The sequence below is a fragment of the Drosophila miranda genome (genome assembly GCF_003369915.1).
Source record: "Drosophila miranda strain MSH22 chromosome Y unlocalized genomic scaffold, D.miranda_PacBio2.1 Contig_Y1_pilon, whole genome shotgun sequence".
NCBI classification, from domain to species: domain Eukaryota; kingdom Metazoa; phylum Arthropoda; class Insecta; order Diptera; family Drosophilidae; genus Drosophila; species Drosophila miranda.
The window spans coordinates 51,160,295-51,232,383 of record NW_022881603.1 but is presented as its reverse complement, the minus strand read 5'-3'; positions in this window follow the sequence as shown (position 1 = coordinate 51,232,383).

Sequence of the window (72,089 nt, the reverse complement as noted above, 5' to 3'; positions counted from 1 at the left end):
TCGGCTCCGTGTCCTAGATAGCGGTATAGCTGCCCATTTTCGTACGTATAGTCTGGGTACTTCTGGGGTTCGTCTTGGACTTGTTGGATCCTTTGTTTAAGCCAGGTGCATGGTGTGTCGTCTTCCTCAATGCGGGAGAGGGTCTCCAGTGGTTGTCTTGACAGTGCGTCTGCGACTACGTTCTGGTTGCCGGCCCGATAGTGCACGTCGTATTGGTATTGCTGTAGTTCGAGCGCCCATCTTGCTACTCTACCGTAAGGGCTCTCGAGGGTATTCAGCCACTTTAGTGCGGGATCATCGGTTATGACGTCGAATCGGTAGCCTTCGAGATAGCATCGCAGTTTTCGGATCGCCCAGATGACGGCTAGGCATTCCTTGTCGGTGGCCGAGTAGTTTTCTTCTGCCTTGTTGAGGCGTCGACTGACGTATGCGATGACCCGCCTTTCCCTTCGATCTCTTGGGTGAGGACCGCGCCTACTCCAAGGTTGCTTGCGTCCGTCTGCAGGGAAAATTTGACGTTACAGTCTGGTGCGAGTACCGGTGCGGTGGTGAGCAGTGTTTTCAGCTCGTCGAAGGCGTCTTGTTGTTCTTGACCCCATGTCCATGCTTTCCCTTTCTTCAGCAGCACTGACATTGGTTGACCTACAGTGGCAAAGTTTGGGACAAATCTGCGGTACCACCCGGCCATGCCTACGCATTGTCGTAGCTTCTTCAGGTTGGTCGGCGGCCTCAGATCCTTTACGGCTGCGATTTTGTCGGGGTCCGTGTGGATACCTTCTTCGCTGATCATGTGGCCCAGGTATTTTATCCGGCGTTGGAAGAAGGCACACTTGTCCGTGTTGACCCGTAGGTTTTCCTTCCGCAGTCGTGCGAAAACTTCTTTCACGTTGTTCAGGTGTTCCTCCAAGCTTTTCCCGACGATGACGATGTCGTCGAGATATGCGAACGCGAACGGTTCCATGTCTGCGCCGATAACGGCGTCGAGGGTCCGTTGAAACGTGGCTCCCGCGGAGTGTAAGCCGAAAGGCATTACTTTCCATTGGTATAATCCTCGGCCGGGTATCGTGAATGCCGTGGCTTCCCGGCTGTCGCGGGCCATTGGTATCTGCCAATACCCGTTTTTCAGGTCTAGGGTCGTGATGAAGTGGGCATTTCGGAGTCGCTCTAGTATGTAGTTGATCCTGGGTAGCGGGTACGCGTCCGGGATAGAACGCTCGTTTAGCTGCCGATAATCTACACACATGCGCCATCTCCCGTCCTTTTTGCGGACCAGGACGATTGGAGCGCTGTGGGGGCTCCGGGATGGTTCGATTAGGTCCTCAGCTATCAGTTGGTCGACCTGTTCATCGATGATCCGCCGCATGGCTGGATTTTTCGGGTAGTACCGCTGTTTTATGGGTCGGTTGTCCCTTATGACGATGGTGTGTTCCGTTAGGCCCGTCGTCCCTCGGATGCCTGCGAGTGTTGGCAGTTCCTCGTCTAGGAATTTCCGTATTTTCGGCGCGATGTCGGGAGGCCATGGTTCGGAGATTCGTTCCGAATCGTCCTCGGGTGGGTCGTCGATTCCTGGTTCGCAAGTGTGGTCGGGGTTCTCGGGGAGGATTGTTGTTTCGAACGCGCTTTGTGGCTCGACTTCGCGAGTGTATTCGCTTATGCTGGCGACGATGGCGGGTGCCTCGATCATGAGTAGGGGGCTCGTGTGTGTCCTGGGGGTGCTTGCGCGACGTTGTACTCAGCGTGATGTACGAACGTGCGGGTGCCGATGGCGGTCGTAGCGTTCGACCGACGGCTAGTTTGGGCGGTGAGGTTCACCGACATGGCTCCAGGCGTGGTGCTGGGCCGCATGCCGGCGCCGTACGAGGTGTTGCCCGGGAGGCGTTCCATGATGTCGGGGAGGATCGATGGTGCGTCGGCTCCAGGTGCGTCGGGGTTCCGATGGGTGCCTCGTGTGGCAGTGATCGCCTTTCCCGGTTCCTGCCTGAGAGGACGCGGGAGTAGCGGGTCTGTCGGTGTCGTAGGGGTCGTTTTCGCGTCGAGGGCGGTGTCGACGCGCTCGTGGGCCAGAGTGGCGGTCGGAGGTGGTACCTCGAGCGCCTGGCTGCTGCGTGGCGGCTGTCGTTGCTGGGGCCGGGTTGTCTTCTGGAGGGGTGTCCTGGGTTCCTTTCCCTTCGTTGGCGGAACCGCGTCGGTGCCCTCGGGAGACCGGCTCGCTTTCTTCGTGGCTTTGCTTAGTTTTGGTTTTCTCGGCGTGGGCCTGGGGCTAGTGTGCTTCGTCGTGGCCGTGGGTTCTGTGTTCCTTGTTCCTTGTGCTCTTGTCTCGTGTCGTGGCGGGGAATTCATCGGCGGCGGAGGTCTCGAGTTCGTGGGTCCGGGGGCGTGTACTTGGCTGGCGGTGATAATCGGCGTGTTTGGGATGGGAGGTTGGGAGCCTTGGAGATGGAGGCGTGTGGAGCCACATTGTATTGTGGTTTCGATGGCGCACAGGAAATCCATCCCTATGATGGCTTGCTCTACCATATTGGGTAGTACCAAGAGTGGCATCTCGCCATTATTCGGCCGTCGTGTACTTGTAGCGGGTTTCTTAGTTGGTTGTCTGAGGAAGCGTCGTGCCCGGCTGTTCCCGTGTCAGCTGGGGCCGCGAGTCGTTTCCCGACGGGTCCCGGCGGCAACAGCCCACGGTGCGCGTTCCGCGCCTGCCGCATTCCCAACAGAAGAGGATCGATGAGTTGGTGCAGTCGCGAGAAACATGTCCAGCTTCTCCGCAGCGTCGACAGGCTGCGCGTGGGTTGGCGATGGGCGTGGTGATCATTCGATGTGCCGTTTCCTGTGCTGGAGCGCCGGCTTGGTGCGGCTTCCTCGCGGGTTCCGAGGTGTTCCAGTGAGGCTTTCGGAATTGGGCCCGATTCGTCCCGCTTTCGTTTTGTTGTGCCGTTGGTCGCTTGTACCTGGGTGGTTGTCGAGGGGGGATGAGGGTCGCTGGTACGTTTCGTTCCTGGATACTCTCGAACTCTGTGGCCAACACTGTTAATTGCGTCAGACTTCTCAGTTCGTGCCTTCGCACGTACAGCTGGTACGCCGGGAGGGTGTTGTCATAGATCCGGCTAAGTTCCTTGGCTTCGTCGTACCCGGCGTGGTGCATGAGCAACCGGAGCTCGATGACGAAGTCCTTGAACGGTTCGCCCACCGCTTGTTTGCGGTCCCTGATCTTCCAATTGCTCGAAGTACCAGGGAGGCAGGAAAAAGGCTAGGAATTCCTGGCGGAAATCGGCCCAAGAGGCGCTCTGGAGTCGGCTGGTGCGGAACCAACGGTTGGCTCGGTCGGTGAGGAGCTCTGCCATGGCTCGCGGCACGTAGTTCATGTCTCCCCGGTACGAGAGGGCACGCTCTTCCAGTAGTTCGACGAACGACAGTGGGTCGTCCTGCCCGTCGAACTGGATTCCCCACTTTCGGATCCGTTCCGCCATCTGTGCGGCGTGACTGTAGCAATGACCGTCCGTGGGGCCATTTCCTCCTGCTGTCGGCAAGATCCTTCTCATGGGCGAAGGCCTACTGCCGCTCGAGCTCTGCCAACCTGACCCAGGCATCGTGTTCGAGGGGCCCGGCGACTAGTTCGGCGAAATTTCTCCGCAAATCTTCCACGTTGCCCTCGCGGCTGAATCCGAATTCCCCCGAGAAGGACTCCAGCTCCTCTCGGCGGCGTTTGTGTATCCAGCCGGTACTCACCCCTGGGTTGGCGACAAATTCTCCAGGGTAATGCCCACTGGGCTGTTCCTCTGTATGGGATTCCATCGCTTCGATTGTTACTCGAGTTGGCTGTTTCGCTGGGCTTGCGCTTTTCCTTCACTAGGGCACTGTGTCGAGCTTCGCGGCTGACGCTTCGAATTTCTTCTCGGGGTGACGGCACTGTTCCCGTTTCTCCGTCGCTGTGTCGCGCTTTCGTCTGCTCGTTGCGCAGATCTTGCCGTTGGTATTGTGCGAGGTCGGTGTTTTCTTCGGGTCGTTTTCTTTTGTTCTTCTCTAGTGGCCGTGGGGTTTTATTCCACAAACCCTCGCTGACGTTCCCTTGGGTCCCTGCTCGGGCGCCACTTGTGATGGACCTATTTCAGGCTGAGGTAAGCTCAGTCCCGTCCAGGGGTCAAACCACAAGAAATTTGTAGAAATCGGATGGAACCTTAAAGGCGGCGTCAGGGGGCTAGAATGGGCGTCGCTCGTCGTGTATACGAAACGGCTGCGTAGACTCAGGGTGGGGTGGCGTCGGTGCCTCGACTAATTGGGGTGAACTTACGCAATCGGGAGCTTTTACTTTGATAATTCGACACTTTATTGTAATTCTTAGCGGTTTAAATGAACTTATTTTAATTGGTCGCCGATGTCGTCTTGTGAGTTCCGGGTACCGCGTCTGTACTCCGGACCGGGTCTCTGCGTAAGTTGCTCTTTGGTTCTCGTCGCCGTCTTTTTATAGGCCCGTATTGCTGGGTCTGCGGGTTTGACAAATGCACTTCCGCGTCGGGGTGCACTTTGCCGTTCTTGGTGATCGTCGCAGCTTTTGGCGGCGTCGACTTTTCTCCGTCGATGAACCCGGAAGACCGCACTCGGCCGATGGCTTGGCCTGGAGTGGGGAAAGTTCGCGTGACCTGATGTCTTTGGTCATCGTTATGGAGTTGGCGCGTGTTGATCGGCGGTTGCTTGCGGAGGGGGGCGATGGTTGCGGGGTGTGGTGCGACGCTCTCATTATAAGTCGCGGGACGGATTGTATCGAAACCTTTAAGGTTCGTTACAACTTTGTAGGGCCCCTCATATTTGGGAGCCAGTTTTGCGGCAAAGTTGTCGCTTTGGACAGGTGATGTTGGCGTAGCATCACGAGGGTCCCGATCGTGGGTCTCCATTCGCGTCGACGTAGGATGTAGGTCCTGCTCTGCGCCTGTGATGCCTGCTGGGTATTTTCCTGTACGATGGCGAAGATTTCCTTGAGTCGCTTGGCCTTGTCGGTTGGGGTCTCTGTCACTTTGCCTAGTCCTGGGGTCGTCTGTTCGTACAAGGCTCCAGGCAACCGAGGTTCCCGGCCGAGTACGATGAATGCTGGGCTGAAGCCTGTGGTGTCCGATGTGCTGCCGTTGATGGCTAGGCTGAGTTCGGGCAGTAGCTCGTCCCATGTCCGCTGGTCTCCATCGATGTACTGGGCGATTATGGTTTTGATCGTCCTGTTGGCTCGTTCCGTGGGGTTTTGTTGTGGGTATAGGGCGCCGTATACTCCAATGCCATGTGTTCAGGCCAGCAGGAGATAATTGCCGCGCACTGTGCCAACGCCGGGCGCTCCGGTCCCAACTCGCTCTGACGCGCGCGCGGAGGGGCGCTCGGGAGATTTTACGATCCACGATCCACCCGGCGCCACCAAGCCATCATTGAGCATAGATCATAACGCTTAGCTTAGTTACGTTTCCACCCTCGATTCAAACGGTCGAACTACCGCGCCCCAGAACCAAATACACCCCCACTTATCACGAAACACAGCTGCTTTTTATTTCTCGCGACGGCTTCTAAGAGGTTCACTGGAAAAACGATTTTGACGTTTGGAGAATTGATCTTCGACCCGCCCCACTACAAACATTGGTCCTTCGAGCCGGATCTTCGCCTTCCCCATAAGGAGAAGCTCACCCCAGCCAGCATCGGCGGATCGCTCCAAGTGCAAGATAAGTACAACCCTTCGATTGTGCCCAACACCAGTGCAGTGATTTTGTGCGAGTTTTCCATCCCAGTCCGAGTTCCCGCGGCATATGTATGTACGTATGTACATACATACATATGTATGCATTTTCGGTCTAGCTCCAAATTAAACCATACTTCGTTCTGCCAACGGTTGTGGCCTCCTATTTCTCCAAAGGTTTAATTTGATCCGAGCTAGCTCCTGCGTTCCTCCTCAGATCCAGTGCCCACATTAATATATAGCTGTCCGTAAGTAATATTCCTACCGCTCCCAGCTACCAGCTGAGCGTTCGTTGCTGACAAATGCACATGCACACAAATATACATATGTATAAGCAAAGCAATCCAAGCGGCTGGCAACAAACAAAAAGACATATTCTTGCAATTAATTTGTTGTTCATTCCGTGAATGCTCAAAGTTCTATAGTTCTTTCGGTTGTTTTTAAAGATATCGAATAACAAATCACAAATCACAATCAATCTTTATTGAGCTAATTTTATTGCCAATAAAAATAAAAAACGATTCCATACATAAGGCACTTACAGCCACACATACACACATACAAGCAGCAGCAGCGGTGCATTCTTTTCTTTTTTTCTTTTCGCTTTCGCTTCTCGACCGCTTCTTTGCCTGCGTTGTAGTTGTTGGGAGAATATTTTTCGGTGCCGCGCTTGACCGTAACGGAACGCCAAGTGACGCGCTTCCCTGCATTTCGAGAGTATATTATTTTCAATGGACGTTTGCAACCGACTCTATATATTGGTACCTCGTGCATCAATATAATCGTCCATCCTCAGTTTTCGTTCTTGGTTGGACATTTGTTTGTTGATCGTAGTATTTATATCTATATATTCCGGCCACGGTGTACTATTTCCATAATATAAATACTCGCAATAAATTCAACCAAAACCACATATCCACGGTTCGTAGTTCTGAACTTCCACGTCGCCATTTCCGCTTACCTACCTTTGCGACTCTTATACACGTTATCGCAAATCCATCAGCAAAACACGCCCACTGCTGAGAAGAAATCTCGCAAGAAGTTTAAACGGGTGAGTTCGCTGAGTTTGACCCATCCACCCAGCTCCAACGGCTCAGTCACTACGCCCACATCTTCCCGTCCGGCCCTAGCTGAGCGAGGTCCGACTCACGCACCACATGGCTTCGAGACCTTGTTGCTCCCCTCGGGAGGCCCTCGCACGGCTCCTAGCACTATGGCCGCCAGTTCCGCACGGTCTAAGTTTGCTTTGGCTGCAAGCAGACTGACCCGCTTCGACCAGAAGCTCAGCGCTCCAGATGCTAGCACACCAACCCGCTCGCTCTCCCAAGTCCATCGAGAACAACTCCGAAGCCTGTGGGCAAAGGTGGACGCGGAGTTCGAGGCTTGTTCGGTGACGATGGCGGAAGAGGATCCAGAGGGTGTAGCTGATGTCCAAGAGATGTACGATAACTGCTACGAGGACTACGCGCAATGCCTGGCCGAGCTGAACGATCAGCTCGAGCCCCCGACTGTCCCTCACACACCGCAACTGGCCGTTCAAGTGTCGACTTCCGGCGGTTGCCGCCTCCCTCCATGTGACACTGAAGTTTTCAGTGGGGACTACCAGCAGTGGCCCACGTTCCGAGACCAGTTCACCGCCATCTACATAGAAAACCCAAGGTGGTCTCCAGTGGAAAAACTGTTCCACCTCAACAAAAAGACCAGCGGTGAAGCCCACGACATAGTGGCACAGGCTCCACTTACGAACGAGGGTTTCGCGTCCGCATGGAACGCCCTCCGTGAGCGTTTCGAAAACAAGAGGCTGATACTCAAGGCCCAGCTGAAGATCCTTTTCAGTCTGCCCCAAATCCGTACCGAGTCAGCAGCACGGCTAAAAGAGCTCCAGAGGGCCGTCCACAAGTGCCTCACGACACTCACCCATTCCGAGGTCTCTACAGACAGCGTTTTTGCTGACGGAGTTTTAGTGTACCTCATTTCCGCTAAGCTGCCAAAGACGACCTTAGAGCTTTGGGAGAAATCCGTGACGCACAAGTCCGAAATTCCCACCTGGCACGCCATGGACAAGTTCCTGGCGGAGCGGTACCTGTCTCTCGAAGTGACCGAGGGCGACCATCCAGGCATGGAGACTCAGGCCCACTCCAGGGCGAGCATACGCACTTCAGACAATTCGAGAAGCAATCCGTTTCGGTCTCAAGGAAGTCCTTATCCTAGGACTGCCCACTCGTTCGAGACCACAGTGAAGGAGGAGGAGCACGTGTGATCTCTGCTCCAAAGAGTATCATCCAATCCGTTTATGCCCTTACTTCCTTCAAATGCCCGCTGACGCTCGCTCCGACTACATTAGGCAAAAGCAGCTTTGTTTGAACTGCTTTGCAAGGGGCCACCAGATACGAGCATGCCCAAGTGCCCACAATTGCATAACTTGTGGAGACTCAGGCCCACTCCAGGGCGAGCATACGCACTTCAGGCAATTCCAGAAGCAATCCGTTTCGGACTCAAGCAAGTCCCTATCCTAGGACTGCCCACTCGTTCGAGACCACAGTGAAGGAGGAGGAGCACGTGTGATCTCTGCTCCAAAGAGTATCATCCAATCCGTTTATGCCCTTTCTTCCTTCAAATGCCCGCTCCGACTACATTAAGCAAAAGCAGCTTTGTTTGAACTGCTTTGCAAGGGGCCACCAGATACGAGCATGCCCAAGTGCCCACAATTGCATAACTTGTGGAGACCGGCACCATAACCTTCTACACCGTAGCAATCCAGCAAACTCCAGCGAGGCGATTTCCACAACGGCACAAAATTCCTCAGCGTGGCCAGAGCTACATCTACGAGTACCAAGCGTACAAAATCCAAGTTCGTCCGAAGCCCAGCCAAACGTTCAGTCGTATTTCGCCTCCGGCACGAGTGCTGTCCTTCTAGGCACGGCCATCGTTAATATTTGACACCTGGGAAAAACTTTCCACGCTCGCGCTCTGATCGACTCTGGCTTAGAGGCGACGTTCATTACAGAACGTATTGTGGACATGATCAAATTGCCATTCCTACGTATTCAGGCACAGGTCTCCGGCCTAAATAATGCCGTATCCGCTCAGTCAAAGAAGCTCTGCAGTTTTTCCATCCGTTCTCCGACTAAGCCGAGCTTACAACTAAATGCCACAGCCTACGTTATTCGAGAATTGGCCGCGAATATTCCATCGCATCCGATCTCGCAAGGGTTCTTGAGAGACCTTCCGAACCTCTCATGGGCGGATCCGACCTTCTATGAGAGTTCACAAATAGATGTCCTGATTGGAGCGGATATCCTTCCGTCAGTTAAGTGGCTCACTGACCAACATCTGTGGCTCTCTCCTTGGGCAGGAGACCATTTTCGGCTGGGTACTCACAGGTCCAGTGCCTCAAGTGATGAATCAAATCTCATCGTTCTCGAGTCAAATTTCCAGACGACCTATCACACTGGTAGAAGACTCGGGGTCTTTTTACGACAGCAATTTCCTTCCAGCTCCCTCCGCAGAAGTTCTCGAACGGTCTCCTGACCGACGGAAATATTTCCAAAATATGCACTGTATGAAAGCTCTACGCTCTGGTCCGAATTCAAGCCTGAACTCGAAGGTGAATCCGTCCTTAGATCAACATAGCCTCACCAGACTATGTAACCGGGCGGCAATTTCCAATGTCTTAAATGTGCCTCTCACCCGTTCCAAGATCGTTACTAATGTGTCTTCGACGCCTTTATTTCAACTTAGTTCTCCGCACCCAGATATGGCCCCACATCCCCGCGCCAACCGCACCAGGGAGAACTGACGTGCTCGGGAAATTGGCTCCTACCGTTGCCGAATCTGCCAAGGAGTCCATCCGCTACGGACCTTCCACCAATTTCTTCTCCTGAGCCCCGAAGAGAGACTCCGAGCTGTCCTTCTCAACCAGTATTGCGGGAGCTGCCTGGCTCACCAACACTCCGGCAAGGATTGTCGCAGTGGCGGGCTGTGCAGGGTGTGTGGCAATAACCACCACACCATACCCCACCCCATTATACTTTGCAATCCTGCAAGGGGCGGGGGAGGATGTTCAGGCCAGCAGGAGATGATTGCCGCGCACTGTGCCAACGCCGGTCGCTCCGGTCCCAACTCGCTCTCGCGCGCTCGGAGGGGCGCTCGGGAGATTTTACGATCCACGATCCACCCGGCGCTCAAGCCATCATAGAGCATAGATCATAGGGCTTAGCTTAGTTACGTTTCCACCCCCGAACCAAATACACCCCCACTTATCATGAAACACAGCTGCTTTTTATTTCTCGCGACGGTTTCTAAGAGGTTCACTGGATCAACGATTTTGACGTTTGGAGAATTCATCTTCTATCCGCCCCACTACAAACACCATGCCTGATAGTTTGCAGAACTTTCGGAAAGAGCGACTTGTGAATTGGGTCCCGTTGTCGCATACGAATTTCCGTGGGGTTCCGAAGCGGCTCAGGATCCGTTCCCGGTAAGCGGTCTCCAGTAGTGCGGTGGTGGTTGTAGCGGGCCTGAAGCGACGTAGAAGAAGTCGATAGGTTTGGCGGGAAGGATTAATCGGCTAAGATTTGAAAGAAAAATTGAAAGTCAAGACCATGATATCGATCTCGGGGCCAGGGATACATGCTGCCACCCTTTGACAGGCACAGGGTTACTTTGACCTGTTAACAGGCGCAGGGTTACTTTGACCTGTTAACGCGCAGAGATGCTTTGGACATCTGACAGGCCATGTCAAATTCCTTTTCCGGTTAAAGATCTCGTCGAGAACGGGTGTGCGCGCAAACGAATCTTTTGTAAGAAGTGCCATCATAGGAAAATTCCATTGTGAAACAACTCGGCACGGTACGGAAAAGACATACCTTTCGGTTGATCGCGATATTTTGGGTGAGTGCGATTGGAAAAATCCACAGAACAGGTTTTCATCTGATTTTCTGCAGCTCACGCACCCGCTGATTCCCTTGCTCGTACAAGTGGAGTGACGGGGCACGGGAGTCTCGCGACAGATCCTGCTCGGAGGAAAGACGCCAAAGCTTCAAAGACCGGACGGTCTTTCGCTTATTGCGTGGGGCAGCGACCCACGCTATTTAAACGCACCCCATCGTCCAGTCACCGGCTAAGTAAGCCGCAGAGCGCAGTCAGCCGGGGGCTGGAATAAGCAAACGCCTTCCCGCTTGGGACCCTTCGCCTGCGAGGAGCACCCTAGACAGGGTTAAACAGCAGCGCGCGCCAAGGCGCGTGAAGAAGAAGCAGGAGCAAATCAGGGATGCTGCAGTGCTAAAGCCACCTGCGGCCATCGTTCTCTTGGTTGCCCGAGCGCAGACCATGCTGCAGTGATAAAGCCAACTGCGGCCATCGTCTTCCTGGTTGCCCAATCGTCGGCCAAACCGAGGCAGAATTCTCCGCCTTCGGCTGTCCTCTTCGCCCGACTCTGTCCAGGATTCCTCTTCCAGCAGCTTCAGGGAGCACAGCTCACCAAATCATAGGGTTCAGCGGATGCTAGCCTCGTCTAGGCCGTCAGCCATCGGGTGCTACAGGGGGACAAACGGATGACGGGTCGGCTCGCACAACTGTGAACTCGGAACTGAGGCGCAGCCGCTCCGGTTAGTAATACCCGGTGCGGTCTGCGTCTCACAGCCCCCCCCTAGGACACAGAGGGTTGCGAGCGAACCGTCACACGCCGTAACTGTGCACACCGGTGGAAGTGCGACTATACTCTCCCCGTGAGGGCGGCTGGAAACAGGTCCTAGCACAGTCATGTCTCTGCTAGGATGCTGGCGAATGGTAGTCGGGCGGAGAGAAGAAGGAGAAGGAGACTGAGTCGGTCCACCGTCTTCAGGCAGCAGCCGCAGCGAGGGGGGGCCCGAAAAGCCAATCGGGTCCTTCCAAGTCGGGTGGCTCCAAGGGCGAAGCGGATACCGGGGTGGCTGCCAAGCAGAGCGTAATCGCGGCTGGTAAGCGCACCGGGACCGAAGAACCCATGGGAGCCCCGGCGGGCAGCGTCTCTGCACCACGGGGTGGAAAGCCGTCGTACCAGGACAGGAGACGAGCGGCTTTCATCCTGTCCAACGAAGACCCGAACTTCAAGGCGTCAGCCGAAGGAAAGGAGCAGAGGCTGTGGTCCTGCTCAATCCTTCCACTGTTCCAGCCAGCCAAAGCCGGAAAGGGCGCAGCCAAGGCCGCCAACAAGCGGCGACGCTCAGCGGAGGACCCCGCAAATCAGCCAGGCCAAGCCCAGCAAGCCAAGCGGGTGAAGACCCACCTCACGAACCGGTCGTTCGCTGAGGTGGCGAGGGGCAGGACCCTGATCGGTGTCCTGGACAGGGGCGCCGAGGACGGCCATGTCCCTCGCGATAAGTGGCACCTGGTGGAGAACGAGCTCCAGGACCGGTTCCTACTGGAACTGGAGGAGAACGGCGGACCACCGCCAAAGTGTGAGGACGCAGGGTGGCATCAAGGCAAGGTGAAAGCCATCGCCTGCCAAGACGCTCGCTCTGCGGCCCTCTACATGAAGGCGGTGGCGGCCCTAAAAGAGGTCTATCCAGGGGCGAAACTGGAGGCCGTGAAGTGGGAAGATGTCCCTAGTCGCCCGAGAGCCAGAGCGTGGGTCTCGGCTAAGCCTGCAGAGCCTGAGAAGATCCTCAGGTTACTGCAGGTCTGCAACCCCCACCTTCCTACAGCCGATTGGAAGGTGGCAAAGGTGGAGGATATCCAAGGGCAGAGGCGCCAGATTATCCTCGTCCTAAATGAGGAATCCATTGATCTCCTCGCAAAGTCGGACGGTGTAGTGGATTATGGCTACAAGAAGGTCACCATATCCACTTACAAGTCCGATCGCAAGGGCAGGCAAGTGGAGGTCGAGCCAGACCCGGAGCTGCCGGAGATCCCGAAAGAGAGGGCCTCGTGCGAGGAAGACAACCCGGCGTCGGATGCGGCGTCCATGATGTCGGACGATATCTTGGACGACTACGCGTTCGACGAGAGCGACCTAGCCAGAGGTCTCAGCCACATCGTTGTCGGGGAGGAGCCGGAGTCCCCTGACAGCGATCTAGAAGTAACAATGGTGGAGGCGAGCCTCAGGAATGTCGTTGACGCTCCTGCAGATAAACCTCCACCATTGTAAGGCAGCATGCGCTGCTCTACTGCTCCACCTGGCCAAGGATGGAGCCGACATAGTCCTCATTCAGGAGCCCTGGATCCTCGGAAACAGGGTCTCCGGTCTGAGGACTTCTGACTACAAGCTATATGTAGCTGAAACCGCAGGTAAAATTCGTACCTGCATTCTTGCAAAAAGAGAGTTGCACCTATTTTTGCTCCCAAATTTCAGCAATGAAGACCACACCGCAGTGAGCCTCGAAGGCCAGGAGCGCTCACTGAGGATCTGCTCCGCATACATGGGGCATGAACAACCAGACCCCCCTCCACACGCGCATCTCCGGGCTCTAATCGCAGACTGCTCGGCCAAGGACATCGGCCTAATTGTGGGGTGCGATGCCAATGCACATCACTGTCAGTGGGGAAGCACTGACACAAACGAAAGGGGTGAGTACCTTTTCAGTTACTTACTGACCACTCAGATGGTCTTACTAAACCGGGGTAGTGATCCCACCTTTATCATTAAAAACCGCAAGGAGGTCCTGGACCTCACGCTTGCCTCTCATGAGATACAGCGTAACATTGTATCCTGGAGGGTCCTGGAAGAGCACTCCTTCTCGGACCACAGGTACGTGGAAACTGTCTTCTCCTTCTCAGTACCGAAGCCAGTCCGATTCCGAAACATCAGGCGGACAAACTGGACTCGGTACTCTGATTACCTCTGTCGTGTTCTCCCTGAGCCCCCATCTGAGGAGGAGTTCTCCACGGAGGCCACGACTCGTCTTCTTAAGATCTTTACCGACGCCTGCAATAAGGCGCTCGACAAAGCATGCCCCTCTGGCAAGAACAGAGGCCGGAAGAAACCTGAATGGTGGAATCCGAAACTGGGTGAACTCCGGAAAGCCTCCCGGAGACTCTTCAATAAAGCTAAGGCTGAAAACGTTGAGCAAAACTGGGCCGAATACAAGGCCAGTCTGTCAACCTACAACAAAGAACTTAGAAAAGCCAAACGCGCCTCCTGGCGTAAGTTCTGCAGCGAAATCGAGAGTAACTCAGAAGCCTCACGCTTGCGCAGAGTTCTCTCGAAGACAACACCCACCCTGGGCTACTTGAAGAACACCGACCAGTCGTGGACTACGTCCAGCGAGGAGTCGCTAAATCTTCTCCTAAATACCCACTTCCCTGGCTGCGATGAAAACAGACCCAACTACCTCGCGCCTCCTTCTGTCGCCTCAAATGCCATCTTGGGACTGCTAAGCCAGGAAAACATTTCCTGGGCGATCAGAAGCTTTAAACCCTACAAGTCCGCGGGCCAGACGGCATTTTCCCTGCCCAACTGATTCACGCGGGACATAAAGCCATTAACTGGCTCAAAATAATTTACGAGGGAATCTTCTCCCACGGGTGCATTCCTGACACCTGGCTTCAGACCAAAGTCGTATTCATACCCAAGGCAGGCAAGCCATCGCACACTGCCCCAAAAGATTTCAGACCCATAAGTCTATCGTCTTTTCTTCTAAAGGCGATGGAGCGGCTCCTGGGGCTGCATCTAACGGCGTGCATTCCGTCCAGTCTGATCTCAGACTCCCAGCATGCCTATCGGAAGGGAAGATCCACCGAAACGGCCCTACACTCGATCACATCGATCATCGAAGCATCCCTTAATTTTAAGGAGTACACCCTAGTAGCCTTCCTCGACATAGAAGGCGCCTTTAACAACATCCTTCCGACCGCCATCACGGGCGCACTGACGGATCTGGGCGTTGACTCCAGGACGGTGAGCCTGATCGATCAGATGCTACAATGCAGGACGGTTGAGGCATCACTGGGGACGTCAACGTGTACCAGATTTGTCAGCAGAGGCACACCGCAGGGCGGAGTCCTCTCGCCCCTCCTATGGAACGTGGCAGTGATTAGATTAGTGATAGATTATTTGTTGCACAATCACGTCGGGGTCACCAAATGTTAAGCTATTAAGCGTTTTTAATAACTGTTGTAATTTTGAATTTAATGAAAGTCGAGAGGTTGTATATAATTCACAATTTAGTTGCATATGTAAACCAATTTATCGCGTATGTACACATGGGTGTAATTGGGCGAACGATTGATGCGAGGATGTTAATCTAATAGCTGCGACGAGTAGGTCAAGATTACAAATGCAAGGGTTGACGGGACAAATTGCTGGGCCCTATGCAGCAAGCTTAGACACTAGCGAGAGAGTAGGATATCCCGAGAGCATTGGAGCTACTTGGGGCAGCTGCTAAGCCGAGTACGAGAGATTGAAATATGAAGAGACGAATGCATATGCGGTAACAAATGATCTTTACAGTGGGCATTGGAAATGACAACAACAGCAAAATGCAATTCCTTTGGGCCGCACCACTGGCAATAATTTACAATATTTAAGCTGCTCGACCTGACAGAGGCTACGCAGTTGGAAACGCCTAGAGATTGCATCGACGTGACACATATTGAGGCGTTGATGCGTCCATTTTCTGGAGAAGACGACTAGGCTGTAACCAGTTGGATTAATAACTTTGAGGACATTATGAATTTCCATGGTGTATCGATATTGACGGCGCGCTTGGTGATACCAGATGACGTCTTCAGCACAGCAACTCGGGAAACGCCATCTCGTCCAGGCAAAAGCTCGACCACTCTCGCCAGTGGCCACTTCATGGGAGGAAGATTCTCAGCCTTGACAAGAACCAAATCAGCGACTGCTAAACTAGGCTTGGCAGTGAGCCACTTTGAGCGCTGCTGCAGTGACGTGATGTACTCCTCCTTCCACCGCGACCAAAAGAGCTGCTGCAGGTAAGAAACGCGCTGCCAGCCGTCCAGGCGATCGAAGTTTAGCTACGTGACGTCAGGCTTAGCGAACGAAGCAGGAGAGCCACCATTCAAGAAATGCGCTGGAGTTAGAACATCTAGATCGGCAGGGCGCTCTGAAATTGAAACTAAAGGTCTTGAATTAATCACTGCCGTGATGTGGCATAACAGCGTCCGCAGCTCGTCAAATCCAAGAACCGAGTTGCCAATGGATATATCAAGCTATAGTTAGACCAATACTACTCTACGGAGTTACGGAGTTACGCCCTATGCATCAGCGGAGCTCTTCGCACCACCACAAATGATGCGCTAAATGCCATCCTATGCCTACAGAGCCTTGACCTCGCAGGAAAGGAACGGGCAGAAGCAGTGACACAGTGCATAGGTCACTCAGCCATATTAAATAATAGCAGTACCGTCCCCTCAAAAACAGACTACCAAGTTCCAAGAGAGTACACAGACACTCCCTTCGATACAATCATCCCTCACAGAGACGAATGGCTCGAGGGACTCCCAGGCCCAGATGGGGCCATAAACATCTTCACAGATGGATCAAAGATGGACGACAGAGTCGGAGGGGGAATCTACTCTGAACAGCTAAACATAAGGCATTCCTTCAGACTCCCAGATCATTGCAGTGTCTTTCAAGCGGAAGTCATAGCAATCAGGGAGGCTCTAGACTGCCTACAAGCGGCTGCCGTCACGGCAACCAAGCTAAACATTTATAGCGACAGCCAGGCTGCGATCAAATCCCTAAGCGCGATTTCCTCGAACTCGGCCACCGTGGCAGACTGCCGCAAATCTCTGCACGAGATGGCTCAGCAATTTGCTATTAGCCTGATTTGGGTCCCGGGCCACCGGGACATCGAGGGCAACTGTATAGCGGACGAGCTGGCCAGATCTGGCACTACAATCCCCCTTCTCCAAGACAAGGAGGATATCTGTATGCCAATGGCCACCTGTAAGCTCATTATAAGGGAGCAATACAAGCGACTAAAAAACGATATGTGGCAAACAGTGCCACGATGTCGCACAACTCGGCAAACATGGCCGACCATGGACATGAAGCGCACCTCCGAGCTCCTCAAGTTAAGCAGGAAAAGGTGCAGCGTAGTCACACGTTCCCTCACGGGACACTGGCTAATAGGCACCCACGCTAACAGGCTGGGGGCCCCACATAACGATTTTTGTCGCAGCTGTAGAGACGAGGAAGAGGAGGGGACAGTGGAACATCTGTTCTGCTCCTGCCCAATACTCAGCAGAAGAAGGCTACAGCACCTGGGCTCAGCCTTTCTACACGACATCTCAGAGATGTCCAAACTATGTCCCAGGAGGATAGCGAACTTTGTGAGAGCATCTGGATGGGATAATTGCTGACAGGAAGTCTCACAACGCGGGAAGGAAATGATCCTATGCGGTATCACAGCGAGCCCGGCAGCCGCCTCAACCTAACCTAACCTAACCTAGTCCAAGCAAAGCTCGAGGACCAGCGTGCAGATTCCGCTCATGAAAATGGGAGATTATTGCAAGAGTCAGTGGATGGCTGCTGGGCAAGATGATTGGATGACGGTCATCAAAATCCAACAAAGAGTTTTTCAGTCGACCATCTACCCTGAGAAGTCCAAACTGATCCATGAATGGCGATAACGATGCGATTGAGCTCGATGAGGAGACTGCTCCCCTTGCCCGCAGTGACTTCATGTCCTTCCATAGCTGAGTACGCTGGACTAGTCGTAGCAATACCATGTTCCATGTTCAATGTCTGAGACAGTGAGTCCGGGGCAGTGCCAGTTGTCGCATGTGTCGAAAAGTGTGATATTCTCGCATGAAATGTATGTATTGTATTCTTAGCTGCTCAATCTGTTGCAAGCGACGTTCAACCGTTTTGAAACGCTGTAGAGCTCCTTGTAGAGTATCTCCAAATTCAGGGTGTGTGGTGTGGAATGGAAGCTCCACGATATACTTCCCATTTTCATCGCGAGTGTGTGTGGTGAGAAAGTGTTTCTCAACCTGTTCATCTTCGGGTTCAAGTTTGGTCTTGCAGTCGACGTTCTCCAGCTCCCAAAACTTCTGGAGCGAAGCATATATATCCAATGTTGTTGTTAGTCAAGTTTGGTCTTGCAGTCGACGTTCTCCAGCTCCCAAAACTTCTGGAGCGAAGCATCTATATCCAATGTTGTTGTTAGTAAAATTGCGTTGATTGCTTAGGGTGTCATGAGTGCCGTAATAACCCATCCAAAAACTGATGAAATGGCGATAAGATTGCCCTTGCTGTCATACATCTTCATTCCTGTAAATGTAGACCATACGTGTTCGCTACCCAATAGTATGTCAATTGGTGCGTTTGTGCAGAAGTGTGTGTCAGCCAATTGAAGATCACTAAACACATCGAGTGCCGATGCATCAATGTTTTGCCTTCCCATGATGAAGTGATTCTGCCAAGTACATGGGCGTTTACAGTCAAATAATCATCCGAAATTCGGGACTTGATGTGAAGTGTGCTGAATCCCCTTGTGGTGTCGGCTTTTACTGAAGATATTCCCGAAACAAGGATGCGTGATTGTGAACGTGCCAACCCAAGAGCGTGAATGCAACGTTCCGATATATACGAGAGTTCTGAGCCAGTATCCAATAAGAGGCGACATGTTATGTAGTCCCCATTTGCGTTTTTAACATAAACCATGGCCGTGGGTAATGTGATTCTGTTCAATCCTTTTGCTTGAGTAGATTGTGCAGTGCCTTGCGCACATACAATCGATGGTGTGCCCTATGCTTGGGCAATGTGACTTGAAGTAACCGAAGTGTTATAATGCGCGTTTGAATTGCTCTGATTCTCCCCTTTTATTTGCGCAAAGGTCCCGATAATACCCGATGTAGTATCTGGTAAATGGAGTAGTGATTGGTGACGACCTTTGCATTGTTTACATGTGTATTTTGATTTACACTTGTTGCTCAAATGACCAGGCCTCAAACAGTTATAGCATAGCAAACAGTTATAGCATAGATCTTTTACAAAAGACCGCCTGTGCAAATCTGTCATTTCCAAAAATTGTGGACAGCCATACAGAATGTGTTCTGTCGAATGGCATTTGGTGCAGTTACTGCCTTCCACTGCCACCATCGAGTGTGTGAACCTTTTTGATTCGTGAGTTACTGTTTTCCCTTCAGACGCAGGCTCCCCTTTGCTTAGTTCCAATTCCTCGCAACGAGCATCCAAGAACTTGAAGAAGTCGTCGAGAGTGGGTGAGTCTTTATCCAAACTGCGTTTAATCCACCTGCGCCTCGTGTCGGCATCAAGTTTTTCCAGTGCTATATATATAATCCAACAGTCGCGTCCCGTTTGATTTACGGCGTCCAGACCACGTACAATTTCGTTTGCACCGTCGGACTCTTTACGCAAAATCGCCGCATCAATTTTAGTAGTTGTGGGCAACCTCATAAATTGTTCTAAAAACGAGCTTACGATATGCCTCGGCCGATTGTACCTTTCCTTGAGACGTTCCCATCCTGTGTTGTAAGCAGTGTCCGTGATCGCCAAATGTCGTACCAAGTTAGCAGCCTCATCGATAAGTAGTGTTTTTAAATGATGAAACTTCTGTGTGTTCGTCAAATGCTGCTTGCTATGAATTGTACTTTCATAGATATCCTGAAATGCTGGCCACTCTGTGTAGCTGCCAGCGAACCGTTTGATTTGAATTTTTGGCAATTTCCTCTGTATTGCTGTGACGGCACTGCAGAATTCCAATTCACCGCGCCTCTAAACTCGACGCTCTCGCTCTCTCCAGCAGCACGCATAGACATGTTCGTCGTATTCTGGTTTGCAGCTAACTGTTCAAATAGCTGTTGTTATTGTTGTAGCAGGCTGAGTACTGCGTCGTTGATTAGATTAAGCTCTCTGCTGCCATCCCCGTTGATCGTTGCAATTGTAGTTGGTTGTACTAACCCCTTTTTCTCCAAAATCATTGCATGTGCCAATAGATACTTTTCCTCGTAGAGTGCATTGTCTTCCTCTGGATCCCCATACCCATCCACGTGTTCGAGAAGGGCTATGGAATCTCCAAGTTGTGAGAACTCTTTCCAAGCCGATTGGAGCAGTTCCATCTGTGAGGTGACCTCCGCCGTTGATAATGGCCTTGAGTCTGCTACGGGCTTTTACCAATGCCTTTAATTGTTCCATTGTAAAAAATTTTCAATGAACACCAAAGCACACAAAACTGTTCAAGAATCCGGGTCGAAGGACCAAAGAATGTTCGCGAATAATATGCTCGACGGATTTGATTTTAGTGGACTGTATTTATTTTGTTCTTGTCTTATGCCGTCGCAGCGGCGATAAGAATATTTGTGTATATAAATTTTCGTCTCTTCCATTCTCTTCTTGTTCTCTTTTGGCGATGGTTCTTCGCTTAGCGATGGACTTGTTATGCGTTCCTCAACAATGAGTATGGAGATAATGTTTTTTATTCCCAATCGCCCGACTAATTATTTCGAATTAAATAAAACTCGGCGCAGAAATAAAATTACGATGTGTTCTTTAATGCGTGACATCCAAATTGCAAGTGTGGCTTGCCTGCCCTTTACATTGCCGCTCCGATCGCTAAGCGCAGCTTCGCTCGGCCGACATCGGTAGGCAGACGCAAAGCGGAGATAGCGAAGAGCGAGCTGGCAGAGAGCGTTTAGCAGGGCAAGCAAGCGCAAAGCTTTAACAAACAAATGAGTGACATAGACATAAGTAACAAACAAAATTAGCGGCTGAGGGCCAAGAATTAGGTGCTATTTGGCAAGCAGCTAATCGGCTGGGTTCTGCTCCGAACATTCACCCCCCGTTGGAAGGCAAAGGCTTTCAACAGATCCATCCTGAAGGGGCAGAACCGCTATTTTTCCAACGGCCCTCTTGAAGATGCTTGCTTGGGCGCAGCTGGCGGCTACGCTGGGATGATCGTCGAACGCAGCAATCGGCGCTTCTTTACGAAGGCGGCTTGTCGTGATTACGTCTTGATCATCGGGAACCTCTGTAATTGCATAGAATGGCAGGAAATTTGGCAATGTAGAAATTGTTGAAAGTTGAATTTCATTTAGCGTGGATATGTAGGTTTTTAATATATGGAAAAGTTCGCGCTGCAGTTCCTGATTCTCCGATCGCAGTTTTTCCACTTGCACCTGGCACCCGAGCAGCTGCTTCCTGCATTGCTGCTCTATGTTTTGGTACTCCAGCGTTGTGGGTCGAAAATCGTCAATAGAGATGCACGAGGAATTTTCAAAAGCGGCTAAAGCTGCACGCTTATTCTCCGAGCTATCAATGCTTCCTGATACTATCCAACCAAGTTTTGTCTCCTGCAATGTTGGCAATTGGGCTGATAGTCGAATCTGTCCGACGCACATTAAATCGAAGAACAAACCAGAACCTATCAACAGATCGATACGTTGGGGCTTGGAGAAATTAGGATCAGCTAGTTTTAGATTATTCGGCATTGGCCAATCCTTTGCGTCTACGCCGAAGTTAGGCTGCATTTCCGTAATTGAGTTGGTGACAATTGCAGCGAAGGAAGCTCGATAGCTTGCGTCCTGGGATTGTACAACTATATGTACAGACTTGCTCGAAGGTAGAATGGAATCTCCGATTCCAGAGATGTGAACATAAGACGAGCGATGATCCAACTGCAACTGATCAGCAAGTCTAGATGTTACAAAGTTTGCCTGTGATGCAGAATCCAAAAGGGCACGACATGGGATAAGTGCTCCATAACGATCTGTTACATGGACTAGGGCAGTAGGTAGCAACACGTTCTGGCTAGGCTGAGATTTCTGGATCGAGCGGGGAGGGCTAGAACACCCGCTTGCTAGAAGCACAGTCGCGGCCTCTTGCTGGATCGATTCCTCGGCCGGTGAAGAGGAAGATGAAGCACCAGTTCCCGATGGAATGTGGAGTAGCGTGTGATGTTTGGCCTGGCAATGCCTGCAAAGTCCTGACCTGCACCTCTGCAATTCATGGCCTTTGTTGAGGCAGTTCAAACACAAGCGGCTCTTCTTTGCTTCTTTGTATCGTTCAAACGCAGAGAGATTCAGGAATGCCTGACATCTAGATATGTAATGCTCGGAGGAATTGCAATGGTTACATATGGGGTTAGGATGGTCGTTACTGGAGGTGATAAGGGTGACAGGTTTGTCTTCTCCCACCTGCTGGCTAGGAATTGTTACCATAGCCGATCCCAAATTTTCCAGCATCCGACATCTTGCTTCCAAGAATGAGGCCATGCTTGACCACCGAGGCAATCCTGACGTCGGCAAGTTCTCTTCCCATTTCTCCTTGGTCTTGTGGTCCAATTTCGTGCCTATGATGAAGATCAGCAACCCATCGGATATCTCATGCGGGGTCGCCAAGGTCTGAAGTGCACGCAAGTGCGAATTGATTTTGTCGCTGAGCGCGCGAAAGCCGATAGCCGAGCTCTTCTCCACCCCTTGCAGCCCGAAAATAGCCTTGACGTGTGCCTGAAAATGTAACAGTTTATTATCGAATCGCAACATTAGTAAATTCAACGCCTTGTCGTAATTCTCCTCAGAAAGTTCCAAGGAACGAATCGTATCCAGCGCAGCACCATCTAGACATCCACGAAGATATTGGAATTTTTCGATGATTGGTATACGATGGTCTTTGTGCACCATTGTCGAGAACATCGAGTGGAATTCTGGCCAATCCATGTAGTTCCCCCGAATCGCGGAAGCTGCAACTCGGGCATTCGAGAACGGCCTATACTATTATAGGCGAACAACGACGAATTCCCCTCGAGAGTATGCCGAGCCGTTGAATTGGCAACATTTACCGTGCGAGCAGCCATCAACTCCCGCGACAGCCTGGACCTAACCTTGACATAAACATTCGAAAAGTCCAGCCGGGCATCATGGGCTAACTGCAGGAAATCCAGCCTTTCAAGGCTCGTTTGAGCGGCATCGAAATCCGCATTCATTCGCTCGATCTGCTCTAAGCGAGCTTGAAGTTCTGCCTCATCTAACTCGGCAAGCTCTTCCTTGGTGAGAAAGCGATCCATGGCCTTTAGTTGGCGCGCGATGGACTCGGCCTTGTGCTTGTAGAAATCTACATCACTCGGCATTGCTGCGTTCGCGACATTGGTAGGCTCAGGTGCTGCCATGTTGAGGTTTTAAAAGAGTCACTCAGCACGACCGAAAAAGACACCCTGTATATACACGTATAAACGTGGGAACCGAAAGCAAAGGGATTACAGCTAATGCCTTTAGCTGTGCGGCTGTGCGAGCTGTCCGATTCCGCTTTGTACTCCGCTTGTGTGTATTAGTGAGTTCGCTGCACTACCTACCGCACTGCACTGACCGAATTGTCGCGACAGAGAAATTAATAGCCAGCAATGCGTGTATGTAGGTGTATGTAAGTGTGTTTTAGCACCGAATTGTGCTTAACCGCCGAAAATTTGCTAGGGCTAACGAATGTCGATCGCGAATGATTATTAATTGGCACTGCAACTCAGAGATTACGTCGGGGTCACCAAATTTTATGTGGAGATAATGTTTTTTATCCCAATCGGCCGACTAATTATTTCGAATTAAATAAAACTCGGCGCAGAAATAAAATTACGATGTGTTCCTTAATGAGTGACATCCAAATTGCAAGTGTGGCTTGCCTGCCCTTTACATTGCCGCTCCGATCGCTAAGCGCAGCTTCGCTCGGCAGACGCAAAGCGGAGATAGCGAAGAGCGAGCTGGCAGAGAGCGTTTAGCGGGGCAAGCAAGCGCAAAGCTTTAACAAACAAATGAGTGACATAGACATAAGTAACAAACAAAATAAGCGGCTGAGGGCCAAGAATTAGGTGCTATTTGGCAAGCAGCTAATCGGCTGGGTTCTGCTCCGAACAATGAGGTTGGTGCAAAAGTGATTTTTTGTTAAAATGGTTTCGGTTTTTGGTCAATTTTGGGTAGAAATAAGCTAAATATAGGGTCGAATTAAATAAAATGAGTTTGGTGCAAAAGTTTTTATACCCGATACTCAAAATGAGTATTGGGGTATATTAGATTTGTGGTAAAAGTGGATGTGTGTAACGTCCAGAAGGAATCGTTTCCGACCCCATAAAGTATATATATTCTTGATCAGCATCAATAGCCGAGTCGATTGAGCCCTGTCCGTCCGTCCGTCCGTCCGTCCGTTCGTCCCCTTCAGCGCCTAGTGCTCAAAGACTATAAAATCTAGAGCAACGATGTTTTGGATCCAGACTTCTGTGATATGTCACTGCTACAAAAATATTTCAAAACTTCGCCCCGCCCACTTCCGCCCCCACAAAGGACGAAAATCTGTGGCATCCACATTTTTAAAGATACGATAAAACCAAAAACGCAGAATCGTAGAGGATGACTATATGTTCTAGAGTGTAAAATCTCAACCAGATCGTATAATTATTATAGCCAGAATCAAGAAAACAGTTTCATTTTTTCTCGCTCTGTCTCTCTCCAACACACAGGTTTCATGGTCGGCTTTGCCAATTGCAAAATATGAGTTCAAGGATCTCAGAACCTATAAGAGCCAGAGCAACCAAATTTGGTATCCACACTCCTGTGATATCGGACCTTGACCGTTTCGTGTCCAAATTTCGCCACACCCCCTTCCGCCCCCGCAAAGGACGAAAATCTGGGGCATCCACAAATCTCAGAGACTATTAAGGCTAGAGTAACCAAATTTGGTATCCGCACTTCTGTTAGATCTCACTATAAAACGTACATCTCAGAATTTCGCCCCGCCCTTTTCCGCCCCCACAAAGGACGAAAATCTGTTGCATCCACAATATTGCACATTCGAGAAAACTAAAAACGCAGAATCATAGATAATGACCATATCTATCAGATTGCTGAATCTGGATCAGATCAGATCATTTTTATACCCAAAAGAATCAAATCAATTTGCACTGGCTACGCAGCCCCCGACGTCACGCTCAGACTGATTTTCTGTCTCTCTCGCACGCACTCCTTGTCGTGTCGTTTAATATTAGCGGCGTCTGCCGGAGGAGAGCCATACTGACTTAGTATCGGGTATACCTGTAGAGTTGCGGTCTCCGCAGCAACTCACAACGTTCCCCCTCGTTCTATTTAACCTGCTCTTACATTCCTCCCAGGTCTGATGCTGAGCTTTACTTACACCACCTTTCAGCAATTAATAATGTTGTTTCTACATTAGGGTGCAATGATCGAATTATTGTCATGGGGGACTTTAACCTCCCATTTCTTTCTTGGCTGCCTTGTAATGACGCTAACCTGTTGTTTCCCAATTGCCATAATGACTTTATCAATGGGCTAACGGATATTTCCCTTGTCCAAATTAATGCCGTTAAAAACATTAGGGACAGACTTCTTGACCTCGTTTTTGTTAACGATGGTTCTCTTGCTACTGTATCTAGAGCAAGCCCAATATCTCTCCCTGAAGATCCTTACCATCCAACTTTGTTGATATCACTGGAGTGTACACAATCTGGAGGTGCTGACAGTTCCATGGCTCCTTGTCACATAAAGTGTTTTCGCAAAACAAACTTTATTGATTTAGATCTACATCTCTCGCGTGTTGATTGGTCGTTTCTTTATTCATTACCGAACATAGATGCAACTGTTAACTCGTTTTATAGTTCTATTTACTCCGCCCTTAATACGTTTGTTCCAGATATCACTGTACCTGTATCGTACAAGCCTCCCTGGTTCTCCAAGTATTTGTCATACTTAAAAAATAATAAATCCCGGCTCTATCACATACTCTACTACACTAATGTATGCTGATGATGTCAAAATCTGTCTTTCTTAATCTGATTGGTATTTGCACACACGCCTTCAACTTGATCTAAGTGAACTACTATTGTGGTGTTCAACTAATCTTTTTTTTCTGAACCTTTCCAAATGCAAACTTATGACATTTTACCGTCGCGCTCCTCATTTTGTCTCATATGTTCTAGCGAATTTCGAGTTCAAATGACCTCGGAGTCCTTTTTGATCACAAGATGTGTTTCAACACCCATATAGCTGCAACCGTAAATAAAGCTAAGGGTGTTTTAGCGTTCATCAAGCGTTGGTCCAAGGAGTGTGACGACCCGTACGTTACGAAACAACTGTACATCTCGTTAGTACGTCCTATATTGGAGTATTGTTCTTGTGTGTGGAGCCCGAAGTATAAAGAGCAGCAGGCTGTTATTGAATCCGTGCAAAAGCAATTTTTAATTTTTGCCCTTCGGAACTTTAACTGGGACTCGGGTAGAATCTTGCCACCCTACCGGTCTAGGCTAAATCTTATTGACCTGCCGTCGTTGCACCATCGCAGAATATGCAATGGCGTAATGTTCGTGCACAAGCTCCTTCTTGGGACTGTTGACTCCCAAACTCTCTTGGGTCAGATTGACTTGGCCGTTCCATCCAGACCTACCCGTACTTTTAGGCCTATCCGTCTACCCATATGTAGGTCTAATTATTCTGATCATGAACCTTTTAGGGTTTTATGCCATAATTATAACTCCCTCTGTCAAACCCTATCCCCTGAACTGTATGTATTGCATGCAATATTTATAATCATTTAAATTTAGCAAACTTTTAACTTATCTTTTTCCGCCATTAGTAACTAAGTACCATTATTAACAGATAATTTGTTAATTTAATAAATAAATAAAATAAATAAGACTATGTATACATTTATGCATGTAGGCCAATGTGCGTTGCATGCGAAAGAATGAATTCGCAAATTTGCATCCGGACGTGAGATCGGCATGTGGAGACGTGATTAGCAATTCTCTCTTGCGAAGCTCCAAAGTTGCTATGTTGTTAGCAGGAGATACAGGCCACTTATCCTTGGAGCCTAGCAAAAAGGATGGGCCGTGAAACCATAGTCTTGACTGGATAAGATGGCTGGGAAGCAAGCCTCTCGAGAGGGTATCAATATGATTTAAAGATGTGGGAACATAGCGCCATTCCATGGCTGCCGTCAACTCCTAAATTGATACCACCCGATTTGCCACGAAAACTTGAAATTTGGCTGGCTCGTCCCTAATCCAAGATAATGCTGTTGACGAGTCCGACCAGCAATAGAACCTACCTGTAAAGATTCCCATGTCCTTTACATTCTGCATGATTTTCGCAAGCAAATGGGCTCCACTTAATGCCAGCTTAGGAATCGATATGGTCTTTAGTGGTGTCATTCGCGACTTTGAGCACAAAACGTGGCTCGAAGACTGGGCTTCCCTGGACACGACATACACGCAAGCGCCATATGCTTCTAAGCTGGCATCACAGAATCCGCGAGCTTCTGTAGCCACACTAGAACGAAGAACCAAGCGAGGAAAAGAGATCCGAGAAATGCTTGCCAAACTCTTTCTCAAGTCCATCCAAGTTGAATGCAACGCTGAGGGTAGGCTTTCATCCCAATCCAAATTTTCTCTCCAAAGCTGCTGAAGGAAGATTTTGCACCTGACAATGACTGGATTTATCAATCCAAGAGGGTCGTAGAACCGCGCAATCGTAGATAAAACCGACCGCTTTGATGGCTTTGAGTTTGTGTCCAGTGCGGACAAGGCAAAAAGCAGCTGATCCGAAGCAGGGTCCCACGCTAAGCCGAGAGTTTTGGCTATGTCGCTTCCATCATTAAACTTTAGGAACTTCTCTATGTCATCTTCAGGGGTTCCCTCAAGTACTTCCTGGTGACTGGAGCACCATTTCCTAAGTCTAAAATTACCACGGGACAGTAAAGCTGATGTTTGGTGCATCTTGTCCATGACCTGTGCGACCGAATTACCGCCCGAAATAAGGTCATCCACGTAAAACTCCTGCCGCAGAGCAGCTGAGCCAAGAGGGTAGGACTCACCCTCGTCGATGGCCAGCTGGTGCATTGCGCGCACATTGTGTGACATTGTGCATTGTGTAGACTTGAACCTCGGACTCTATGGAATCTCGCCATAGGATGCACTGATACAAAGTGTCGGGTGGAGACACTCGTACGCAGCGGTACATTTTACAAATGTCCCCAGTGAGAGCGACTGGATATGTTCGAAGGCGAATCAATATGTTAAACAATGCAGGCTGAATAACAGGGCCTGTCATCATCACATCATTTAGAGAATATCCAGTTGATGTAGCTGCGGATCCATCGAAAACGACACGGAGTTTTGTCGTCGTACTATCCTCCTTTAGGACACAGTGATGAGGCTAGAAATATTTGCAGAGGCTACGGGAATCAGGGTTGACTTGGTGCATTAATGCAAATCAATGTACTCCCTCATAAAGGCGGAATACCGCTCCTTGAGTGTAGGCTTACGCTCCAGTTTTCGCTCCAGACTAATGAACAGTCGATAAGCCTGAGCATAAGATTATCCTAAACGATCAGTATTGTTATTTAGTGGCAGACGAACTTCATACTCCCCGGATGGCAGCCGTGAAAGGTGGCTTACGAAATGTGCTTCACAATCGTCTTCTTCTTTGGTATTCAACCCAGCCTCCACACAATTCTCGACTTCCCAAAATATACGAAGAGTTTTATCCAACCTTGCTTCCATCTCAGCTATCGAATCTGGACAATTGTGCGTGGCCAAAAGCGCCGAGCTTGATACCTTCTGTCCACCGCCAGATACGATCCACCCAAGCCGGGTCTTCTGCAGAAGAGGCAGTCCATCAGTGAGTTTGATTTGCCCAACGCAGAGGAGATCATAAAAAACGCTCGCACCAATGAGAAGATCAACCCGTTGAGGATTGAAAAATGCAGGATCAGCGAGCTGAATGTTAGATGGAATACTCCAATCGGATACATTTACTGTCATACTTGGTTGAGAATCGGTAATCGTGGGGGCGATGAGAGCAGTAAGCGTAGTTGTGTAAGCGGAGGTGCGGGAATGCATACAAATGCTTATGGTGGATCCCTCAGTAGAAACGCTGGTATCGCCCAGCCCAGACACAAGTGCAGACGATTGAGTTCTCCTAAGCTGAAGCTGCTGGGCGAACCTGGATGTGATGAGATACAGCTGCGATCCTGAATCTACGATGGCACGACAAGGAACTAAAACGCCAGACCGATTCTTCACGAGAACCACGGCTGTAGCCAGAAGCACGAGTGAAGACCTTGGGCAGCAAGAGAGGTAGACGAAGGTAGAGGCGAGCTGCTAGCAGAATTTTGAGCAACGGAAAGAGTGTCCGGTTGAACGGCCAGATCGGGAGGAGTAATACCTGGGCAGCTTTGTGTTGTGGGCTGTATACTATCGAAGTGCAACAAACTATGATGCCTACCGCCGCATACTCGACATTTTCCACTATTGCATGCGCGGGTCTGGTGCCTCGGTTTTAGGCAATTGAAGCATAGGGAAAGCTTCTTCACTTCTTTGTGGCGCAGCAACGGTGAGAGATTTCCGAATATCTTGCACGAGTATATTCCATGGCCCGCTGAGTGGCAAAAGACGCATACAGACGGGTCGGCGGAATGGTTGGAAGCTACAAACGTTTTCTTAACCTGCGTATAGGAATGGTTTTTTCCCACCTGATCGCTACTAGCGTGTGTCGCTGTAGCATATTACAATCGCTCCATTTTATGGCAGCGTTGCTGCAAGAATTCGAAGAATTCCTCTGCGGTAGGTATAGCATCCGACGATGTGTGCTCCTCCCATTTGGTTTGCGTCTTCGAATCCAACTTCTGCAGCAGCATGTTGATGACCATGAATCCTGAAATCTCCTCAGCAGCTCCCAATGTCTGCAACGCTCTACCCTCTTTAGCCCAAGAATCTTCTTGATGTGTTCCTGGAAAACAAGTCTTTTGTTATTAAAGCGTTTATTAAGTATATCCAGACCCGCACGATAATTGGCACTGGAGAGCTCCAACGATCGAACCGAATCCAAAGCCGCATCAGCGAGGCAAGAGCGAAGGTGCTGGAATTTCTCGATGTCACTGAGGTCCGCATCCGCTTCAATCACCGATTTGAACATTGCCATAAAATCCGAAAACTCGACGTATCCACCAGAAAACTTAGGCACCTTCAGCTCAGGAAGTCGCTGCTTGTGAGCCATGATGATGGTACTATGTCCGGAATGGCTTGGCAGAGTCGTAGAATGGGCAGCGGGGTGTGACTGGCTTACTTAAACAGCAGCAGATCTCAGAGACTACAAAAGCTAGAGCAACCAAATTTGGTATCCACACTCCTAATATATCGGACCGAGACGAGTTTGTTTCAAAATTTCGCCACACCCCCTTATGCCCCCGCAAAGGACGAAAATCTGGGGATATTCAAAAATCTCAGAGACTATTAAGGCTAGAGTAACCAAATTTGGTATCCGCACTCCTGTTAGATCTTACTATAAAACTTGTATCTCATAATTTCGCCCCACCCCCTTCCGCCCACACAAAAGACGAAAATCTGTTGCATCCACAATATTGCACATTCGAGAAAACTAAAAACGCAAAATCATAGATAATGACCATATCTATCAGATTGCTGAATCTGGATCAGATCAGATCATTTTTATAGCCAATAGGAACAAATCAATTTGCAGTGGCTACGCAGCGCCCGACGTCACGCTCAGACTGATTTTCTGTCTCTCTCGCACGCACTCTTTGTCGTGTCGTTTAATATTAGCGGCGTCTACCGGAGGAGAGCCATACTGACTTAGTATCGGGTATAACCGTAGAGTTGCGGTGTCCGCAGCAACTCACAACGTTCCCCCTCGTTTTTATACCCGATACTCAACAATGTTTTTTTTCTTACAACAAGCGCACTACAAAATCCACACTTACCTGCCAATCACCAGACAGAGCTGACCATCAAGAAGCTGCCTAGCCATCAACACTGACAATTCCTGCCAAAGGGAAGGAAAAGGAGGCTTCTCGATGACGCTGCCGCCTGACCATGGCCGTGACGTCACGCCACTCCAAACCAACAGCTGCCATTCCAACGACGACGCAGATGCTGGCGCCTGTTGCCGCTCCACTGGGTCGTGCCCGTCTCATGCCAATTATGTGAGGGCGGGATGGCCTGGTGTTGAGCCGCCGGACGCCGGCAAATCCTGCAAAAGAAGGAGAATCATGAAGGAGGCTGCCAATAAACACGAATACTCACTCGCAATTGTCTCTTACGCCAACACAAATCAGACAAGGGTCGCCAGCAACAGCATCCAAATCGACGAAATGCACCTGCAAATAAAAACAAATTAAAATCAAAACGCCAAAACAAACACCTCCTCATCTGGGTGGCCGGACCAGCAGCCATTCAAAACGCAACTACAAATTGACGATGAACGTGGCCGAGGAGGCCAGGCCAATACTACTGACAACGCATCCTGGGTGGCCGGACCAGCAGCCACTCGGATGCGGCCAACAACATCACAATCGACAACGTATCCTGGTGGCCGGACCAGTTCGCCACTTGGATGCGGCCAATAACTCGACTCGTTGGCATTACTTTTCGACGCCAATGCCAACACAACGACAATGCAGTTGGGTGGCCGGACCAGTGCCACTCGAGTGCAGCAGCCAACACCAACCAACGACAGATGCAACGTGGGCGGCCGGACCAGAGCCGCTCGCCATCAACAACACCATCATTGCCCACGATGCACGCCAATACTCACATCCAGCCAGCCAATAAACAACACACAGGGGGACAACAGAGCCGGCCGGTATACAGCGTAATGTTCGCATTGCGTTTGTTATGCCCGCCGGTGCTCCGTTGTTGTTTGTCCTCCTGTTAGAAATAAAATAAATATAATTAATATGTTTATATGTTATAAATGTATGTCAATTATCGTTTATTTTACCTTGTCTGCATCAATGTATGTAGGAAACGAAGGAAAGAGAGAGACACGAAGCGGTCGTGTTTTCGTCGTGTCGTCGGGATAGAGCAGTAATCGGCTCTAAGAGAGCCGATAGCAAGAGAGAGATCAGTCAGTTGTTAGTTCAGCCACGCATCAGACGTACACGCATATAATTAGTCACAAACATACTTGTAAAACTTGGAGCTGTTATAATTTTAAGTCCAACATACTTATCAAATAAATGTTACTCGTTGCCATCAAGCAACTTAAACTACTACAAATTGGGGGCTCGTCCGAAAATAAGCCCAAGACAACAACATTTGCAAGTGAGATTTGTGCGTGTATTTGGAAATTTTGGCGAACACGAGACTGGTGACACAAGAGATCGGTCGCGGTGCGAAATTGAATTGCAGTCTGGCCTAAAAGTGCGAGAGAGACACTTGTCGAAGAAGGCGCATTAGTGTGAGCAGACATTCAAGAGAGCTGGAGCGACAAAACGACGGCAGACGGCAGCAAACACAGCAAGAATCAAAACTTTCCTTGTTGTTGTTGTGCATTGCGTCTGAGAGGCTAGAGCTACAAGAAGACAAGCGGCACAGAGACGACAATCTAAGCGCGTTCGTTCCAAAGAGAGCAGAAGCGACAAAACGACGGCAGACGGCAGCAAACACAGCAAGAATCAAAACCTTCGTTGTTGTTGTTGTGCATTGCGTCTGAGAGGCAAGAGCTACAAGGAGACAAGCGGCACAGAGACGACAATCTGAGCGCGTTCGTTCCAAAGAGAGCAGAAGCGACAAAACGACGGCAGACGGCAGCAAACACAGCAAGAATCAAAACCTTCGTTGTTGTTGTTGTGCATTGCGTCTGAGTGGCTAGAGCTACAAGGAGACAAGCGGCACAGAGACGACAATCTGAGCGCGTTCGTTCCAAAGAGAGTAGAAGCGACAAAACGACGGCAGAAGGCAGCAAACACAGCAAGAATCAAAACCTTCGTTGTTGTTGTTGTGCATTGCGTCTGAGAGGCTAGAGCTACAAGGAGACAAGCGGCACAGAGACGACAATCTGAGCGCGTTCGTTCCAAAGAGAGCAGAAGCGACAAAACGACGGCAGACGGCAGCAAACACAGCAAGAATCAAAACCTTCGTTGTTGTTGTTGTGCATTGCGTCTGAGTGGCTAGAGCTACAAGGAGACAAGCGGCACAGAGACGACAATCTGAGCGCGTTCGTTCCAAAGAGAGCAGAAGCGACAAAACGACGGCAGAAGGCAGCAAACACAGCAAGAATCAAAACCTTCGTTGTTGTTGTTGTGCATTGCGTCTGAGAGGCTAGAGCTACAAGGAGACAAGCGGCACAGAGACGACAATCTGAGCGCGTTCGTTCCAAAGAGAGCAGAAGCGACAAAACGACGGCAGCAAACAGCAAGAATCAAAGAACATTGGTTGTTGTTGTGTTGCACTGCGTCGGACGTAGTCTACAACTACAAGAAGAGACAAGCAGCAAAGAGACGACCATTTTGTAACAGCAGAAGCAGCGACGATTCGGGAAGCGACAACGAGTTAACGGCGAACAGCGAGAGCAAGGCAAGGCAACAAAGAGAGGACGGCAACAGCGACATCGACAGGCAAGCGAGATCTGGATGTGGTGGTGTGTGTGCGTCAAATTTGGAGTCTGGAAAGTTCTGCGCAGAAGCGAGAGTTAAGGCGTTTTCGAAGTCGATGTTAACTGGAAAATTGTTAACAGGCCAGCAGTAATAAGGTTGTTTAAGTTGATTTAATTACATTTTCTTAGATATAAGCTAATATCAATTATTTTGTATTTAAATCGTCACGATGCAAGTTAAAGAGATAATGACACTGAGAGTCGCAGATTTGCGAGAGAAGTTAAGAGAGCTTGCGTTGCAGACGACGGGACGAAAGCGCGATTTGCAAGATAGACTATTAATACATCACGGCTTTCCAGTTGAGGATGAAGAAGAGTCAGAGGATGAGTCCGTAGTAACAGCAGTGTATGATACCGTAGCAGTTCAACCAGGTACGCGACAGGCAGAGTATAAATCTTGGTTTACGCTAAAAGACGTGGAAGGTAGTGTGTCACAATTTTCTGGTTCTAATAACCCCGACATCAATCAATGGATAGAGGAATTAGAAGAATGCGCAGCTACTGTTCAATGGAGTCAATTACAATTATTCATTTATGCCAAGCAGTTGTTAGTTGGTGCAGCAAAATCTTTCGCTCGTAGTTTGCGTGATATTCGTAACTGGAATTCGTTGAAGGCAGCTCTTTTGGATGAATTTAGTGTTAAACTGTCGTCCGTAGAAGTACATAGAATGTTGCAAAAGCGCCAGCAGAAAAAAGGAGAGTCGTTGCATGAGTTTTTGTATGCGTTAATGGAGATAGCCAAGCCAATTAAACTAGATGATGAGAGTTTAATCGAATATTTTGTGGATGGTATACCAGACGCTAGGGCAAGTAAGGCAATGCTGTACCAAGCTAGAAACTTAAAGGAGCTTAAATTTCAGATCGATGTTTACCAGAAAGCTAGAGGCGGATCCAAGCCGATGAGTAAGAATTGGCCGCTGAGTAATAAAAGTGAGAGTTCGGTGAAAGGGTCGATGGCAGAGAATTTTAGGAAATGTTTTAAGTGTGGAGACAAATCGCATTTGAGGAAAGATTGTCCCAAAAATGATTTTTGTTGTTTCAAATGTGGCCAACCAGGACAACGTGCTGCAAGCTGTAATCTCAAGGTCGAAACCAGACAAGAAAAGTGATCGAATACGAACATTATTCGAGATAAGGAAGTCGCTGATAGGCCGTCAGGTATTTTCACTCCATCAGGTTTGGAATTAAAGGATATTAAGTACGCGAATTTGGTATTCCAAGGTTTGATTGATACTAGAGCAGATTTGTGTTTAATTCGCAGGAGGGTATTTTTGAAATTTGGAAATCTTGAACTGATCGGCCAGGAGAAATTTTTAACAGGTATTGCATCGTCCTCATGCGTTGAATTGTTTAATGAATATAAAGGCATTTGAATGTCAAGTATTGACGAAGTTGAGAAGGAGTTTTCAATTGATGTTGGTCATCTCAGTGAAGCACATGCTAGAGAGGTTAGGGGTATGGTAGGAAAGTACCAACCTCAGAGAAATGTAGATGCGCCGATAAAAATGAAAATTGTATTAGTGGATGAGATACCAGTTTTCCATCCGAGACGATTACCGTTGTGTGAACAGGAAATCGTGGACAAGCAAGTGGAAGAGTGGCTGGCTCAGAAGATTATAAAGCCAAGTACTTCGGAGTATGCATCACCAGTAGTGTTGGTACCCAAAAAGAACGGTAGCAAGAGACTATGCTGTGATTACCGAAAGCTGAATGAGAAAATAGTTCGCGATAACTTTCCAATGTCACATATGGATACAGTGTTGGAGAAACTGCAGGTTGCAAAGTATTTCACCACGTTGGACTTAACGAATGGTTTTTTCCATGTGCCTGTAGAAGTCGAGTCTCAAAAATATACGTCTTTTGTGACTCAGAATGGTCAGTTCGAATTTTTATATGTACCATTTGGAATTTTAAATTCTCCAGCGGTGTTTACCAGATTTATAATGGCTGTGTTGAGAGATTTGGTAAAGAATAATGAAGCAGCAGTCTATATGGATGACGTTATTATTTGTAGTCAAGATGTAGAAGAGAGTTTGTTAAAGTTGAGAAAAGTACTGAAGATAGCGGAAATGAATGGGCTACGTATAAATTGGAGAAACTGTCAGCTGTTACGACAAAAGGGTAATTTTCTGGGGTATATAATAGAAAAGAATACGATAAGACCAAGTGATGAGAAGACGAGGGCAGTCGAAAAGTTCCCAGTGCCAGTTGATAAAAAAGCAGTGCAGCGTTTCATAGGATTGACTTCTTATTTCCGAAAGTTTATTGAGGGTTATGCTGTTATTGCAAAACCATTGACAGATCTGCTGCGGAAGGATGTTAAATTTGAATTTAAGGAGATACATCAGGTTGCGTTTGAACAACTAAAGGTAGCATTGATTAGTAGACCTGTTTTAGAAATGTACAACCCGAAGTTGGAGACAGAAATCCATACTGATGCATCAAAATGGGGGTATGGAGCCGTGTTACTGCAAAAGAGTTTGGAAGACAGCCAATTCCATCCAGTTCAATATATGAGCCGTAGGACTAAGCCATGTGAAGAGAAATATCCTGCTTATGACCTTGAGGTTCTGGCAATTATCGAAGCTTTAGCGAAATGGCGTGTATACGTTTTGGGTATAAAGTTCAAAATTGTCACAGATTGTAATGCATTTACAATGACGATCAAAAAGAAAGACGTTCCTTTGAGGGTAGCACGTTGGGCCATGTACCTACAAGATTTTAATTATGTTATAGAACATCGCTCAGGAACGAAGATGAGGCACGTTGACGCGTTGAGTCGTGTATCTTGTTTTATGGTGACCGAAAGTATAGCTCATCGTTTGAAAGAAGCTCAGCTAACCGACGATTGGGTTAAGGCTGTTAAAAGTATTGTGGAGGACAAGGAATATGAGGATTATTATATTCAGAATCAGATTTTGTTTAAGGATCCGGATAAGGAGCTCTTCGTAGTACCAGCTCAGTTGGAAAATGAGATTATATCAATAGCACATAAGCAAGGACATTTTTCAGTTAAAAAGACACAAGATATCATTGAAAAGTCGTATTATATTCCGAAGTTAAAAGACAAAGTATGGCGCGTAAAAAATAGTTGTGTCGAGTGTATCATTGTCAATGAAACGACAGGAAAACGTGAGGGTTATTTGCAACCAATAGACAAGGGTGATAGGCCGTTACAAACGTATCACATTGATCACGTTGGACCAATGGAAATGACTAAAAAACAGTACAATTATATAGTGGTTGTCGTTGATGGATTTTCTAAGTTTGTTTGGTTATATTCTACACGTAGTACGGGCGTTGAAGAGGTCGTTAAGTGTTTGGAAATTCAGGGGACTAGTTTTGGTAATCCGAACAGAATAGTGACGGATAGGGGTGCAGCGTTTATGTCCAATTTGTTTCGTGAATATTGTGAGAGAGAGAAAATACAGCATTTAATGATTGCCACAGGCGTTCCACGTGGGAATGGTCAAGTTGAAAGGATGCACAAGATAGTGGTGCCTATGTTGTCGAAATTGTGTCAGGGTAATTCCGGTAGTTGGTATAAGCATCTAGGAAAAGTACAGCAAATGATCAACAGTGTTGAGCCGCGAAGTACCAAGGTAACACCTTTCAAGATATTGACTGGGCTAGACATGCGTATAGGAATGGATCCAAAAATAAAAGAAATATTGGAAGAATCACTTATCGAAGAGTTGAACAAGGACCGCGAAAAAATTAGAAAGGAAGTAACATTGCACGGTTACAGCAGGAAAACAAGAAGAGTTTTGACTTAAAAAGGAAACTAGATAGACAGTATGAGGTTAATGAGCTAGTAGCTATCAAGCGTACTCAGTATGGTACTGGATTAAAGCTAAAAGGAAAGTATCTAGGGCCGTATAAGGTGGTTAGGGTAAAGAATCATGGAAGGTACGAAGTCGAGAAGATTGGGGATACTGAGGGTCCCTATAAGACCTCTACAGTTTCGGAATATATGAAACCTTGGCTAGACCCATCCGAGGCGAATGGTCCGTCAGGACAGCCGAATGTAGGAAACGAAGGAAAGAGAGAGACACGAAGCGGTCGTGTTTTCGTCGTGTCGTCGGGATAGGGCAGTAATCGGCTCTGAGAGAGCCGATAGCAAGAGAGAGATCGGTCAGTTGTTAGTTCAGCCACGCATCAGACGTACACGCATATAATTAGTCACAAACATACTTGTAAAACTTGGAGCTGTTATAATTTTAAGTCCAACATACTTATCAAATAAATGTTACTCGTTGCCATCAAGCAACTTAAACTACTACAAATTGGGGGCTCGTCCGAAAATAAGCCCAAGACAACAACATTTGCAAGTGAGATTTGTGCGTGTATTTGGAAATTTTGGCGAACACGAGACTGGTGACACAAGAGATCGGTCGCGGTGCGAAATTGAATTGCAGTCTGGCCTAAAAGTGCGAGAGAGACACTTGTCGACGAAGGCGCATTAGTGTGAGCAGACATTCAAGAGAGCTGGAGCGACAAAACGACGGCAGACGGCAGCAAACACAGCAAGAATCAAAACTTTCCTTGTTGTTGTTGTGCATTGCGTCTGAGAGGCTAGAGCTACAAGAAGACAAGCGGCACAGAGACGACAATCTGAGCGCGTTTGCTCCAAAGAGAGCAGAAGCGACAAAACGACGGCAGACGGCAGCAAACACAGCAAGAATCAAAACCTTCGTTGTTGTTGTTGTGCATTGCGTCTGAGAGGCAAGAGCTACAAGGAGACAAGCGGCACAGAGACGACAATCTGAGCGCGTTCGTTCCAAAGAGAGCAGAAGCGACAAAACGACGGCAGACGGCAGCAAACACAGCAAGAATCAAAACCTTCGTTGTTGTTGTTGTGCATTGCGTCTGAGTGGCTAGAGCTACAAGGAGACAAGCGGCACAGAGACGACAATCTGAGCGCGTTCGTTCCAAAGAGAGTAGAAGCGACAAAACGACGGCAGAAGGCAGCAAACACAGCAAGAATCAAAACCTTCGTTGTTGTTGTTGTGCATTGCGTCTGAGAGGCTAGAGCTACAAGGAGACAAGCGGCACAGAGACGACAATCTGAGCGCGTTCGTTCCAAAGAGAGCAGAAGCGACAAAACGACGGCAGACGGCAGCAAACACAGCAAGAATCAAAACCTTCGTTGTTGTTGTTGTGCATTGCGTCTGAGAGGCTAGAGCTACAAGGAGACAAGCGGCACAGAGACGACAATCTGAGCGCGTTCGTTCCAAAGAGAGCAGAAGCGACAAAACGACGGCAGACGGCAGCAAACACAGCAAGAATCAAAACCTTCGTTGTTGTTGTTGTGCATTGCGTCTGAGTGGCTAGAGCTACAAGGAGACAAGCGGCACAGAGACGACAATCTGAGCGCGTTCGTTCCAAAGAGAGCAGAAGCGACAAAACGACGGCAGAAGGCAGCAAACACAGCAAGAATCAAAACCTTCGTTGTTGTTGTTGTGCATTGCGTCTGAGAGGCTAGAGCTACAAGGAGACAAGCGGCACAGAGACGACAATCTGAGCGCGTTCGTTCCAAAGAGAGCAGAAGCGGCAAAACGACGGCAGCAAACAGCAAGAATCAAAGAACATTGGTTGTTGTTGTGTTGCACTGCGTCGGACGGAGTCTACAACTACAAGAAGAGACAAGCAGCAAAGAGACGACCATTTTGTAACAGCAGAAGCAGCGACGATTCGGGAAGCGACAACGAGTTAACGGCGAGCAGCGAGAGCAAGGCAAGGCAACAAAGAGAGGACGGCAACAGCGACATCGACAGGCAAGCGAGATCTGGATGTGGTGGTGTGTGTGCGTCAAATTTGGAGTCTGGAAAGTTCTGCGCAGAAGCGAGAGTTAAGGCGTTTTCGAAGTCGATGTTAACTGGAAAATTGTTAACAGGCCAGCAGTAATAAGGTTGTTTAAGTTGATTTAATTACATTTTCTTAGATATAAGCTAATATCAATTATTTTGTATTTAAGTCGTCACGATGCAAGTTAAAGAGATAATGACACTGAGAGTCGCAGATTTGCGAGAGAAGTTAAGAGAGCTTGCGTTGCAGACGACGGGACGAAAGCGCGATTTGCAAGATAGACTATTAATACATCACGGCTTTCCAGTTGAGGATGAAGAAGAGTCAGAGGATGAGTCCGTAGTAACAGCAGTGTATGATACCGTAGCAGTTCAACCAGGTACGCGACAGGCAGAGTATAAATCTTGGTTTACGCTAAAAGACGTGGAAGGTAGTGTGTCACAATTTTCTGGTTCTAATAACCCCGACATCAATCAATGGATAGAGGAATTAGAAGAATGCGCAGCTACTGTTCAATGGAGTCAATTACAATTATTCATTTATGCCAAGCAGTTGTTAGTTGGTGCAGCAAAATCTTTCGCTCGTAGTTTGCGTGATATTCGTAACTGGAATTCGTTGAAGGCAGCTCTTTTGGATGAATTTAGTGTTAAACTGTCGTCCGTAGAAGTACATAGAATGTTGCAAAAGCGCCAGCAGAAAAAAGGAGAGTCGTTGCATGAGTTTTTGTATGCGTTAATGGAGATAGCCAAGCCAATTAAACTAGATGATGAGAGTTTAATCGAATATTTTGTGGATGGTATACCAGACGCTAGGGCAAGTAAGGCAATGCTGTACCAAGCTAGAAACTTAAAGGAGCTTAAATTTCAGATCGATGTTTACCAGAAAGCTAGAGGCGGATCCAAGCCGATGAGTAAGAATTGGCCGCTGAGTAATAAAAGTGAGAGTTCGGTGAAAGGGTCGATGGCAGAGAATTTTAGGAAATGTTTTAAGTGTGGAGACAAATCGCATTTGAGGAAAGATTGTCCCAAAAATGATTTTTGTTGTTTCAAATGTGGCCAACCAGGACAACGTGCTGCAAGCTGTAATCTCAAGGTCGAAACCAGACAAGAAAAGTGATCGAATACGAACATTATTCGAGATAAGGAAGTCGCTGATAGGCCGTCAGGTATTTTCACTCCATCAGGTTTGGAATTAAAGGATATTAAGTACGCGAATTTGGTATTCCAAGGTTTGATTGATACTAGAGCAGATTTGTGTTTAATTCGCAGGAGGGTATTTTTGAAATTTGGAAATCTTGAACTGATCGGCCAGGAGAAATTTTTAACAGGTATTGCATCGTCCTCATGCGTTGAATTGTTTAATGAATATAAAGGCATTTGAATGTCAAGTATTGACGAAGTTGAGAAGGAGTTTTCAATTGATGTTGGTCATCTCAGTGAAGCACATGCTAGAGAGGTTAGGGGTATGGTAGGAAAGTACCAACCTCAGAGAAATGTAGATGCGCCGATAAAAATGAAAATTGTATTAGTGGATGAGATACCAGTTTTCCATCCGAGACGATTACCGTTGTGTGAACAGGAAATCGTGGACAAGCAAGTGGAAGAGTGGCTGGCTCAGAAGATTATAAAGCCAAGTACTTCGGAGTATGCATCACCAGTAGTGTTGGTACCCAAAAAGAACGGTAGCAAGAGACTATGCTGTGATTACCGAAAGCTGAATGAGAAAATAGTTCGCGATAACTTTCCAATGTCACATATGGATACAGTGTTGGAGAAACTGCAGGTTGCAAAGTATTTCACCACGTTGGACTTAACGAATGGTTTTTTCCATGTGCCTGTAGAAGTCGAGTCTCAAAAATATACGTCTTTTGTGACTCAGAATGGTCAGTTCGAATTTTTATATGTACCATTTGGAATTTTAAATTCTCCAGCGGTGTTTACCAGATTTATAATGGCTGTGTTGAGAGATTTGGTAAAGAATAATGAAGCAGCAGTCTATATGGATGACGTTATTATTTGTAGTCAAGATGTAGAAGAGAGTTTGTTAAAGTTGAGAAAAGTACTGAAGATAGCGGAAATGAATGGGCTACGTATAAATTGGAGAAACTGTCAGCTGTTACGACAAAAGGGTAATTTTCTGGGGTATATAATAGAAAAGAATACGATAAGACCAAGTGATGAGAAGACGAGGGCAGTCGAAAAGTTCCCAGTGCCAGTTGATAAAAAAGCAGTGCAGCGTTTCATAGGATTGACTTCTTATTTCCGAAAGTTTATTGAGGGTTATGCTGTTATTGCAAAACCATTGACAGATCTGCTGCGGAAGGATGTTAAATTTGAATTTAAGGAGATACATCAGGTTGCGTTTGAACAACTAAAGGTAGCATTGATTAGTAGACCTGTTTTAGAAATGTACAACCCGAAGTTGGAGACAGAAATCCATACTGATGCATCAAAATGGGGGTATGGAGCCGTGTTACTGCAAAAGAGTTTGGAAGACAGCCAATTCCATCCAGTTCAATATATGAGCCGTAGGACTAAGCCATGTGAAGAGAAATATCCTGCTTATGACCTTGAGGTTCTGGCAATTATCGAAGCTTTAGCGAAATGGCGTGTATACGTTTTGGGTATAAAGTTCAAAATTGTCACAGATTGTAATGCATTTACAATGACGATCAAAAAGAAAGACGTTCCTTTGAGGGTAGCACGTTGGGCCATGTACCTACAAGATTTTAATTATGTTATAGAACATCGCTCAGGAACGAAGATGAGGCACGTTGACGCGTTGAGTCGTGTATCTTGTTTTATGGTGACCGAAAGTATAGCTCATCGTTTGAAAGAAGCTCAGCTAACCGACGATTGGGTTAAGGCTGTTAAAAGTATTGTGGAGGACAAGGAATATGAGGATTATTATATTCAGAATCAGATTTTGTTTAAGGATCCGGATAAGGAGCTCTTCGTAGTACCAGCTCAGTTGGAAAATGAGATTATATCAATAGCACATAAGCAAGGACATTTTTCAGTTAAAAAGACACAGAATATCATTGAAAAGTCGTATTATATTCCGAAGTTAAAAGACAAAGTATGGCGCGTAAAAAATAGTTGTGTCGAGTGTATCATTGTCAATGAAAAGACAGGAAAACGTGAGGGTTATTTGCAACCAATAGACAAGGGTGATAGGCCGTTACAAACGTATCACATTGATCACGTTGGACCAATGGAAATGACTAAAAAACAGTACAATTATATAGTGGTTGTCGTTGATGGATTTTCTAAGTTTGTTTGGTTATATTCTACACGTAGTACGGGCGTTGAAGAGGTCGTTAAGTGTTTGGAAATTCAGGGGACTAGTTTTGGTAATCCGAACAGAATAGTGACGGATAGGTGTGCAGCTTTTATGTCTAATTTGTTTCGTGAATATTGTGAGAGAGAGAAAATACAGCATTTAATGATTGCCACAGGCGTTCCACGTGGGAATGGTCAAGTTGAAAGGATGCACAAGATAGTGGTGCCTATGTTGTCGAAATTGTGTCAGGGTAATTCCGGTAGTTGGTATAAGCATCTAGGAAAAGTACAGCAAATGATCAACAGTGTTGAGCCGCGAAGTACCAAGGTAACACCTTTCAAGATATTGACTGGGCTAGACATGCGTATAGGAATGGATCCAAAAATAAAAGAAATATTGGAAGAATCACTTATCGAAGAGTTGAACAAGGACCGCGAAAAAATTAGAAAGGAAGTAACATTGCACGGTTACAGCAGGAAAACAAGAAGAGTTTTGACTTAAAAAGGAAACTAGATAGACAGTATGAGGTTAATGAGCTAGTAGCTATCAAGCGTACTCAGTATGGTACTGGATTAAAGCTAAAAGGAAAGTATCTAGGGCCGTATAAGGTGGTTAGGGTAAAGAATCATGGAAGGTACGAAGTCGAGAAGATTAGGGATACTGAGGGTCCCTATAAGACCTCTACAGTTTCAGAATATATGAAACCTTGGCTAGACCCATCCGAGGCGAATGGTCCGTCAGGACAGCCGAATGTAGGAAACGAAGGAAAGAGAGAGACACGAAGCCAGCCAGTCGTGTTTTCGTCGTGTCGTCGGGATAGAGCAGTAATCGGCTCTGAGAGAGCCGATAGCAAGAGAGAGAGATCAGTCAGTTGTTAGTTCAGCCACGCATCAGACGTACACGCATATAATTAGTCACAAACATACTTGTAAAACTTGGAGCTGTTTTATTTTTAAGTCCAACATACTTATCAAATAAATGTTACTCGTTGCCATCAAGCAACTTAAACTACTACATGTATTTGTTGTAGATGTCAATCCTGTTGTTTCTGTAGTTTTTGCATGTCCGTAGATAGTTTGTTTATAGTTTTAGTTACTTGCCTGTGATATTAGAATTAAGTTTTTGTAAATTAATGTAGTTTTTCTGTAGTTAATTGTAAATTTTCGTAGTTTTCTAATTAGTTTTACCTTCTTACTCTTCTTCCCAACCTATCTGCCATTCCCATAATTCCCCTTGACACGTGGTATTACTAAAAATACCACGCAACTACTAGACTTTGACCGATAACACACCAAAAAGCCAATTTAAATTCAAATTGCATTTATCAATGCCTGTGTGTTATCGGTCGCAACTTCGGCAATTTACGCCCAGCCATTTCCTCACCCACCCCCCCACCCACCACAAACGCAACTAAATGCCAAATGCGGTTGTGCAGTAACAAAATGAACACTGCCAACCTACGCCACTCTGCCAAACGCCCCAACAAAGCCATTTCAACCGCCCACAAGATGCTATGCGGTCGACTCTTCGGAGCGTCTCGCGCCCGGATCGAAAGATCCGGAAGTTTAAAGTATCCGGGCGGTTATACGGGAGCAGGCAAATTTCCCCCTTCCCATCCCATCCCCTTACAACAGAGCAGCCAACACACGGAGACAAAGAACACACAAGAACACTAGCCAGCGACTGTTGCAGCAGCAGCCACCCACACAGCCACTCCACCCACAGCCGCAGCAGCAACGCCAACGCGGTCCGGGTCGGCAGCATCGGCAACAGCTACAGCATCGCGACCAACATCCCCAGCCACTGGCCGAGGGGCGCCAACACCAGAGGGTCCAGCCGATGCAGCCGATCCCAAATCGTGCTCCGGAGCCACGCCAACCCCAGCTACAGCAGCAGCCAGGCGTCCAGTGCGATGGGAGCTGTGCCCATATCCAGAAAAGAGGTGCCAGAAAAATTAGAGAACTGGAAGAAAAGCTGGCAGCAATTTCAACGAAACTGACAAACCTGCTGCAGGCAAGGGACGAGAGCACGGGAGGAGTGCCGCCACTTCAGACAACAACAGCAGCAGCAGCATCCACACAGCCATCACCACGACCAACTGCATATACGCACTTTGACGCCGCAGCCATATCGGACTCCGAATCCGATATGGACTGTGAAGCAATTGACAACGAAGATGACGACGAGTGGACCGACCACGATCTATTCGACGATCTGGAGGGTCTGGGCCAAGTGTGGAGGGCCCAAATCGCCAGCGCACGCGAAAGCATGCGATCGGGCGGTGCCTATTGATGTGCCCAATCGTCGATCCAGACACAGCCACTGCAACAAAGGAAAAAGACGTCAATACAGACAACAACGAAAAACTGCCAAAACACACAAAAATCACACTCACCTGCCAATCACCAGACAGAGCTGACCATCAAGAAGCTGCCTCGCCATCAACACTGACAATTTCCTGCCAAAGGGAAGGAAAAGGAGGCCTCTTTCGATGACGCTGCCGCCTGACCATGGCCGTGACGTCACGCCACTCCGAACCAACAGCTGCCATTCCCAACGACGACGCAGATGCTGGCGCCTGTTGCCGCTCCACTGGGTGACACCCGTCTCTCATGCCAATTATGTGAGGGCGGGATGGCCCGGTGTTGAGCCGCCGGACGCCGGCAAATCCTGCAAAAGAAGGAGAATCATGAAGGAGGCTGCCAATAAACATGAATACTCACCTGCAAACGTCTCTCATGCCAACACAAACCAGACAAGGGTCGCCACAAATAACATCCAAATCGACGACAGGCACCTGCAAATAAAGACAAATTAAAATCAAAACGCCAAAACAAACACCTCCTCATCTGGGTGGCCGGACCAGCAGCCACTCAAAAAATACACCAACAATCCGACGACGAACGTGGCCGAGGAGGCCAGGCCAATACACCTGACAACGCATCCTGGGTGGCCGGACCAGTGCCACTCGGATGCAGCCAACAAAAGCACAATCGACAACGCATCCTGGTGGCCGGACCAGTTCGCCACTTGGATGCGGCCAATAACATGATTCGTTGGCATCATTCACACGATGCCAACGCCACTCCATTCCACGATCGCATCTCGGGTGGCCGGACCAGTGCCACTCGATTGGATGCGCCATCTCCACCAGACAGATGCAGCGTGGGCGGCCGAACCAGAGCCGCTCGTCAATGAACACCTTTGCCCACGATGCACGCCATCTCCAAGTCCAGCCATCGCCACTAAAGATCCCAGGTGGTGCCACTATTCCTGCACAGGGGGACAACGGAGCCGGCCGGTATGCGGCGCAATGTTCTGCATTGCGTTTGCCATGCCGGCCGGTGCTTCGTTGTAGTTGTCCCCCTGTTAAAAATAAATGATATTTAAGTATGTTTATGGTTGTGTAAATGTATTGTAATTATTGTTTGTTTTACCTTGTATATATCTCTGTAGTATTGTATTCCTTATTTGTAGTAATTGTAGATAGATTGTCCTTAGCTGTAATATAATTTAATTATTTTTAGTTATTTATTTTAGCATATTTACCTTTCTTTCTTCTTCTTTCCCAACTATCACCCATTCCCCAATACCTGGCAAGTGGTAACGCCATTAATGACCCAAAAATACCACGCCAATTAGGAAAATACCGCGCCGATAACACACCAAAAAGTCACTATAAATTCAAATTGCATTTATCAATGCCTGTGTGTTATCGGCCGCCAACTTCGGCAATTTATGCCCAGCCAATTCCTCACCCAGTATCCGGGCGGTTATACGGGAGCAGGCAAATTTCCCCCTTTCCATCCCATCCCATCCCCCGACAACAGAGCAGCCACTACACACAGCACAAAGAACACACAAGAACACTAGCCATTAACCAACGACAACACAGACAGCCACTAAAACAAACGGCCACTACAATTTACCATTGCCTACTTATCGGTGCTGCTGCCCTCGGACTACTTTCATCTCACTCAATATTGGGGTGAGTGAAAGTGGAACCGGGGGTGAGAGCAACCGGGGGTGGAGGGGAGAGTGTGAGAGTTGGCGGACATGTGAGAGTTCCACCATGAACCTCGTGTTGCCCTGTTTTCCTGTGATGTCTGTCGTGTGCCGTGCCGTGCCCCGCTGACATGACAAAAGTCCCTTCCCCCCTACCACCACTACTACTACCGACAAGCTTTCTGCTCCCCAATAAATAACATTAATTTAAACGCCAACAAATAACATTAATACATACAAAAACCAACTAGAGCTTGGTGCAAAAGAGATTTTTTGTTTAAATGGTGCCGGTCTTTGGTCTAATTTGGGTAGAAATAATCTAAATAAAAGTTCGATTTAGGCATAAAATGAGTTTGGTACAAAAGTGAGTTTTTGCTAAAATTGTGTCGGTTTTTTGTCAATTTTGGGTAGAAATAAGCTAAATATAAGGTCGAATTAAATAAAATGAGTTTGGTGCAAAAGTTTTTTTTTTTTTTAAATGGTGTAGGTTTTTTGTCTATTTTTGGTCAAAATAGGCTAAATATGTGGTCGATTTAGGCATAGGATGAGGTTGGTGCAAAAGTGATTTTTTGTTAAAATGGTTTCGCATTTTGGTGGATTTTGGGTACAAATAAGCTAAATATGTGGTCGACTTAGGCATTAAATGAGTTTGGTGCAAAAGTGATTTTTTGTTAAAATGGTTTCGGTTTTTGGTCGATTTACGGTAGAAATAATCTAAATATAAGATCGGCTTAGGCATAAGATGAGGTTGGTGCAAAAGTGATTTTTTGTTTAAATGGTGCCGGTTTTTGGTCGATTTTGGTTAGAAATAATCGATTTAGGCATAACATGAGTTTGGTGCAAGAGTTTTTTTGTCTAAGTGGTGTAGGTTTTTGGTCCATTTTTGGTCAAAATAAGCTATATATGTGGTCGAGTTAGGCATAAGATGAGGTTGGTGCAAAAGTGATTTTTTGTTTAAATGGTGTCAGTTTTTGGTCGATTTTGGGTAGAAATAAGATAAATATAAGGTCGAATTAAATAAAATGAGTTGGGTGCAAAAGTGATTTTTTGTTAAAATGGTGTAGGTTTTTGGACAATTTTTGGTCAAATTAAGCTATATATGTAAAGGACAGTGTATCAAGCAGTTAGCACTATCCCATCTAAATTAAAATTTGAACTTAAGATACCATCGATAAGACCTAACCGATATAACCAGACTTAACCGATGTTTAAGAGACCTGACCGATGAGGGGTTATCGATACGGGAGTCGGTTGTTGGAAGTAGAAGCAGAAAGTTGAACAAAAAGTCGGAAGAACAGACTCATTAATTGCACATCTTAAATCATACACTTTGTACTCTTTTTCGAAAAACACTATTAATAAACGATACATTATTATTAATCTTACATTTGGGGGCTCGTCTGCGTCGAATACAGAGCTCGGAGTGTGTGAAAAAGAAAAACAGAAGAAAGCAGAAGCTGATGCAAGAAGAGGATTGTTGAAAAGTTGTTAAAGTTGTTGTTTGTAGCTACATAAAGTTGTAAAGTTGTTGTTGGTGGCTATAAACATTAAGTTGAACAATCCAAATTCTGTGAGCCTAACAGTAGACACGGAGTTTAATAAAAGATCGGTCGTTTAATTCGGTTGGAAAATTGTGAAATTCATTGTCGCGCCACAGCGTCGCCTTGTCCGTGCGCAGTACGTACACAAGCAGAAAAAACACGCACCGACACGTTGTGTGTGATACACACTTATAAACAGAAAAGACAAGCACTCGTCGGGTACACAGACACAAGTCGAAAAGAGCCGCAAAATGATGTAAACACCGCCGCCGTTGCACTGGAAAGAGAGAGAGAAGGGAGAAGCTGTACCAGGAACGTCGCGCCAGAGTGCAAACGAGATGGAAGATTTAGAAAATGCAAAAAAAAAAATCCTGATGAAACTGCTTTGCGATGAGCAACGAGAAATGAAGAGCGCTCCAGATAATTTTACAAAAGTTGTGAGCGATTGTGATGGAAAATCGGTTCCCATAGAAAAATGGTTTGAGATATTCGAAAAAAATGCCGACGCATATGAGCTTACTGAAAAGCAAAAGTATGTGCAGGACAGAGGAAAAATGACCGGTGCAGCTAAGCTTTTCCTTGAAGCTGAATGCGTGTGCACCTATGAGGAACTCAAGAACGTATTATTGGATAAATTCACATGTAGCTATAACAGTGCAGACATTCATAAGCTGCTGCAAGAAAGAAAGAGGAAGAGTAGTGAGTCGATGCACGAGTACTTGCTGCAGATGAAAAAAATATCACCAGTCGGACATGTTGAACACGCGGCTGTTATAAGCCATATTGTGAACGGTCTGGACATAAGAAACGAGTATAAGTATGAGTAAGTGTTTTAAGTGCAATCAGAATGGTCACATTTCGCGTAACTGTACTTATGAAGCTGATAAAGTTGATAAAGTTCACGTCATTTTGGATCGCAGTCGCATGAAAAAAATTCAAATAAACGGCATTGTTGTTGACTGTCTTGTGGATACAGGGTCAGATGTAACCATAATCAAAGAGAGTATGTTGAAGACCATGAAAAACGTTAAACTTTTGAAGTGCACAACTATGTTGCGCGGTCTGGGTCAGATATCAACAAAGCCTGTTGGATACTTTAATGCAGAAGTTACCGTAGATAAGTTGCAGACCACACAGAAGTTTTTAGTAGTCCCCAGTAGCCAGATTGATTTCGACGCACTTTTGGGGCATGATTTCATTAAAAAGTTCCGTTTCGTCGCTTATATGCAAGGATACACGTTTTTGAAGCATGACGCAGATCCTGTGCCAACAGATGAGCGTGCTCTTATATATAATGTAACTGAAGAGTCATCCTTTGTAGCTCCGCCGCAATATCGAAAAGACGTTGAACAGATGATAAGAAACAGTTACCAAATGCCCACAGAAGTTGCAAAGCAGTCTCCAATCCAACTGAAGATAGTTCCCGACGGAGTAATCAAGCCGTTTAATCACTCACCGACTCGTTTATCAACAGACGAAGCCAGTGCCGTAAAGAAGCAAGTCGAAAAATGGATCCAGGAAGGAATCGTGCGCAAGTCGTCTTCAAATGTAGCGAGCAGAGTTGTCATCGTGAAGAAAAAAGATGGTACACTTAGAGTTTGCGTAGACTACAGGAAGTTAAACAGCATGGTATTGCTGGACTGCTTCCCAGTCCCGATCATGGAGGAAGTCTTGGAAAAGCTGCAGTCGGCTAAGTGGTTTACCATAATGGACCTTGAAAACGGATTTTTCCATGTGCCTATGGAAGAGCAAGGCCTTCGTCACAAAGGAGGGATTATTCGAAATTAATAAAGCGCCTTTCGGATTCAAGAACTCGCCAGCTGCGTTCATTCGGTTCGTAAGCTATATTTTTCAAGAATTAATCAACTCTGACATTATGCAGCTTTATATGGACGACATAATTGTTTACGCCGCGTCGCCCGAGGTATGCATGAGGAAGACGAAGTTGGTCCTGAAGACAGCTGCGCAGGTTCGCCTAAAGATCAAGTGGAAGAAATGTAGCTTCATGCAGCCACGCATTAGCTTTCTGGGCCATTGAGGACGGGAGAATCTGGCCCGGCAAAGAGAAGACAGCAGCTGTCAGTCGGTTTGCTACGCCCAAAGACATTAAAGCAGTTCAAGCATTTCTGGGACTCACAGGTTTTTTCAGAAAGTTCATCCCTGGCAGGAGGGAAGCAGTTTTCAACATTGGCAAAGCAGAGCAATAATCGCTACAAACCTTAAAGAATCTGCTTGTAATCGCACCTGTATTACATTTATACTCACGAGAGGCGCCAACGGAACTCCACACGGATGCATCCAAAGAAGGTTTCGGAGCAGTTCTGTTGCAGCAGTCTGATGGCAATTTCCACCCGATTTACTATTGGAGTAAAAAGACTACACAAGCCGAGTCCAAACGTCACAGTTACTATTTGGAGGTCAAAGCTGCATACCTCGCACTCAAGAAGTTTCGTCACTACCTGTTGGGGATCAAATTTGATCTTGCCACTGACTGTGCGGCGTTTAAGCAGACAACAACGAAAGCAGATATACCCAGAGAAGTTTCCCAGTGGATTCTGTATATGGAGGACTTTACATTCAAAGCAGTACACCGCCCAGGGGACAGAATGAGACACGTGGACTGTCTCAGTCGTTTTCCGCAGACATGCATGTTCGTGACGACGGAGCTAACAGCTCGGATAAAGAAAGCACAGCAGGATGACGATTTCATCAAAGCCACAGTTGAGATCCTGAAGCAGCACCCATATCAAGACTACAAGCTTAAAGGAGGTCTTCTCTTCAAATCTGTAAATGGCAATGACGTATTGGTGGTTCCAAGGCTGATGGAAAGGGAAATCATTCAAGGATCGCATGAAGTTGGTCATTTCTCCACAGCGAAGACAATGCACTCAGTTCAGCAGCAATACTGGATTCCGCACCTTGAACGGAAAGTAAATAAGTTGATTACTAATTGTATCAGTTGTATAATTTTCAGCAAAAAGTTGGGCAAACAAGAAGGCTATCTTCATTGCATTGACAAGGGTGACACACCACTATACACGCTGCACGTTGATTATTTGGGACCAATGGATGCGACAGCCAAGCAATACAAGTACATTTTTGCTGTGGTAGATGCATTCTCCAAGTTTGTGTGGCTGTTCCCAACTAAGTCAACAGGTCACGAAGAAGTTGTGAAGAGGCTGAGCGATTGGTCATTTGTGTTTGGTTTTCCCAAGCGCATAGTCAGCGACAGAGGAGTAGCGTTTACATCCAACGCATTCAGCGAGTTTCTCAACGAGAACAAAGTCGAACATGTGTGTACAACGACAGGTGTGGCGAGAGGCAACGGTCAGATTGAGCGGGTGAACCGTTCAATTTTGGGTATCATCGCAAAGCTCTCAGTTCAGGAGTCAACGAAGTGGTACAAGCATGTGCCACAGGTCCAGATGGCGATTAATTCGCATGTGCATTCTACGTTGAAGTCGTCGCCATTCGAGGTCATGTTTGGGACAAAGATGCACAGACAAGCTGAAAGTCGACTATTGGAGGTGCTCAACGAGGAGTTGGTTACGCAGTTTAACAACGAGCGCCAAGAACTGCGTGACCAAGCGAAACAAAACATTGAGAAGGCGCAAGAGGTGTACAAGCGCAATTATGATAAAAAAAACGACGACCTGAGCACGGCTACAGACTAGGAGACATGGTCGCGATCAAGAGGACGCAGTTCGTCGCAGGACGCAAGTTGGCCAGCGAGTATCTAGGCCCATATGAAGTCACCAAGGTAAAGCGGAACGGTCGCTACGACGTCAGAAAGGTTGCTCAAGTCGAGGGGCCAAATATCACAGCAACGAGCAGTGACAATATGAAGCTATGGCGTTTTGTCTCAGAGAACGATGATATATTATCATCTGGGACAGATGAAGATGAGCAGGAGGGCCGAATGTAAAGGACAGTGTATCAAGCAGTTAGCACTATCCCATCTAAATTAACATTTGAACTTAAGATACCATCGATAAGACCTAACCGATATAACCAGACTTAACCGATGTTTAAAAGACCTAACCGATAAGGGGTTATCGATACGGGAGTCGGTTGTTGGAAGTAGAAGCAGAAAGTTGAACAAAAAGTCGGAAGAACAGACTCATTAATTGCACATCTTAAATCATACACTTTGTACTCTTTTTCGAAAAACACTATTAATAAACGATACATTATTATTAATCTTACATATATGTGGTCGAGTTAGGCATAAAATGAATTTGGTACAAAAGTGAGTTTTTGCTAAAATTGTGTCGGTTTTTGTTCAGTTTTGGGTAGAAATAAGCTAAATATAAGGTCGATGTTGGAATACGCCTATTCCCACATTCAAATAACATTAAATACTATTAAATAATACTATCGATATATTAAGTATTATTATGTAAAGTTAGTCTGGTCACACTTGAAGTGTCCACTTCCTCTTTCTTTTGTGTGATCTCGAATTGAGTGTGTGGACCGGTGTTGCAGCAAAAAGTAATCAAGAAATACATAAATAATCTTTAAAGAAAAATATAACTTGGTACTGTCATTCGTTTACTAATTGTCATAGCGAGTTATCCAAGCCAATTTAAATAAATTAAATTAATAACAAATAGTTGTGAAATTAGTTCCGCGTGCGTTCTTGTGTAGTTTTTTTTTTTGTAGTGTGTGTGTGTATAATTCAAAAACATACATAGAAAATGGAAAGAAATAAGCAACATATTAAGCCTTTTTGTGGCGAGAAATATTCTATATGGAAATTTAGAATCAGAGCTTTGTTTGCTGAATTAGAGGTGCTCCAAGTAGTCGATAACATAATGCCTAACGAAGTAGATGATAATTGGAAAAAGGCAGAGCGATGTGCGAAGAGCATTTAATTCAATATTTAGGCGACGCATTTCTAAACTTCGCGGCAGGCGACATTTCGGCACGTGATATTCTGAAGAATTTAGACGCCATATATGAGCGTAGAAGCCTTGCGTCGCAATTAGCTGCACGTAAACGTTTAATAAGACTCAAACTCTCAAGTGAAATGACACTTTCGAGTCATTTTGTTATTTGATGAAACAGTGAGTGAGTTGTTAGGGGCGGGCGCTAAAATGGATGAGATGGACAAAGTGGCACATTTGCTGCAGACTCCACCTTCAACCGATAATGGTGTCATCACGGCAATCGAAACTTTGTCGGATGAAACTCTATTATTAGCGTTTGTAATAAATAAATTGTTCGACTACGAGACCAAATTAAGAAATAAAGTACTGATACAAGTAGTAAAGTCATGAAGGCAGTTGTAAGAAATAATAACAATTTTAATAATCGTAAAACGTTTGGATCTAGAAACACACGGCAAAAGATATTATTTAAGGGAAAAGCTAGAAGTAACATTAAATGCCATCACTGTGGCAAAGAAGGGCACATGAAAAAAGACTATTACCAGTTTATAAGGTTAAATCAAAATAAAGAAAATTATAAACATAATAAACAAGCTCAGCTTGCAGCATCGGGCCACGGGCTCGCATTTATGATGCCGAAAATGACAAAGAGTGATCAAATAAATAATGAACTCGGTTTTATACTCGATTCTGGTGCAACGGATCTTTTGATCAATGATGACTCGCTGTACGCCGATTGCATCGAATTGGAGCAGCCAATTAAAATCGCTGTGGCAAAAGAAGGCGAGTTTTTATATGCCACTAAGCGTGGAATTGTGCGGCTGCACAATGGACACAATATCACACTGGAGGATGTGCTCTACTACAAGGAGGCAGCAGGAAACCTCATGTCTGTCAAGCGTCTGCAACAGGCAGGGATGTCAATTAAGTTTGACTGTGGTGGTGTCTCCATATCAAACGAGGGGAACGTTGTGGTTGCTGCGGAGACCGCAACTCTACATTTATACCCGATACTTAGTCAGTATGGCTCTCCTCCGGCAGACGCCGCTAATATTAAACGACACGACAAAGAGTGCGTGCGAGAGAGACAGAAATCAGTCTGAGCGTGACGTCGGGCGCTGCGTAGCCACTGCAAATTGATTTCTTGCTTTTGGCTACAAATATGATCCGATCTGATCCAGATTCAGCAATCTAATAGATATGGTCATTATCTATGATTTTGCGTTTTTAGTTTTCTCGAATGTGCAATATTGTGGATGCAACAGATTTTCGTCCTTTGTGGGAGCGGAAGGGGGTGGGCCGAAATTCTGAGATATACGCTTTATAGTGAGATCTAACAGAAGTGCGGATACCAAATTTGGTTACTCTAGCCTTAATAGTCTCTGAGATTTGTGGATGCCCCAGATTTTCGTCCTTTGCGGGGGTGGAAGGGGGGGTGTGGCGAAATTTGGACACGAAACGGTCAAGGTCCGATATCACAGGAGTGTGGATACCAAATTTGGTTGCTATGGCTCTTATAGGTTCTGAGATCCTTGAACTCATATTTTGCAATTGGCAAAACAGACCATGAAACCTGTGTGTTAGAGAGAGACAGAGCGAGAAAGAATGAAATTGTTTTCTTGATTCTGGCTATAATAATTATACGATCTGGTTGAGATTTTACACTCTAGAACATATAGTCATCCTCTACGATTCTGCGTTTTTGGTTTTATCGTATCTTTAAAAATGTGGATGCCACAGATTTTCGTCCTTTGTGGGGGCGGAAGTGGGTGGGCGAAGTTTTGAAATATTTTTGTAGCAGTGGCATATCACAGAAGTCTGGATCCAAAACATCGTTGCTCTAGCTCTTATAGTCTTTGAGCACTAGGCGCTGAAGGGGACGGACGGACGGACGGACAGACGGACAGACAGACAGGGCTCAATCGACTCGGCTATTGATGCTGATCAAGAATATATATACTTTATGGGGTCGGAAACGATTCCTTCTGGACGTTACACACATCCACTTTTACCACAAATCTAATATACCCCAATACTCATTTTGAGTATCGGGTATAAAAATGGAGTAATTGTTGTTAAATATACAGGTGTGTTGGATATACCTGTAGTCAAATTCCAAGCATACAGTGTAGATGCTAGGAACAAAAATAATTATCGATTATGGCATGAGAGGTTGGGGCATATAAGCAATGCAAAATTGCTTGAAATAAAGAATAATAATTTATTTAATGACAGTAATCTTCTTGTTACTTTAAAAATATCAGATGAAGTTTGTGAGTCATGTTTAAATGGGAAACAGGCTAGGTTGCCATTTAAGCAATCTAAAGATAAAAGTTATATAAAACGACCCTTGTTTGTAATACATTCAGATGTATGTGGCCCCATTAAACCAGTTACACTAGACGATAAAAATTATTTTGTGATCTTCGTAGATCAATTTACACATTATTGTGTAACCTATTTGTTAAAATATAAATCAGATGTATTCAATGTATTTAAAGATTTTGTAGCAAAGAGCGAGGCTCATTTTAATTTCAAGATTGTCAATTTGTACATTGACAACGGTAGAGAATACCTGTCGAATGAAATGCGTGAGTTCTGCGTTAATAAAGGAATAAGTTATCATTTGACAGTGCCACATACACCTCAGTTGAATGGTGTTTCGGAGCGAATGATAAGAACCATTACAGAGAAAGCTCGTGCTATGGTAAATGGTGCAAAATTAGACAAAAGTTTTTGGGGTGAAGCTGTGCTAACTGCAACATATCTAATCAACAGAATTCCAAGCAAAGCACTTGGTGATTGTAAAATGACCCCATATGAGCTGTGGCACAATAGAAAGCCCAATTTAAAGTTTTTAAGACTGTTCGGTTCAACCGTATATGTGCACAACAAAATTAAAAAAAGGTAAATTTGATGAAAAATCATTCAAAGGTATGAACAAAATGGACTCAAATTGTGGGATGTCATTAAAGGAAAAGTTATTGTTGCAAGAGATGTTGTCGTAGACGAGGCTAATATGCTTTATTCTAGAGAAGTAAAATTTGAAACAGATTTCCCGAAAGAGAGTAAGGAAAGAAGTCAACAAGAATTCCTGAATGAGAGTAAGGAATCTGATCAGCTTAATTTCCCGAATGATAGTACGGAATGTGGAATCCTGAATGAGAGTAAGGAATGTGATCAGTTTTATTTCCCGAATGATAGCACGGAATGTGGAATCCTGAATGAGAGTAAGGAATGTGATCAGTTTAATTTCCCGAATGAAAGTACGGAATGTGAAATCCTGAATGAAAGTAAGGAATGCGAAAAGCTGAATTTTCCGAATGAAAGTAGGAAAAGAAAAACTGATTTCCTGAATGATAGTAAGGAATTATATATCCCGAATGAGAGTAAGGATTGTGAAAAAGCTGATCAGCCAGATAATTGTCGTGAAGAAAATAAGGATACTAATATAATTAGTAGAAAAAGTGAGAGGTTAAAGTCTAAGCCGAAGGTGTCTTATAAAGAACATGATAAAAGCTTTAACAAATTTATATTAAATGCCCATATAATGTTTGATGAAAATCCAAATTCTTTTGATGAAATAAATTTTAGGAATTGTAAATCTGATTGGGAGGAGGCAATAAATACAGAGTTAAATGCCCATGAAATTAATAACACCTGAACAATTATAAAGAAGCCAGAAAACAAAAATATTGTAGACAGTAGATAGGTATTTTCCATTAAATATAATGAACTAGGAGTCCCAATAAAATACAAAGCTAGACTGGTTGCAAGAGGATTTACTCAAAAGTACCAAGTAGACTATGAAGAAACATTTGCTTCCGTTGCTAGAATTGCCTCCTCAGAGCGTATCATGCGATGCTGGGCATGTATGCAAACTGAACAAAGCCATTTATGGGCTCAAACAAGCAGCTAGATGCTGGTTTCAAGTATTTGAGCAAGCATTGAAAGAATTCGATTTTGTAAGCTCTCCCGTGGATCGTTGCATATATATTCTTGATAGAGGTGACATAAAGAAAAACATATATGTATTATTATATGTTGATGATGTAGTAATAGCGACAAGGGATATGGATAGAATGAATAATTTCAAAAAGTATTTAAGCGAAAGATTTAGAATGACTGACATAAATGAGATAAAACATTTTATCGGTATCAGAGTAGAAATGTTTGAAGACAAAATATATTTGAGTCAAGCTGCATATGTAAAAATAATTTTAAATAAATTTAACATGGATAGTTGCAATTCAGTCAGTACTCCATTACTAAATAAACTAAATTATGAGTTACTTAACTCAGATGAAGACTGCAATGCTCCATGTCGTAACCTTGTTGGCTGTTTAATGTACATAATGCTGTGTACACGACCAGATTTAGCTACCGCTGTAAATATCTTGAGTAGATATAGTAGCAAGAACAATGCTGAGTTATGGCAATGTTTAAAAAGGGTTATTAGATATTTAAAGGGAACTATTGATATGAAGCTTATATTTAAAAAGAATACATCATTTGAAAATACATTAGTTGGCTATGTAGATTCCGATTGGAGTAGTAATGAGATTGATAGAAAAAGTACAACGGGTTATTTGTTTAAAATTTTCGATTCCAATTTAATTTGTTGGAATACAAAAAGACAGAATTCAGTGGCAGCTTAATCAACTGAAGCTGAATATATGGCCCTATTTGAAGCTGTAAGAGAAGCTTTATGGCTAAAGTCTCTTCTAAATAGTATTAATCTTAAACTCGACAAACCCATTAAAATTTATGAAGACAACCAAGGCTGTATTAGCATTGCAAATAATCCCTCATGTCATAAAAGAGCAAAGCATATTGATATAAAATATCATTTTTCAAGAGAACAGATAGAAACTAATGAGATTTCTCTTGAGTATATTAATACAGACAACCAACTTGCTGACATCTTCACGAAGCCTCTACCTGCTGGAAGATTTGCGGAACTGCGGAACAAATTAGGACTACTACAAGAAGAATGATTCCAATTTAAGGAAAACATGAACATGATGCTTTATTAACGAATTTATTACATTAATTCATATTAAATTTTTTTTTTTTTTTTATTTGATCCAAAAGAACTAATGAATTGTTAAAGTAATTTAATTTTATGTTAATCTAATTTTAAAGTGATCTGATCGGGTTTTTCTGTGTTTTCCCCGTATCCTTAGAGCAAATGTTAGATCACATAACACTTCCCAGAATGCACACCAACCACATTAGAATAACAATTGAATGTTACCTTTTTGATTTGATGATGAAAACATTTATTTTTATTTTTATGATTTTGATGATTAATGTTATTTTTGAGGGGGGCGTGTTGGAATAATTTAATAACATTAAATACTATTAAATAATACTATCGATATATTAAGTATTATTATTTAAAGTTAGTCTGGTCACACTTGAAGTGTCCACTTCCTCTTTCTTTTGTGTGATCTCGAAATGAGTGTGTGGACCGGTGTTGCAGCAAAAAGTAATCAAGAAATACATAAATAATCTTTAAAGAAAAATATAACTTGGTACTGTCATTCGTTTACTAATTGTCATAGCGAGTTATCCAATAGTCGAATTAAATAAAATGAGTTTGGTGCAAAAGTGATTTTTTGTTAAAATTGTGTAGGTTTTTGGTCCATTTTTGGTCAAAATAAGCTATATATGTGGTCGAGTTAGGCATAAGATGAGGTTGGTGCAAAACTGATTTTTTGTTTAAATGGTGCCGGTTTTTGGTCGATTTTGGGTAGAAATAATCGGATTAGGCATAAAATGAGTTTGGTACAAAAGTGAGTTTTTGCTAAAATTGTGTCCGTTTATGGTCGATTTTGGGTAGAAATAATCTAAATATAAGCTCGATTTAGTCATTAAATGAGTTTGGTGCAAGTGTTTTTTTGTCTAAGTGGTGTAGGTTTTTGGTTCATTTTTGGTCAAAATAGGATAAATATGTATTCGATTTAGGCATAAGATAAGGTTGGTGCAAAAGTGATTATACCCGATACTCAAAATGAGTATTGGGGTATATTAGATTTGTGGATATGTCAGACTTCTGTGATATGTCACTGCTACAAAAATATTTCAAAACTTCGCCCCGCCCACTTCCGCCCCCACAAAGGACGAAAATCTGTGGCATCCACATTTTAAGAGATACGATAAAACCAAAAACGCAGAATCGGTAAGGATGACCATATCTTCTACAGTGCAAAATCTGAACCAGATCGTATAATGATTATAGCCAGAATCAAGAAAACAAGAGTAGAGTTGCGGTGTCCGCAGCAACTCACAACGTTCCACCTCGTTTTTTGTTAAAATTGTGTCGGTTTTTGGTCAGTTTTGGGTAGAAATGAGCTAAATATGTGGTCGATTTAGGCTTAAAATGAGTGTGGAGATAATGTTTTTTATCCCCAATCGGCCGACTAATTATTTCGAATTAAATAAAACTCGGCGCAGAAATAAAATTACGATATGTTCTTTAATGCGTGACATCCAAATTGCAAGTGTGGCTTGCCTGCCCTTTACATTGCGGCTCCGATCGCAAAGCGCAGCTTCGCTCGGCCGACGTCGGTAGGCAGACGCAAAGCGGAGATAGCGAAGAGCGAGCTGGCAGAGAGCGTTTAGCAGGGCAAGCAAGCGCAGAGCTTTAACAAACAAATGAGTGACATAGACATAAGTAACAAACAAAATAAGCGGCTGAGGGCCAAGAATTAGGTGCTATTTGGCAAGCAGCTAATCGGCTGGGTTCTGCTCCGAACATTCACCCACCGTTGAAAGGCAAAGGCTTTCAACAGATCCATCCTGAAGGGGCAGAACCGCTATTTTTCCAACGGCCCTCTTGAAAAGGCCTTTTTGAGTGCGGATGACGGCTACTCTGATGGTTCCATCTTTTCCTGGGATGACGCTCTCAATGTGGCCAAGCGGCCACCTTAATGGTGGCAGCGTTTCCTCCTTGATCATGACGAGCGCTCCTAGCTTGATGTTTGGAGACGATGACCGCCACTTGCTCCGCTCCTGAAGAATCGAAAGATACGCCGTGCTCCATTTTCTCCAAAACGCCTGCTTCATTTGACACAGCCGCTGCCATCGACTAAGTAGGTTGACCCGGAGATGCGCCACATCTGGCTCGTCGAATGCAGCTTTCGGGGCTCCATTGAGAAAGTGGTTTGGCGTGAGCACATCTAGATCATCGAGACTTTCTGTAATTGCATAAAGCGGACGGGAATTTAACAAAGCAGAGATTTCACAAGCCAAGGTCTGAATTTCATCAAGAGTAAAAATGTAGGTCCCGACGATGCGATGAAAATGATATTTAGCTGCTTTAACAGCCGCCTCCCACAAACCCCCAAAATGAGGTGAGCGAGGGGGGATGAATTTCCAGTCGATTCCACTAGAAACGCAGAGATGTGACACAGCCGACGTATGAGGATCGCTGAGGAACATTTGCCGAAGCTCCAAAAGCTCATTTTTTGCTCCTACAAAATTTGTAGCGTTGTCTGACCAGATGATTCGAGGCTTGGGACGTAGACTTATAAAACGCCTTAATGCTGCCAGAAAGGATTCTGTAGATAGATCCCGAACGACTTCCAAATGAGTTGCTTTGGTGCTAAAGCATACGAAGACAGCGATGTAACATTTGATAGGAGGCCTGCTTCTGACTTCCGACTTGTGATAAAAGGGTCCGTAAAAATCAACGCCCGTTGTGTGGAATGCTGGATTAGTCCTTACGCGATCCGCAGGCAAGTTTCCCATGATATGTTCCCTCAGCACTGGCTTCAAACGAAAGCATCTAACACATTTGCGAATGATTCCCACACATATTTGCGTCCACCAATAGGCCAGAATTTTTGCCGAAGCAGTCCGAGCAATCCTTGAGCTCCTGCGTGGAGAAACCTTTCGTGAAAGAAGATAATAATAGAGACAGTGACAGGATGTCCCTTAGGAAGCAGGATCGGGGGCTTCGCGTCGTAGTCCAATTCGGCATTTTGGAGGTGGCCTCCAACACGCACCAATCCAAAGCTATCCAGAAATGGATTCAGTGAGGCCATCGTGCTTTTTGGGGGTAGGGCCTGTTTGCTGGCGAGGGCCCTTATCTCTTCCGAAAATTATTGCTGCTGTATTGCCCTTATGAGCAAATGCGTACCATTTTTGATGTCGATTACGGTAAGTTGACCCTTCGACCGCGCTATGCCTTTGTCCTTGAGAATGTAGAATCGATATATGTAAGCAAGGACGCGCTGCATGGATCCGAATGAGTTTTGAAATTTGCAATCGTACGATACATCCCTTTCGTTTGAAACAACCAATGCTGCATGACGACGTTCTGGTACATCGGTCGGAAATTGCAAGCCTGCAGGCCACTCTGAGCTCTCAAGACGCAAGAATGGTGGTCCAGAGATCCAAAGGCTGCTATCCATTAGTTCAGCGGGCGTGGATCCACGTGATATGATGTCGGCAGGATTCAACTTTGTGGGCACGTGATGCCGTCATTCCAGCGGTGAGCTCCTGAATCCGCTGAACTCGATTAGAAACAAATATATTAAAATTCAATGGTGATTCTCGAATCCAGGCAAGGGCTATGGACGAATCCGACCAGCAATGTATTTGGCATGGAGCTGATAATCCCTTAACTATGGTGGACACTAGTTCGGCTAATACGAGGGCAGCGGATAGCTCAAGCTTGGGGATAGTCATACTTTTCAAGGGCGCGACTCTGGATTTAGAGCATAAGAGATGACTTTGCACAATGCCAAGAGCTTCCGAGCGCATGTATACACAGGCGCCATATGCTGCTTGGCTCGCATCACAAAACGCGTGCATTTCTAATCTGGCTTGCTGCCGAAGCACGTAACGTGGAAACTTAAAGTTTTTAACCATCGACAACTGCGAAGTCAGCTCAATCCAAGTCGTATGTAGATCCTGGGGCAGGCTTTCGTCCCAATTCAACTTTTGGCTTTCGTTCCATAGCGACTGCATAAATATTTTAGCTTTTGTGATGATGGGAGAGATGAGCCCTAGAGCTTCGATATTGGGCCTGCAGCGGTTCCGACGTGAGCGAAGCTAAACAGAAGATTGTCCGTGGTGGGATCCCAAACTAGACCAAGCGCCTTGGTTACTTCAGTCCCGTCATGAAAGGTAAGGAACTTTTCGCGATCCGCCTCCGATACGCCTTCCAAAGCAGCGGGTTCATTGGAACACCATTTACGTATGGGAAAACATCCTTTCGAAAGTAGCTCCTTTACCTGCTGACGAATCTTGATGACAGAATCAATGCTGTCCCCTCCAGATATGAGATCATCGACATAGAAATCTCTCCGAACAACATCAGCGCCAAGAGGAAAACGCAACTCTTCATCATTTGCCAATTGATGCATAGCACGAATTGCTAAGAAAGCGGCAGGTTTGGTTCCGTAAGTAACAGTCTCCAACTTGAACACCTGAATCTCCTCCTTCGGGTCATTGCGCCATAGGATGCACTGCACGTGCGTATCGGGATGGGAAACGCGTACACAGCGGTACATTTTGCAGATATCGCCACACAAGGCGACTTTAAAAAAGCGGAAACGAAGCAGAGTTATCAGAATTTTAGGTTGGATGGTGGGTCCAGCCATTAGCGCATCATTCAGTGATACTCCAGACGCTGTTTTGGCAGATCCATCGAACACTACGCGTAATTTGGTGGTTGTACTATCCTGCTTGTGGACGCAATAGTGAGGCAAGAAGTACTGCGGGAGGTCTGACTGCCGCGAAGCTGGCGACATGTGTCCTAAATCACGATACTCCTGGAGCAACTCCATATATTTTGCCTTAAGCTGTGCATTTTTTGCTAGCTTCCTCTCCAAATTGAGAAATCTACGTAGCGCCTGCTGATACGATTCTCCTAATTCCTCTAGACTGAATTTGGTTGGCAAACACACGGAGTAAGCTCCGGACTCTAGGCGAATGCAGTTTGTGACGAAATGCTGTTCGCAATGAACATCTTCCTCCGAAATTGATGAGGGCGAATAATCTCCATCGACTTCCCAAGACCGCCTTACAATATCGCACAAATTAGTCTCGCAAGCGGAGATGACAGGGGGATCTTCAACGGCTGCTAGCGCCGCACGGGCTTTCTCAGAGTTTTTAATACTTCCTGACACTATCCAGCCAAGTTTCGCCTTCTGCAATGTTGGCAATTGGTCTGACAGTCGAATCTGTCCAACGCACATTAATTCGAAAAACAAACCAGCACCTATCAACAGATCGACACGCTTGGGCTTGGCGAAATTAGGATCAGCTAGTTTTAGATTATTCGGCATTGGCCAATCCTTTGCGTCTAGGCCGAAGTTAGGCTGCATTCCTGTGATTGAGGCAGTGATAATTGCAGAGAGGAAACCGCGATAGCTTTCGTCTTGAGATTGCAGGACGATGTCCACAGCCTTGCTGGATGGTAGAATTGACTCTCCAATTGACTGATTGGCGAGTCTCGATGTTATAAAGTTAAGCTGAGAAGCGGAATCTAAAATGGCACGACATGGAATAAGCGATCCAAAACGGCCCCTGACATATACGATTGCAGTAGCTAGCAGCACGTTTTGGCTAGGCAGAGATTTTTGACTCGAGGGGGAAGGCTAATATATTTGCTTGCTACTAGGGCACTTGCAGGATCATGCTGGGTCGAGTCCGTGCTCGGCGACGGCAACTCAGCGTCAGCGCCCGGCTGCATGTGGAGCAGTGTGTGATGCTTGGCTTGGCAATTTCTACATGCCCCTGACTTGCAGCGTTGCAATGAATGGCCTTTGTTGAGGCAGTTTAGACATAAATGGCGCTTCTTCACCTCCTTGTATCGAGAAAAAACAGGGAGATCTATAAATGCCTGGCATCGGGATATGTAGTGATCGGAGGATTTGCAATACTTGCAAGTTGAGCTATTATGATCGTTAATGGAGGTGATTAGGGTGCTAGGTTTACTTTCTCCCACCTGCTGGCTAGGAATTGTTACCATAGCCGATCCCTAATTTTCCAGCATCCGACATCTTGCTTCCAAGAATGAGGCCATGCTTGACCACCGAGGCAATCCTGACGTCGGCAAGTTCTCTTCCCATTTCTCCTTGGTCTTGTGGTCCAATTTCGTGCCTATGATGAAGATCAGCAACCCATCGGAAATCTCCTGCGGGGTCGCCAAGGTCTGAAGTGCACGCAAGTGCGAATTGATTTTGTCGCTGAGCGCGCGCAAGCCGATAGCTGAGCCCTTCTCCACCCCTTGCAGCCCGAAAATAGCCTTGACGTGTGCCTGAAAATGTAACAGTTTATTATCGAATCGCAACATTAGCAAATTCAACGCCTTGTCGTAATTCTCCTCAGAAAGTACCAAGGAACGAATCGTATCCAGCGCAGCACCATGTAAACATCCACGAAGAAATTGGAATTTTTCGATGATTGGTATACGATGGTCTTTGTGCACCATTGTCGAGAACATCGAGTGGAATTCTGGCCAATCCATGTAGTTCCCCCCGAATCGCGGAAGCTGCAACTCGGGCATTCGAGAACGGCCTATACTATTATAGGCGAACAACGACGAATTCCCCTCGAGAGTATGCCGAGCCGTTGAATTGGCAACATTTACCGTGCGAGCAGCCATCAACCCCCGCGACAGCCTGGACCTAACCTTGACATAAACATTCGAAAAGTCCAGCCGGGCATCATGGGCTAACTGCAGGAAATCCAGCCTTTCAAGGCTCGTTTGAGCGGCATCGAAATCCGCATTCATTCGCTCGATCTGCTCTAAGCGAGCTTGAAGTTCTGCCTCATCTAACTCGGCAAGCTCTTCCTTGGTGAGAAAGCGATCCATGGCCTTTAGTTGGCGCGCGATGGACTCGGCCTTGTGCTTGTAGAAATCTACATCACTCGGCATTGCTGCGTTCGCGACATTGGTAGGCTCAGGTGCTGCCATGTTGAGGTTTTAAAAGAGTCAGTCAGCACGACCGAAAAAGACACCCTGTATAAGTATAAACGTGGGAACCGAAAGCAAAGGGATTACAGCTAATGCCTTTAGCTGTGCGGCTGTGCGAGCTGTCCGATTCCGCTTTGTACTCCGCTTGTGTGTATTAGTGAGTTCGCTGCACTGCCTACCGCACTGCACTGACCGAATTGTCGCGACAGAGAAATTAATAGCGAGCAATGCGTGTATGTAGGTGTATGTAAGTGTGTTTAGCACCGAATTGTGCTTAACCGCCGAAAATTTGCTAGGGCTAACGAATGTCGATCGCGAATGATAATTAATTGACACTGCAACTCAGAGATCACGTCGGGGTCACCAAATTTTATGTGGAGATAATGTTTTTTATCCCCAATCGGCCGACTAATTATTTCGAATTAAATAAAACTCGGCGCAGAAATAAAATTACGATATGTTCTTAAACGCGTGACATCCAAATTGCAAGTGTGGCTTGCCTGCCCTTTACATTGCGGCTCCGATCGCAAAGCGCAGCTTCGCTCGGCCGACGTCGGTAGGCAGACGGAAAGCGGAGATAGCGAAGAGCGAGCTGGCAGAGAGCGTTTAGCAGGGCAAGCAAGCGCAGAGCTTTAACAAACAAATGAGTGACATAGACATAAGTAACAAACAAAATAAGCGGCTGAGGGCCAAGAATTAGGTGCTATTTGGCAAGCAGCTAATCGGCTGGGTTCTGCTCCGAACAATGAGTTTGGTGCAAAAGTGATTTTATGTTAAAATGGTTTCGGTTTTTTGTGGATTTTGGGTACAAATAAGCTAAACATGTTGTCGATTAGGCATTAAATGAGTTTGGTGGAAAAGTGTGTTTTTTGTCAAAGTGGTGTCGGTTTTTGGTCGATTTTGGAGAAAAAAACTAAATATGTGGTCGATTTAGGCATAAGATGAGGTTGGTGCAAAAATGATATTTTGTTTAAATGGTGTCGGTTTTTGGTCGATTTTGGGTAGAAATAAGCTAAATATAAGGTCGAATTAACTAAAATGAGTTTGGTGCAAAAGTGATTATACCCGATACTCAAAATGAGTATTGGGGAATATTAGATATGTGGTGAAAATGGATGTGTGTAACGTTTGTTTTGCATTCAGATTTATGTGATATGTCACTGCTACAAGAATATTTCAAAACTTCGCCCCGCCCACTTCCGCCCCACAAAGGACGAAAATCTGTGGCATCCACAATTTTAAAGATACGAGAAAATCAAAAACGCAGAATCGTAGAGAATGCCCATATCTTTTAGACTGCAGAATCTGAATTAGATCGTATTATTATTATAGCCAGCATCAAGAAAACAATTTCATTTTTTTTCCGCCCTGTCTCTCTCTAACATCACGTAGCATAGCCGGTTTTGCATATAGTAAAACATTAGCGCCTAGATCTCAGAGACTATAAAAGCTAGAGCAACCAAATTTGGTATCCACACTCCTAATATATCGGACCGAGACGAGTTTGTTTCAAAATTTCGCCACATCCCCTTCCGCCCCCGCAAAGGCCGAAAATCTGGGGATATTCACAATTCGCAGAGACTATAAACGATAGAGTAACCAAATTTGGTATCCGCACTTCTGTTAGATCTCACTATAAAACGTATATCTCAAAATTTCGTCCCACCCCTTTCCGCCCCCACAAAAGACGAAAATCTGTTGCATCCACAATATTGCAGATTCGAGAAAACTAAAAACGCTGAATCTGAATCAGCTCGGATAATTTGTTTAGCCAAAACCAAGAAATCAATTTGCAGTGGCTACGTAGCGCCCGACGTCACGCTCAGACTGATTTTCTGTCTCTCTCACACGCACTCTTTGTCGTGTCGTTTAATATTCGCGGCGTCTGCCGGAGGAGAGCCATACTGACTAAGTACCGGGTATAAATGTAGAGTTGCGGTCTCCGCAGCAACTCACAACGTTCCCCCTCGTTTTTTGTTAAAATGGTTTCGGTTTTTGGTCGATTTAGGGTAGAAATCACACTGGTCGATTTAGGCGTAAAATGAGTTTGGCACAAAAGTGATTTTTTGTTAAAATTATTGGCGCAAAAAGTCCACTGATGTTTTGTACGTTTTAAGATTATTATTTTCTTTATTCCTCACCAACCTCTCCGTCTTGTCGATACAGCAAAAGTGGCTCTTGAACCCAGCTCCGATCTCTAGTTCTCTTCCGATCTAGTTCTCGCATAGTTCTAGTTCGCAGAATAATTCATATCGATACTTATTCGGATACTTTCGATATTCCGTACAATGTTCAAATAAAAACAATTGTAGATTAACACTAGTAATCATAAGCTAGCAGCAAGATAAATACAAATGTAGGGTTATAATACTAAAACAACCTAACAGCTCGGCCATCCTGATAATTAGATCGCCCTCGATCCTAAATATGTAATTAAGAGTAATTGTAATTATATGTGTACATATATAAATTTTTAACTATTTAAGTAGGAGTCACTTTCACACTGATTACGCCAATCTGCCAATTTCCTTAATCGGCATTCCTCTATAATACCCTCATACGGTATTTGACTTATTTGGCAATTTTCAATGTCATTTAACACATATCTATCGTTCGGCAATACCTTTTTGATGATGTACGGACACCTGTACTTCGGAACAAATTTTTTATTTGTATCTATTGTGGAGTCAATGTTTCGCATTACAACGAAATCGCCTTCCAAGAACTCAATATGATTTTTGTGATTCCTTTAAAATACTTTTCACTCTTCTGCTGACAATGCTCGATTTTATTTATTTATTTATTTATTTATTTACGTTCTATTTACGTTCTTCTCTGCACGTCTACTCGCTCCCGCAGTCGAACTCTTACTTAGCTATCGATACATCTTCCTCTCATACCCTTGACTATCCCTAGCGATAGATCGATACTCATTAAAGGGCTGCCAACCCTACATAAATGGAAGTCGAGGAGAAATCAGTCGTTCCTCTAATGAAGTAAGCCCCTTTAAGCAGTCGGGCAGCTTGGGGAAATCTAATTCATTGAAGAAAAGCTTAGGCTTTATACGCTTCTTAATGTTGCTATGACATGTTCTGCCGAATTTAAATGTTGGGCAATCAGAAGGGAATTCTAAAAGGCTTTCAAGAGCGAAAATTTCACCACTAAACTTGCAATCACTTTCTAAAAGGACGCGAGAAATCTTACAAATTTGTTTGGGGAACCACAGGCCTTTGCAAGAAAGGCAACCTGATCAGGACCCAGCTTTACATTCCTGTTATAAACTACTTTCAGAGCTTCTAGGCCACTAAGCCTGATTCTGGGACTATCTGAGCCCTATCTTCCTGGGAGATATTTGCTCGTTCCTGCTGCATTCGGGAGGCGTTTCTTAAATTTTGCTCAACTCTATTGCTGCTATCGCTCCTATTTTGACTAAATCTCTGACTAGCAGTTCTGGCAGCGTCAATTTTTAACTGTCGTGCTGCGGCACGAGCAGCTTGTCGTGCCAGATTGTCTCGCGCTCGCGAGATACGCCTACGATCTACTAAGCTCCGTTTTTGGACCCTGCGAACTCTATCCTGCTCTCTTTCTAACATGCGTCTCCTTTCGTTATTTAAACGTATGCGTTTTCGCCTCTCTGTATTCCGTTCTTGCTCTCTTGTCCTATAGTCCAAGTCCTGTCTACGTCTGGACCGACGCACAGTATTGGCCACTTGCTCCTCGTGTCTAATCTGTGCGTCTGTTCGCCAACTACATGTTCTAAAGTGTTTTGTTCCTGCTCTCTTGTCCTAAAGTCTAAGTCCTGTCTACGTCTGGACCGACGCACAGTATTGGCCACTTGCTCCTCGTGTCTAATCTGTGCGTCTGTTCGTCTAACTATGTGTTCTCCTGTATTCTGTTCTTGCTCTCGTGCCCTATAGTCCGAGTCCTGTCTTCGTCTGGACCGACGCACAGTATCGGCCACTTGCTCCTGACGTCTAGTGCGAGAGTCTGTTCGTCTCAGTACATGTTCGGCGGTATTTTGTGCCTGCTCTGTAGCCCTATGGCTCCGTCTCCGTTTGAACCGATGCTCAGTGTTGGCCACTTGCCCCTGTCGTTTTCTCAATTCTACTCTTTCTTCTATATTCTCTACATGTTGGTTCCGTATACGTACGGACTGACGCACGGACACTTGTCCTTTATTCTGTGCATTTATGCCATCACTATTGCCTACAGTATTCACTACCTGCACACCAGGGATGGCTGCCTGCTCTTCCTGAAACTCCTGAAACTTGCCAAGCAGTCACTTGATTTTGTCCCTGCGTATCTAGCTCTTGGTTTCTTGCGGGTTCAACGAACTCAGGGCCTGTATTTGTTAAAAGTTCCCTATTTTCAATAAACTCGACATTTTCTAAATTTCTTAAATTTCTATCTCTATTAGATCTGTTTCTCAATTTTCGTCTCTTAGACTGCTGAGAAGCAGATAGCCTACGAAGCATGATAAAATGTGTGTAAAATAGAATTAAATAATAAAAATAAGAAAAACTATGTAGTAAATATAAAATATACATATATAATAATAATAATATATAATATAATATAACAATAATATATATAAATAAAAATATTATAATATATTATATTATTCAATATAATAAATAATATTAAATAATTACATTATAAAACTATAACTATATATGTAGGAAACGAAGGAAAGAGAGAGACACGAAGCGGTCGTGTTTTCGTCGTGTCGTCGGGATAGACCAGTAATCGGCTCAGAGAGAGAGATCAGTCAGTTGTCAGTTCAGCCACGCATCAGACGTACAAATTAAATAACTGCGGTAGCGGATTGTGTTTTTAAAAAGTTTTTATTTTACTTCTAACTTCACTGATATAGATTTAAGTAGAGGGTCACAAAGGATTCCGGGCAAAGGGTTTGCGCGATCTTAATTTTTAGCTCGACTTTGCGGTGTCGCTTCTGGATCAAGACTGACTTGAACTTTCTGATCTTTGCATCGTTGATCCCTTTCGGGAATAGTTTTTGTATAAACATTTCAATTGATTTCGCCATCCCGAGTATTGGATTTCGTCATCCAAAGAGAGAACTGTAAAATATTTCTCAGTATCGTTTCTTCATTGAAGATGACATTTTTTAATGAATTCGATAGCAATTCAATTTCTTTGAAAAATTTGGAATTTATTACAAATTGTTTATTATTATTTTCAGTTAATTCATTTACTTTATTTTGTATTTTCAAAAAGTCGTCATGATCAGGGCTGCCTGCTATCCATTTCCAAATGGTACCTAATTCATTTATTCCCCTTTCATTCCGTTTTGGAACTAATTCTGAAATCATTAATTTTAATAGACTTAAGTCCATTGATATTTCCCACTCATCGTCTGAATTAATTGATTTGTTGACATATTTAGATTCTTTATCAATTATCTCTCTATAAAAACTCAAATTAGTAATATGGAAAAGTTCAGCGTATGTTACATAAGTGTAAACGTCTCTGTCGTCTTTGAGCAATAGATAGTCACTATGCGTATAGTCAATTACTTCCGAAGTCGTCAATATAACAAAAGTCAGTATTAGTATATTCGCATACATTTTCTGGAAAAAAAAGTATTTAATATTTGATGTTATCTTTATGTATAATTCTGTTTCTATTGTTGATTATAATTTTATTCGGTCGATTTTCCTTAACTACCTGCTTTTTGTATCGGGATTGAAGTTTATTTCTTTCCCCGAATTTCTTTTCATAAACTACTTCTCCTATTTTATAATCTTTTTCTCTTCTATCTTTGTTATGTAGCTTAAGCATTTCGGTCTGAGCTTCCTTAAGTAATATTGGATTATGCTTGTGTTCTATTTTGTTATACAATATGTCATATGGCATTTGATTGGTCGTTGAATGTATCGTCAGGTTATATTTCAGTGCCGCCCTTATTATTATTTTTGAATAATCTGTTAGATTTAGTTCATCCTTGATGCACCGCGCTCTTTCTGTTAGTGTGGAATGTACCCTTTCTACCTGACCATTTGAGGGGCTGTGTCTGGGATCAGCATAATAAATAGTTAAGTTACTTCTTTGTATGAATGATCTAAATTGTGCTGAAGTAAAGCTTGGTTCGTTGTCAGTCATTAAAGATGTTGCTAACGGAAAGTGTTGCAAAATTTCCATTACCTTATTTTCAATGTTTAATTTACTTTGAATTTCCTTGACCACCAAGTATTTGGAATAAGAATCTATACAAGTTATGAATGTTAGGTTTTGGGTATAGTATATGTCTAAGTGTAATTGATTTCCTTCTTTTGCTGGAATGGGAGCTTCCCCAATTGGAATTTTTACAGGGTGTCTGTGATATTTGTTTTTGTTACAGATCTCACAATTTTTTATATATTCTTTTAATTTTTTGTGCAGGTTTGGCCAATAATACAGCTTAGTTATTTGTTTGTAATTTTCGTCTAGTCCTCTATGGGCTCTGCAATGTGTTTCTTCTATAATTATAGCTTTATCTTCTGAATTTACTACATCTTGGAGGAACTTTCTCGTGAAGAGAAATTTATTTATGAAGTTTTCCTTTAGCTTATTTTGGATAAGGTATAAATCTTCTAAAGTGCAGTGTATTCCTGTGGTAAAGTGAGGCTGAATAAATTCTTTTCAAATGATTAGCAGATTGTCTACCGTATCAAATTCAATAATATGTCGGGTATTTTCATAAACTCTTACTAACTCATGAACTGTGAATCTCCCTTGCGCTAATAGTAGCTGCTGTTTAAATTGGTTTAGAGGCTTGCTAGTCTCTTGAATGACGTTTTCAAAACTACTCTCTGCTGAATGCTGAGTATTTATGTCTGATTCTGATTCTGTCTGGTCGACATCACTATCTGTCATATGATTTATTTTAATCCGAGATAAAGCGTCCGTTGACGTTAGTTGAGCCTGGCTTATAAATGATTTTTGGTGTGAAACTTTCTATGAAGTAATACCAACGTTTCATTTCAACATTTGGATTTTTTTGCGACATTGCAAAGGACAAAGGTTGGTGATCTGTATGTATTTCAATTCCACTCACTCCGTATAAATAATTTCGCAAATTTTGTAATGCCCATACAATAGCTAATAATTCCTTTTTATTAGTAGCATATAATTGCTCGGTTTTACTTAAAGTTTTAGAAATAAATGTTATGGGATTCCCATCTTGCGACAAAACTGCACCTATTGCTATGTCCGATGCATCTGTGGTTAATGTGAATTTTTTATTGTAATCTGGTTGTACTTATTCAATATGTGCTATTAAACTGTCCTTTAAATTATTAAATGCTCCCATTGATGGTTCATCCAGCTGTATTAATGTTTTCTTGGATGCCCTTCGTGAAACTTTCCCATTTACTCCACTCAGATATTTTGTTAATGGTTTGGCAATTGTAGCATAATTTCGGACAAATTTTCTGTAATACCCTGTTAGTCCTAAGAAGCTACGTAGCGCTCTGATATTTTTAGGAATTGGATAGTTTTGTATTGTGGAGGTTTTGTCTGGATCTGTTTTAATGATATTTTGGGAAACAATGTATCCCAGAAATTTG